This window comes from Equus quagga, chromosome 3, assembly GCF_021613505.1.
Source record: "Equus quagga isolate Etosha38 chromosome 3, UCLA_HA_Equagga_1.0, whole genome shotgun sequence".
Classification (NCBI taxonomy): domain Eukaryota; kingdom Metazoa; phylum Chordata; class Mammalia; order Perissodactyla; family Equidae; genus Equus; species Equus quagga.
In genome coordinates this window covers 135,281,042-135,352,464 of record NC_060269.1, presented here as the reverse complement: position 1 = coordinate 135,352,464, position 71,423 = coordinate 135,281,042, and the positions used below count along the sequence as shown (strand labels likewise).

Below are 71,423 nucleotides of genomic sequence, written 5' to 3'. Positions count from 1 at the left end.
GCTGCCCTATTTTGATTAGGCAAAACTTTCTCCAATTTGCCACAGTTCTCATACTCCCTCTTATTTATAATTGGCCCACTTCCATCATTTATGTTACATGGAAGTGTTTGTGTTCAGGTTTGTGACCCCTGGTCTAGCTGCATCTCGTAAACCTGACAAAAGCTGGAATAGGAGTTTATATTCTATAACTACCATTTATTTTTATAACTTGTTCTATTGTCTTATTATAAAACTTATTATGCTGGGTCCAACCCGGTTGCACAGTGGTTAAGTTCACACGTTCCCCCTCAGCAACCTGGGGTTCACTGGTTCAGATCCCAGCAGTGGACCTACGCACTGCTTGTCAAGCCATGCTGTGGCAGGCATCCCACGTATAGGAAGATGGGCATGGATGTTAGCTCAGAGCCAGTCTTCCTCAGCAAAAAAGAGGAGGATTGGCAGCAGATGTTAGCTCAAGGCTAATTTCCTCAAAATAAATAAATTAATTAAATTAAAAAAATTTTTAAAGTTATTATGCTGATTGTAGAGAATTTGGAAATACAGAAAAGTATGAAAAATAAAATAATGATATGCATAATAACCACAATTCAGAGGCAACTGCTATTGATCTTCTTGTATATTCCCTGTCATGTTTTTCTTGCATTTACATTTCTAAGTCTTCTTCGTATTTTGGATCACACTAAATATGCAGTTTTGTATCTTCCTTGTTCAGAGGACATTCTAGTAGCTACTAAGTATGGTTTATTTTGCTATATCGTAATAGTTGAGCTTCTAAGAAAACTCATTAAGAATCACTTACAATGGGACCAGAGAGGTTATATCCTAGAAATTTTTAAACGCACAATAAAAAGAGTATTTTTCCTTCTAGAATATCTGTCTTAGAGTTGTTTTTTATAGTCATAAGGGCACAGCTCCAAAAGTTAAACATTATTGGACAAACTCAACATTATATGATTCAAAAGTGACTCCAGTAAAAAAGAAACTAATGTCAAAGTGCTATGAAGGGCATTAAAGGCAAGAACGGAAAAAGCAACTTTTCTAAATTCACATATGATAATTTTATGTAATACACAATTGTAAAGATGTAGGCAACTGATATAATAAATTGAATGTATGAAGAGACATGTGACTATTTCATCTACATTCCTAAAAGTTTTTATCTTCAAATTGCTCAGAAACTTTTCTTGTTGGAAAAATCAGAGATCCCCTTATATTGGGGGCATAAGTAGTAATCATATTTGGCACCTGATTTGGAATCCTGTAAGTGAGAGAGCATTGGCGGTCATCCACTTAACTCTCTCCTTGAAGTAAGAGTCCCTTCTGCACATCACAGTCAGTGACTGTCCATCCGCAAGCGAAGGTGTCCCATGAGGGGAAACCCAGCACTTCAGAGGTGCCATCCAGAGCTTGTTACTAAATAGTTCTTCCTCTCTTGAGGCCAGCCCAGTGGCAGAGTGGTTACGTGCGCACCTTCCACTTAAGCGGCCTGGGGTTCGCCGGTTTGCATCTGGGGTGTGGACATAGTACCGCTTGGCAAGCCATGCTGTGGTAGGCATCCCACATGTAAAGTAGAGGAAGATGGGCATGGATGTTAGCTCAGGGCCAGCCTTCCTCAGCAAAAAGAGGAGTATTGGTGGCAGATGTTAGCTCAGAGCTAATCTTCCTCAAAGAAAAAAAAAAAGTTCTTCCTCTCATTGAAGTAAAGTGTCTTCTGCTAACTTCCACCCAGTCACCCAACTCTGCTCTCCAAGTTGGAGGCTAGTTCTTTTCCATAGGTCAGGCTTTTAAGTATTTCAAGAAAGCTATTATGTTGCCAAGCAATCTTTTCTTTTCTAAGCTAAGCATCTTTAACTTTTTCAAGTTTCTACTATATTATAGTCTCTAGAAGTTTCTAGAAACTCAGAATGATTTAGGATTATGTAATATTTTAAAAAGAGTTAAGTGAAGAAAGCTTTGGATCAGAAAAAGAACAAGGCAGGGAAAGGGAATCTGGCCTATGGTAGGCATCTTTCATGTCATCTCAGTTAATCCTTACAGCTACCCAACAGAGTGTAGGTCAAGACTTACTGCCCTTCACGTGACAGAAAACCTACTCAAACTGGTTTAAGCAACAAAAATAAACACATAAATTAATAAGGAACTGAAAAGCCCAAGAATTGATCTTGGCCTTCAGTATACCTTGACCCAGGAACTTAAATAATGCCACTAGCACTTGGTTTCTTTCCATCTCTCAGCAATGCAGTCTGCTGCATGGCCTTCATTCTTGGTCAAAAATTTGGTGACTCCCTGCTTCTCTAGACTCACTTCCTTTCAAGTTCAAGTTCAGCAGGAAAGAGCCCCTGACGTTCCAGTAAAAGTCTCATTGCATTTTATTGACTCTGACTGCATCGTGTGCCTGCCTCTGAACAGAGGTTGGGCCAGGGACATGGGTGATAACATCACCCAGGCCTGAGTCCCATGTCCACCTCTGAACTAAAGGTGGAGGCACCACCACCCAAAATGTATGGACTATGAGTGGGGGAGGGGGGTTCCCCAGAAGGAAATCTTGGTGCCGTTACCCAAAGAAGGGAGAATGGAGCACCAAGTCAGCCATGTCCACTTGTCATTTTAATTTCCCATTTAGAGATAAGAGAATGAAGCTCAGAGACAGGAAGCTGTTTGTCCAAGATTACACACGTAGAAAGTGGAGGGACAGGGATTTGTGCGTGCTCGAGTGCAAAGCCATTCTTTTCCCTCTCCCCACAACAGTGTCCAGGGGAAGTTCTGCTGACCAGAACTGAGTCCTCTCAAATGCATCTCCACTTTTTATGATTGACTAACTTTGGGTGACAAAGTAACTGATTTTAAGCCCTGGTGATTGATAAACTCTCCTGAATCATTTGAGCTGAGTGCATGTATTATTCAGAATTCCTGGGTAAGGTGTTGGAATTTCTCTGTGATTGGTCAGTGAGCTCATTGGCCTCTTCCCAGAACCTGGGGGCATGGCTGCTGGGACTTCAGAAGCCAGTCACCCACTTCATCTCGACTTTCATTTCCTGGTAGCAAGCCTGTAAAGTCTATCATGGGGCCTTGTCTGTCATGACAGCCTCAATGGTACGTCTGGTGACACTAGAGTGGAACCCTGGATGATCCTGCTCCTTGGATGAGGTTTGCTTGGCCAGTGCACTGTTTTAAGATGTAAATGTGAGTGCCTGGGTCACCGTGGGGACTCATCCTTACTATCAGTAGAGCATTTTGCACACTGTGTGCTCTGAAGACAATTGAAATGCCACCCTGATAGATCTTAGAAAGTTAAACTGTGTCCCTTACCAGTGGCAGAACAAACAGTGACAGAATACGCAAGAAATATATTCATACATGGAATACATCCAACTATTAAAAAGAATAAAATGAGGTGACCAAATAGTATTGGCAAATCTTGAAAACATAATGTTGAGCAACAAAGAAAAGCTGTAAAACGATGCCTGCAAAATCATGCTCTGTTTGGTTGGGCTATCTATACACAAAGTAAAAATAGAAACACATGCAGAGGCATTTATGATGGTGGGTCTTTAGGGTAGGAAGAAGGAGCTTCAAAGGGTGAAGGGGAAACAGGGCATCATCGATTTTATTTGTAATGTTTCACTTCTTAGGCTGGGTGGGGGATACGGAGATGTCTGTCACACTATTCTATTTTTAAAATGAATAAATAAATTTGATAAATATAAAATAAGATAAATAAAATATTTGATAATGAGACATGTTCCCCCTCAGTCGTGGTCAAGTTTCCACCTCTCAAATGCCGTATTAGTTAGGATTCAATGGTAGAGACATAATCCACTCTAGCTCCCTCATTTAGGCTGAAGGAGATTTAATAGTGTTTACAGAGTTACTCAGGAGGTTTAAAGTACCATGATGAGCTTTCAAGAATAGCTTTGAGAGCCACACCACAGAACAAGAGGGCATCAAGTCCACCACTGTCTTTTATGATCAGGAAGCTACTGGCTGGATTCGGAAGAACACCATGGAAAGGCCAAACTCCGCAGCCATGGCGCTTGCCAGGAGAAATGGCGGAAGCAGCAGAAGTGTGGCCTCCTGCTTCCTTCTGGTTGGTGGAGAAAGGTAGGAAATGTTGATCCGCCATATTTCTCACAGGAGCCGTACCGTTCCGTCACGTAAGGTCTTACTGCCGGTACACCACCTGGCCCCAGCCCGTGACTCCCACACACCCCCCAGCTCTGAACTCATACCACCAGCCCCCATAATAGATTGGGGTTTGGCGGTCAGAGGGCTCAGTGAAAAACAAGATGCAGTTCAGTAGCCACAGTTATAAAATGGCGGGTTTATGCATACAGGACCCAGGCCCAGGATTGCAAAGAGTGAATTAGACCTGAAAAAATATCTGGGCTCACGGTGGACCACGGTCAGCTAGGCAGTCTCAAGAGGAAGGCAGTACTGCTAAGGTGAGAGAGCTAGGCTCTGGACTTAGACCATCTCAGGCCATTTTAGATGGTCCCACCACTTGCTAAAGGGTGACCTTTGGCAAGTTCCTTAATCTCTCTGCCCTTCAGTTTTCTTATCTGCAAAATGGGGATGATACTAATAATAAAACCTCCCTCGTGGGGCTGTTGTGAAGATTGAATGATACCAAGGTAACAGTAATAACAAACACAAACAGGGCTTACCAGGCACTGGGCTAACTCACGTAACTTCGCAACAGTGCTGGAGATGGGTACTTTCGTTGTTCGAGTCTCATGGATGTGGAAACTGAGGTTCAAATCCAAAATTCTCACGTCAGACTCTGTACTCATGATTGCTTCATGATGCTTCTCTTAGGATAACGTGAAGGGCTCAGGACAAGCCGAGCACTTGGTGAGACCAAGGTAATACTTAGCTGTTATTACCCAGAAGAGCCGACAGAGAGAAAGGTGGGTGTGGGAACCAACAACAATACTGAATTCCAACAAATGGCAAAAATGTACTCCCTGTGGGCCCGGGGCCAGGGCTCAGCTAGGCTGAGAGCCCGAAGTTGGGTGTGTTATCTATCATGTCTGTCCCCACCTCCAATGTCAGGGGTGCAGGCGACTGAAAGGAAGAACCTATAGCAAAAGCAATTGTGGTCTTTATAGCTCTTCGGGAGGAAGCTTCCCTGTTTCAAGCAGCAGCAACCCACCTCTGCTGTCTCAACAAAAAGGGAATCTATTGGAAGTCCATCAGAGCTCCAGTGGGTCCTCAAAGGTGCAGGCTGGGAAAAGAGGCAGGAGCTTAGGAGGAGCCCTGGGAGGGATGCCCAGTATCCTTTGCTTCTCCTGCTGAAATCCACTGCCATGGCCGCCCCCCTGAGAGCTTCTCATCACCCCTTCCTCTCCTTGGGTGGGAGCATCCAAGGTGTGTCTCCCAGAGGGTAGGAAGTGCCAGGGGATGCTCAATTCTACCCAGATATTTCTGCTTGGGGAAGTTTCTGAGCCTACAGCCTCCTTCTGTCATCAGCAAAGGGAAGGTGGTGGGTGTTAGAAAAGTGGTAAAGACGCGCTCATACCCAACTGAGACTCTCTCTTGAATAAACTGTATATAATGCTAAAATGCCACTTCAAATTAAAGAACTCTTTCAAATGAATGTGTATTTTATTAAATTCATCAATGACTACATAGCATCGAAAAATAGCAGTAGATAGACATGCAAAACATATTCAGTCAGCCTTCAGATCATGAATGCTTGGTGAATATATCCTTTCGGGGACAGGGACTGGGGATTTGTCTTGTTCTATGGGGCAGAAAGTAGGAGGATCTGAGTCCCCAGACCCCATGACTTCCATACTCACTGGGCAGGACTGGCTACGTAATTTGCAAGGCCCAGTGCAAAAGAAAAATGTGGGGCCCCTTGTTAAAAATTAAGAATTTCCAACACAGTGACACTAGAACATTAAACCAAGTGGGGGAACCTTCTTAATGTGGGGTCCTATGTGACTGTACATGAAGCTGGCCCTGCCACTAGGGGATTGTCTTCAAATGGGAGCATAGTTTGGATGTTGGACAATGGCCCCTCCACTGGAATGCCCTTTTTTTATTCTGAGAAGTTAGCTGAGCAAGGTAACAAGTGATTTCTGTGGGGTATTCAGCATACAAAGCCCAGTGAGCTTCCCACTGCCCCTCTCCCCTTCTCCCTTCCTACAAGCATCTCTTGAGCATTTTCTTGGTGTGTGGGGCACTGGGAAAGACATGGTTCCAACCTTCAGAATACACACAGTCTAGTGAGGGAGATAGGTTGACAAGCAAACAATTAAAACATAGTGTGATCCCTGGTACAAGGGAGGTGTGTGAAGGGGCATTTTGGAGAAGGGCCCCTAGTCAGCCTGGGGAAGGCAAGGAAAGACCCTCCATAGGCCTTTCCAAAGAAGGACTTTGTAGACCTGGGGAGCCAGGGTTCTGATTTTGTTTTAGAAAGTCACTCTGGCACAGGGTTGAGGCTGGATTTGTGGAAGGCCAGGGAGCCCAGTCATGGGCCTGCTGGCTGCCCTGGTGAGATGTAACTGGGTCCTGAACAACAGCAGTGGTTACCTGGCATGGAGAGGATGGGGTGGATTCGATAGTTCAGAGATGGAATCAACTGAGGTTCGCGATTGATTGGAGGTGGGTGGGTATTAAACTTGAAAGAAAATCCTAAAACGACTAATTGGCTTCTGACTTTGAGCAGATACTCAGACAAGGAAAGAAAGCCAGTTTGGAGGGAAAGGTTATGCCTATTACTGGTAATTCTGCAAATCAATAAAGAGAGCTACATATCACTAAATGCTTTTCTGCCTTCCACTTCACGCCTCTCCTTCCTTCTCAGCACGTTTCTCCCTCACCCAAATCACCACACATAAACAAAAACACAGAAAAATCACAAAGTCTTTAGTAGAAATATGTGGAGTTGAAAACAAGGAAGTAGAATGAAGTAAATAGATTGGTTATTCCATCTCTGAAGCAATCAAAACAATACAACTTGGGAATAGGAAATTTCAGGTTTATAATTGTTTGTAGTTCTGTAATCAAGGGCACTCATCCTAGTATGAATATGTTTTTTTAAAAATAGAAATAATTTTCCTGGCTTTTCTCACCAGACTGTTTAGTAACTTATTTATTTACACCTTCAACAAGCTGTAGTAGGTGAACTCAGGTACTTAAGTTAAAAGGTGTGTTTGGGTGGGGAAAGGGGGAGGAGGATCCTTCTCAAGTTTGATCAAATCTTTAAATTTAAAAAAATACCCCCTGAGCCAGCCCTGATGGCCTAGTGCTTAAAGTTCAGTGCTCACTGCATCGGCGACCAGGATTTGTTTCCCCATCACGAAATCATGCCACCCCTCTGTCAGTTGCCATGCTGTGGCGGCAGCTCACATAGAAGAACTAGAACAATTTATGGCTAGGATATATAACCACATACTGGGGCTTTGGGGAGGAAAAAAAAAGAAGAGGAAGATTGGCGACAGATGTTAGCTCAGAGTCAATCTTTCCCTACCAAAAAAAAAAAAGCCTCTTTCCCTGCAAAGAAAAATACCCTTAATGGGTTAATTGCTCAGTAGTCACCTTGTATGCACAACATGAATCCTTGAAATGATTAACGAGAGGAAAAACTTGGTGGCAGCCCATAACATTCCTCTCATTTAGAAAGTATTTGGGACGGACTCTATAATGCAGTCTTAAAATAGCCACTAATCAGATTCCGATTTCGGAAGCTGTAAGAATACGGAAGCCCCAGCCACATCACCTGAGCGGTAATTAGCATTAAGCCACACCACGTCCATCTCTCATTTCACACTTTATAGACCCCTTAGTTCCAACTCAGCAGTAATGGAGGGAAACTGTTCAGGTATTCATATATGCCAAATCACACCAGCTACTCTCAGGGGAAAAATATTCCTGTAATAGAACCTAGGAAGTGAATTCTTATCTGTTGAAATACATAGCAGTTTTCAAGTTACCCAGGGTTCGTCTTGAAGCAAGTCCTTTTCTGTCCTTCCGTGTTGTGGTGAGGACTCCAACACCTTGGGTTGGCATGTCTGAAGTCACGTGCTTTTCTTGGCATGGCTTTGGGAGATAGGCATAGGAACTACAGTGACAGACACCTCATTCTCAGAGGTGTCTTCCTGGGCTTCTTTCACAGCTTCCGTGGGAGGGTGCTGCTGTGGCCATTGGCAGGAGGAGATATCCAGAGAGACTTTTCTACTGACCTGTTAAATGATGTGATAATACACTTTTCATGTAAGTAATTGCTTAGTGAATTTGCTCTTTGAATACTTTCTCCCACAAAGTCAGGCACCTGGGGAGGGTGGATGACACAGTGAGGCCTGATGATGCAGCTCTTCCCTTCTCTCTGCCTTGCACACGTTGACCTCTCAGAGGCCAGGTGTCTGTCTAGTGGCACATGCGTTTCCTTAGGCCAGAGGGTCTGAGCTGGCCTAAGAAACTTCGTATGTGGGAAGCGCTGTTATTGTGTCTTACAGCAACCTATCTCTGTGTGTTTCAAACCAGCCAAACCAGACTTTCCTCTGGGATAATATTTGGTTAGGAATGTTTCCACCTCATGACGGACCATGCTCTAGGGATTGAAGAATGACCAATTGATTTGGGTTCTAAAAACTTAGTCAAGCATCTTCTTAAATTGGATTACTCACATTCCTGAGGCATGTGAAGTGAAACTGGACTCTGCTCCAACATTTTTGCTGGAAGCAGGTGGAAGTTTTTTAAGGAGCCTTTAGAGGAAGATGTCCAGATGGACAAAGAAGTAAGCTTCCCGGGAGGGCTGGCAGTCGGTGGGCATGAAGGGAGTCACAGATTGCATTTTGGAGCCAGAGAGGGACAGTTGCTGGCTCTGGAGGCATCATTGAAAGGCTGCTTGTCACATGGCTTTGTGTTAGAGTGTCAGGCCAAGAAAGACCTCTGCCCTAGGTAACTTCTGGATGACCGGGTGTAGAACACATCAGGGCTAAAGCAGCTTCAAATCTTCTGCTGAATTAGTGACAGTCATTGTTTGGCTATCAACTTCTGTGTGTCGGGGTAGAGACTTGATTGCTAAATCAGGGAGAATGGAATGCCTTCTCCACTGAGAGCCGTTGATCCATTGTTGACGTATTTTCTGAGTCTTTCTTGGACAGCCTTCAGATTGACTTAAGGACATGTTAATCCAGGTGCTGAAGAAACTTCCTTCTAGAAACCAGAACTCTTGAGTTTACTCAAATGCCTCTTCAGCAAAGGCACGTGGCTGTTTTGTTTTCTTCTCCCCAGCTCAGGGAAGCTGATCAGTGGCTGTCACACAAGGAGTCTTCCAGGTGGGAAGGGGCATCTTTGGGAGCCAGGACGGTGGGATCAGTTGCAGAGAGGGGGGACAAGAATGACATCTAATATCCCTTCTTCAGTGAGGCCTTTCATGGCCACTCAATATAATTTATCCCCCACCCTAGACACTGTCTACCACACCCTTCTGATACATCATTCTGATATATTTCCATATATATTATAGCACTTATTATTATCTCAAATTATCTTGTTCATTTAAACATTTCCTTGCTTATGATCTCTTCTGTACCTAGAATGTAAACCCCGGTGGAGTAAGGACCCATCTGTCTTGTTCGTGCTTCTGTCCTCACCAGCTAGGACAGGGCTGATCTATGGTAGGTGCTCAATAAATATTCCTTAATGAATGTATGAATCATGGGGTGTGAACAGTCTTCAGAGCCTCATAGTTTTTAAAAATTTGATTTAGACATTTGGGTTAGGAATTTTACTAAAATGAATTATTTGGTTTCATGCCTTCTGTAGATAGGAGATACCAGAATATTAAACCTATTCTGAATGACCTGGGGCATCATCGTGAATTTAGTTGTTTTATGCTGGACTATCATCCAGTCCTATTAAGTGCATGAATTTTTTTGGCCTCTGCACAAACCATTGTGATTATTGAATTTTTGTCTTTGCCTCTTATGGCTTTTCTCTTTTCATTTTGGCTGGGCTACCAGCTGTTCTCTTTCTATCATCGAAGCACCTTCAACAACCATTCTCCTACTATTCACTTACGATTTTGATGGAACTGGATAGTTAAGCTTGAGAGAGATGAATATAAAATGAAAGTAAATAGGTCCTGCCTGAGAAGTAAGGGAATCTTTGGCTACAAATGTGTTAAAATGTCCTTGATGACATTAATTTAATTTAATCCAAAATATTTTCCCACCTCTAGTTCACAGAGGATAAATTAGGGGTATTTTGGTTGCAAGCAACGGAAACTGTTATTGGTTATCTCAATTGGATTTTTTTGAGACATAGAATTGAAAGAATTCAATGGGGGAGCTCATAGAATTGAAAGAAATCTATGTCACCAAGGAGCTTACAGGAAATCAGATAAAACTAGTTTGAGGCAATGTATTAGCCAGGGTTCTCCAGAGAAACAGAACAAACAGAATAGTCTATATCTATATTATATCTATATCTGTATCAATATCTATATATAAATATCAATATATCCATGTATATATATAGAGAGAGACAGACAGACAGACAGATGTGAGAGATTTATTGTAGCAATTGGCTCGTGAGATTATGGTGGCAGAGAAGATGCAGGATCTGCTGTCTACAAGCCGGAGAACCAGAAAAGCCGGTGGTGTAATTCTGTTCAAGTTTGAAGGCCTGAGAACCAGGAGTGCGGACGTCTGAGGGCTGGAGAAGACAACGTCCTCGCTCACGCAGACAGAGCAAATTCACCCTTCCTCACCTTTTGGTTCTATTCAGGCCCTCACATTGGATGATGTCCACCCACATTGGTGAAGATGATCTTTACTCAGTCTGCCAATTCAAATGCTAATCTCCTCCGGAACCATCCTCACAGATACACCCAGAAATAATGTTTGACCAGCTCTCTGGGATTCCCTGAGTCCAGTCAAGATGACACATAAAGTTAACCATCACAGGCAATGATAGAAGAGGCACCATAACGTTCTTTCTGTTGAATCTCCAAATTAATTCCACAGACTCCAAATGACCTAGTAATCCTCAGAAAGAAGGGATCCCTGTACACTGAGGAGGTCACATTAGATTCTAAGGAAGAAGTGTGATGGCATTTGGAGCCCAAGGAGGGTTATAATTTATCCAAGTGGATAGGAGTGTGTGTGTGGGAGGATGATCAAACCTCTGGGAACAGCACAAGCAAAAGAATGGGAGCAGGACCCTGTGTGACATTTTTAGGGACAAGTAAGTAAACCAGTCTGTCTGGAGTGGAAGTTTTAAGAAGGGGAGTAGTGGGAGGCAAAGCTGGAAAGATAGGTCAGACTGAATTAGATGGGATCTTGCATGCCAAGCTAAGGATTTGGGGTGACTTATCTATATCTGAGCAATTGACCTGGAAGGACAGAGTGGAAACCAGTCAGCAGTGTTCAACCAAGACTTCGAGTCTCTCTGTAGGTAGTGCATTCGTACCCTGGCCTTGAAGATATGGCTTGCCTTCTTTATCTCCCAAATAGAAAGTGACCAGGTGCCGGTCCAGTGGCGCAGCAGTTAAGTTCACATGTTCTACTTCGGCGGCCCGGGGTTCGCTGGTTCGGATCTCCGGTGGAGACATGGCACGGCTTGGCATGCCATGCTGTGGTAGGCGTCCCACATATAAAGTAGAGGAAGATGGGCACGGATGTTAGCCTAGGGCCAGTCTTCCTCAGCAAAAAGAGGAGGATTGGCAGCAGATGTTAGCTCAGGGCTAATCTTCCTCAAAAAAAAAAGAAAGTGACCAGGCAGCTCTGCTGTTATTTCTTCCCCAGAATTCCATAATCTTGTTTTGAAAACTTTTCCCCAACTTGGAATGTGCCTAAATCCTAAATCCCAGACAAACTGAACTTGGCCTTGAAGAACAGGAGTTTTTGTCCCTTAAACAGGCCAGATCATAATAACAATAATAATGGCTAAGATTTGTTGAACACTGCCTATGTGCCAGGTACTCCTCTAATAGCTTATGCATGCCTACTTAATCTTCTTTTATGTAATTATATCTCCTGGTTTATAGGTGAAGAAACTGAGGCACAGGGAGGCCACAGCTAGTCATTGGTAGAGTTGAGAATCCAACCCAAAATCCTGTCACAAATTCCAAACTCTTAATCAGCAGGGCTGAGGCCCCATAGTTGCTTAAGGGTCATGGGGTAACTGGAACTGCTCCCTGGAGGTGGATAAAGTAGGTAGTGGCAGCCAGCTTCACTCTCCCTAGGGCCTGAATTGGTGGAATTCGATCAGTTGCTTTACAGATGCCAACCAAGTCCTCCTGAAGGAAAGATGTAGGTTTCCTGGTTTTTGCCAAAGGTTCTTTATCAGTTAGATGGATGGATGATGGATGGATGGATGGATGGATGGACGGTTGGATAGATGGGAAAAGGGGCTCATTTCACGTTACAGGACAGCTCACCTAATGTCTCAAGAAAGCACCACAGTCTCATTGAACTAGCAAACTCTCTCCGCACAATGATAGTTTTTTAAAGAGACTATAGCTCAGGGAAGTAGAGAGAATCAACAACTGGCCCTTCATTACAGGTAATTTTTAGTGGCCTGCACTTTGGATTTCAATATTCATCCTTTAATATGTTGACTCTTGACTCAAAAATGTGCATGCATCATTTAAAGGCAAAGTTTTGAGTGCGTTTGCAGTGTGCCTAGGTGCTAAGGGTACAGCAAAGAGTGGGACAGAGGTAGTGCCTGTTGTCTCATGTATTTCTACAATTAAATAAGATGTTTTATGAGAAAATACTTAGCACAATGCCTGGAAGCTAGTAAGTGCTCAGGCAGCATTGTGGAATTAAAGAAGTGAGAGAATGAATGAAAATAAAACTAGCAATTTTTATGACATCTTCTGCTGAGGCCTCTCTCCTTGCCTTATAGATGGCCATTTTCTACCTGTGTCTTTACATGGCCTTCCCTCTGTGTCTGTCTGTGTCCAAATTTCCTCCTCTTAAAAGGACATCAGTTATATTGGATTTGAGTCAACTCTAATGACCTTATTTTAACTTAATTATCTCTTTAAAAACTCTGTCTCTAACTACAACCACATTTTGAGGTACTGGGGTTTAGTCTTTCAATATATGAATTTTGGGTGGACACAATTCAGCCCCAAACAAGCTGTATCCTTCCTAGCATCTAGAATAGTGCTTGGCATGCAGTAGGTACTCAATAGATGTTTGTTGAATGAATGAATAGGAGAATAAGTGGATGATCTTGCATCCCCAGGGGATCTGTGATAGTAGGAGATTCTACTGGTTTAATATTATTCAATCTTTTCAGGAATTTTTTCCATGGCTGTCTAGGTACTGGCTTGATTGTCCATAAAGAATGTTATTCCCAGTGAGTCACAGAAGTACAAAGGATTTGCTCTTGCCCGTTATAGACTCATTCATTCCTTCAGTAAATGTGCAGCTAGGAGGCATGGTTAGTTGGTCCTGGCTTCTTTCCCCATCGTCATTCCCTTGGTTTCACCTCCGATTATGTCATAAGTCTTGATCCACATCCAATACCCAGGAATCCCTGACAGCTTATCTACACATCTGCAGACCCAGGTCTGACCAAGGCCTTATAAATCCCAGGAGGCCCCACAGCTGCCCAGCCCTGGCTGCACATTAGAAGCACCTGGGAAGCTTTTAAATTTTTTCCATTGCCCAAGCCGCAACCCAGACTGATTGAATTGGAATCTCTGGGGGAGAGGCCTGGCCATCAGTATTTTGACAGCCTCCCCTCGTGATTCCACTGTGCAGCCAGCACTGAGAACCAAGGAACCACATGCCCCTCTGAGAACAATCAGATCATGTAATTATAAATTCCAGGGATCTCCGCACACCCCAGTCCCCTAAAAATGCTCCCTTCCTGCTTTGACCAGACTTCTCTCATTTTCCTACATGGAGACATGCCTGTCCGTCCATTCAACCAAGACTGAGTACTAGTATGGGAGAAAAATAGAAACATGACCTGCGCTTTCCTGTTTGAAAAAAAAAGAAAGCTTAGAGTCTTGTAGGAAAACAGAAGTATGAGTATTTGCTGAGTATAATGTTATTCATTCATTCATCAACTATTTATTGAGTGTCTACGATGTACCAGGCTTGGCGATACAGCCAGTGCTCATCCCCATGAGCTGACAGTCTGGCAGGAGAGGGAGAGGTTAGACAGTAGTGAAGTGTGGTGTACGTTATGGCAGAGAAAAACAGGGTAATCTAGGCACACGCACTAGCTGAGATCTCGAAGACAAAAAGGAGTCAGCCAGACCAGTGTAGGCCTCCTCAGAACAGAAATCGTGTCTGTCTTATTGTACTCCCAGTGCCGGGCTCACGGCAGGGGCTCAGTGAATTTTTTGAATTAATGAGTAAATGAATGAATGGTGAAAAACCAAGGGGAAAGTTTTGCACATCTGAAGCAGTGAGTGTCAGAGGGAAAATCTCAAGGTTTGCAACTGGAGGGGTAGGCAGGGGCTAGATCAGGGAGTCTCAAAAGCCACAAAAAGGAATTTGGACATTATCTTGGGGTAAGGGGAAGCCACTGAAAATTAGGCAGAGCAGCAACTAGCCAGGTTTGTACTTTAGAAGCATCACTGTGCCTGCGATGTGGATTAGATTGGAGACGGATGGAGACTGGTGATCAGCTGTTGTGTGATGGGCAAGAGTGATGGTGCTCCGCTCTAGGGAGTGGAGAGATGAGGATTATCCAGGCAGAATAGATGGGGTTTAATGTTTGACTGCTTGGATTTGGGGTTCGGGAGGAAGTAAGACAACCCCTGGGCAGCTGATTTAGGAAGCTTAGAGGATGATGGTTCCATTCACTGAAGCAAAAAGTACTAGAGGAAGAGCAGGTTTGGGATACAAATGCAGGTTTTATCTTAAGCCATGCTGAGTTGGAGTGTCCATGGTCCACTGAATCGGAAATGCCCAACAGGCAGTTGGGTAGATGCACTGGGAGCTCAGGAGGGAGGGCTGAGCTAGAGGCAGAGATGTGAGAGGATTGTGCATAGAGGGGGCAGTTGAAGCCACGGGAGTGGTGAAATCACTGGGAGGGTTGTGTAAAGACTGAGTGATTTCACATTTTGCATCTGCCTTGGCCACAGTTGATTAGCTATTGTTCTGGTGGAAGCCTGTGCAACCCCTCCTTCACAAATGGGGTGTTACCTAAATCACAAACTGATTGTGAAATCTTTTGACTAGCACAAATAATAGCTACCATTTACTGAACAACCAAACGTGTATGAGGTACCCTGGCACTTGTTTGCAGTGTGGCTTTGGGGAAATTACTTAGCCTTTCTGTTCCTCAGTTTCCTCACCTTTAAAACGAGGCTAAAAGTGCTTACTTCATAGGGTAGTTGTGAGGGCTGGGTGGCTTACTCTGCGCAGGCTCTTGGAGCAGTTCACGGCACGTCGTAACACTATCGAACATCTGCTCTTTATCACCTTTGTTGTTGTTGTTGCTACCTTATCCTTCCTATTTCTCTACATAGTAGGAATCTGTAGCGTCATTTTCAGGATGAGGAAATGGAGGCTCAGAGAGGCACAATAACTAGTCCAGGGTCCACCCCTAAGCTATAAGGACTCTGGGTCATAAGAAATGGAAATCCATCGAGCTTACTTAATCAGGATGTATACCGGCTGTCTCGTGGAACCCAAGCAGATGATGTAACTGTGAATATGAGTCAGGACCTCTTAGTCGCAAACAAGAAAAAGTGACTCTGGTTTTGCTAAAATGAAAGGGAATTTAAGGAAGAATGAGGGGGGCACACAGAGCTTGTGGCAGCTTGGCCGGGGCCCAAGGCTGCTCGGAGGGACAAAAGAAGGAGGCCCAGAAGGAACAGCCTGGGCAGGCAACCACCCCCCTGGTCACTGGGGTGAATAGTCCCTGTCAGTTACTTGCGCGGGACTCATGTCCTGGGAGAGGCCATTGTGTTTGTGCAGCTCAGGACGTGCCCCTGGACGTCGTGGTCCCTGAGGAGGGCCGAAGGAGCTAGCTCCCCTGCTAATATAGTGAGGAGGGTACCTGGAAAGACCTGTGCCTACAAAGCAGGTCACAGTGGACACAGATCTCTCCGCCAAGGGAAACACAGACATGTTGTAGAAGGCGACGGGTGCTGGACAACAAAAATCACAAACCTGCTCTTCACTAGCCCTTTTTAAATTTTTTGAGGAAGGTTGGCCCTGAGCTATCATCTGTTGCCAATCTTCCTTTCTTTTTTTTTTTTTTCTGCTTGAGGAAGATTGTCGCTGAGCTAACATCTGTGGCAATTTTCCTCTAATTTTTGTATGTGGGATGCCACCACAGCATGGCTTGATGAGCCGTGTGTAGGTCTGCACCGGGGATCCAAACCTGTGAACCCCGGCTGCCAAAGCAGAGCACATGAACCCAAACCACTATGCCACTGGGCCAGCCCCAATGTGATATTTTTAAAATAATCAAAATAATTTAAAATAATGCAAAAAAGTACATGATGAACAAAATAACCAAATTTAAATAAAGAGAGCATCAGTGCTAGTGGGAGTCATCACTGCTCTGCTCCGGCCATGAGGACGTGTTTGAGTGGGAGAGGCGAAGCCAGACATAGGAGGGAAAAAAGCACGAGGTGCCTCAGGCAGGTCAGCCAAGACAGGGAGGCCAGGCTCTCCTGTCCTCTCTTTCCAGCTTGGACCCGGAGACCTGTCCTTTGGTTATCCTTAGCTTCTGGCAGACGGGCCGTGGATCTCTGGGAGCAGTGGGAGCAGCTGCTGCAAAGCAGAAGGGCGTGTGCTGGGCTTGTTAGAGGAAACACAAGGAGAGGTGTTCCCTCCTGCAGAAGTGCATGGCTAACAAGGGGCATGCTGTGGGAGGAAGGCCATAAGAGGAGACGAGAGAGCGTGTTCTCCTAGTCAGTGAGAGAGACGACCAACTCTGTCAAGAAATGCTTCAAGAAGCCCATCTGCTGTAGAGGCTACAGACCCAGGGCTTTGGGGCAGCTGGGATCAGAGGAAGGAGAAAGCTACTGTATAACAGAGAAGAGAACGAAATTGGAGCTGGAGTGGAGAATGTTGGAGGGGAGCGTGGAGACAGAGAAGGATGCTACTATCATAACTTGATGTGCCCCTCCCTGTGACCTCCCAGCCTCATCTTGAATTAAATTTGCCACCATCATAACTTGCTGGGGTGAGGTCTGTAAGAGGACTGTGGAGGCCAGGGTCAGCACATCCCCCGTCCACTTCTGCAGGAAATGCTAACATCGTTATCTACAGGAAATGGATTCATCCTCTCTTTCTGGGAAGGATGGCTCATTTGTGACTGTTAGCCAACAATTAAAAGATCCCAGAGTGATTTTGCTATTGATTAGCTGCTATTTTGGCATCCACTTTAGGTCTCTGTAGACCTGGGATAGCAGCAGGTCTCTCAAGTGTTATTATAGCAGCATTGCCACTTGGTAGAGATTTATGGAGCTCATTCTGGAGCTCTCAGAAAGCCAAACTCTTGAGTTCCTCCCTGAAATTGTTTCTCTCTCATTCCCTTCATCCCAGTAACTGGCACCACCATCTGCCTAGCTGTTCAAGCTAAATTCCTGGCAGTCACCAGAGATTTCTTTCTTTTCCTTCCATCGGATCACTAGGTTAACCTACTACAAATACTAATATGCTAATTGTCCTTAACAAGAAATTAAAATAACAGATATGTACAGATTATTTCTAAATTTATCAAAAAATGATTTGGTTTACCTTGCGGCTCTTCTTAATTCTGAATCTCCCTCAGAGTTAATTTTGCTTATCCGTCAGGGGAAAAAATCAAGTCACTTCAGTACTGACCTTTTTTTGGGTCATTATGCAAAGGGCTCCAAAACTCTAAAAGAGATCATGGCTAATCCACTCACAGAAATCTGCATCTCCATCGCTGCCACATGCTCAGATTACGTTTTTCAATTGGATTTAATTTTGTGGGCTATTGTTTGGTTTTAAATATCTTAGGATATTTAAATGTCTTTTCTTACCCCGAAGATCTTGAATTTGATGGACTTCTTTCTTCTTTTATGTTGTTCACATCTGGTGGCACCCTACAGCTCACGGATAGTACAATGACGTCTCATGGGATCTCTCAGGGCCTTGCCTGTGTCCACGTGTCATAAATGTTGGGCCACGCCCATGAAGCAGCAAGGCTGTGAAAGCCCATGGACCCCAAATTGTGACCGCCGAGTGGTGTTAAGGGGTGAATTTAGAGAAAGTAGAGAAGAGAGTTTGTTCAAAGCGGGTGAGGGAAGTCATGGGAGAGGGTTGAGCCATCAGAGGCAGCACAAATGAGCCCAGAGCTGGGAGGGGAACCAGAACAACGCAATGTCACAGAAGCCAAGGGTGGAACGAGTCTCAAGAAAGGAGCATTTATCAAAAATGTCCAAACTACAGAAAGGATGAGATGGATGAGTGTTTAAGAGAGACCAGAAATCACTTGGATTACAAGAGCTTGGTTTCTGAACCTGATAGTTAGCTGAAGCTTCTCTGGTACCCTGTCCAAGGGCCAGCATCCTTTCGAGGAGTGTGCCCCGTCCTGTTCCTAAAATGTGTTAGAATTTCTGGATCCCCCACACCATATTAGAGTCAAAGAAACAGCTGTATCCTTTCACACAGGTTCCTTATTGTTATACCAGGTATTTCAAATTTCTGTCAAACTCCCTTTATCTGTTATTCTGAGTACTGGAAGATGAAATCTATTGTTTGACTTTATTTCAGGTCACTTTGCTGTGTTTCTTGGAAAGAGGAACGAACTATTCTTGACACTGTGAGCCTCCTAAACAGGAGTGGAGAGCAGTAGACAGAACACAGATTTAGGACAGAAGTTGCAAAGTGGCAGGCTCTGTCAGTTTTGAAGAAAACAGAAAAACACCCTAGCTCAGGCTTTCTGAACCTCGGGACTAGTGACAGTTTTGGCTGGATCATTCCTTGTTGAGGGGGCGCTGTGCAGTCTAGGATGTTTAGCAGCATCGCTGGACCCTACACACTAGATGCCAGCAGCACCCCCCACTCTGGGTTGTGACAACCAAAAATGTCTCCAAAGTTTACCAAATGTCCCCTGGGTATGGGATTGCCCATGGTGGAGAATCTCTGCTTAGCAATTTTAAGCAAAGAGAGAGTTTTTTTTTAGGAAGATTAGCCCAGAGCTAACTGCTGCCAATCCTCCTCTTTTTGCTGAGGAAGACTGGCCCTGAGCTAACATCCATGCCCATCTTCCTCTACTTTCTATGTGGGATGCCTACCACAGCATGGCATGCCAAGTGGTGCCATACCCACACCTGGGATCCGAACCGGCAAACCCCGGGCCACTGAGAAACCGAACGTGCGAATTTAACCGCTGTGCCATCAGGCCGGCTCTTCCCCAGTTTTTTCATCTGGAGAGTTATCTTCTTTTTTTAAAAAAGGAGTATTTATAGATAAGATAGGTGAAGTGACTCTTTCTTCCCTACTTCCCTCTTCTCATGTCCACCCTTGGATCCCCACTGTCTCTCCATATCTGAGTGGTTCCATCACTGCATCTATCCGATACCCTCTGTTGCTCAGCAACTTTGTCCTGCTCCCTTGGGAAGTCTGTGCATCTTTCACTCCTTGCGTTCCCTTCTCTGCCCGTTTCTGCCTTTTAGCATCTCAATCCCGTTTTCTTTCTCCCTTTTTCTGTTGTTTGCCTTGCCATCTTTTTTCCTTTTGTGTCTTCCCTTTAACTGAAGAACACCTACCAAATAGAAGATTTTATGGTGTGTTCTTTAAAAAGCATCAAATCACAAAACAAAAACTCTATCAAAGAAAATTTGGAAAAATAAGAAACATTTTAAAAGTTACTCCTTCTACCTTCACACAACCATTCTTATAAATTTGGATGTATGTCATCCTTTTTGCTTTGTGTGGCTTTTTGTTTGTTTTTTCTTGCCATCTATTTCTGTTTTGAATTCAGCGTTTCTTTGTTATAGCGTATCATACACATCTTTATCTTGTGACATTGTTTTCATAAATGCTATTTTTTAAAGTGGCTGCAAACAGTCTCATTTATCGAGTGGAAGTATCATAATTTACGTGTCATGCCCCATTTTGGACATGTGGTGTGCTTCCCTCTTAATTCTGTACACTAGACAAATATTTTCATACACGTTGGAATCTTTTCCTAATGTGGGTTTCTGTAAGTATAATTACTAGGTCAAAGGCTAAAAATCATGTTATATTTCTTAATACATTTCTAATTTTCTCCTAAAAGTTAAATCAACTTGAATTACCAGCCACGCAGGAGAATATCTATTCCATTGCTCACCATCATAGGACATTAATGTTTCAAACAAATCGTACTAGGAAGGAGAAGTGTCTTTAAGAGTCTTAATGTATTTCCAAACATTGCTGGCATTTTTTGAGATCGGATCAGTAGAACTTTGTTGTGGTGGATTTTTTGCTTACTCCTTTTATTTATGGGATTCAGTGTTTGGCTTACTAATGTGAATGAACTTTAAAAATAAGAAAGATAGCAATTCAATGTTTTTTATTTTATTTTATTTTTTTAAAGATTTTTAAATTTTTTTCCTTTTTCTCCCCAAAGCCCCCCGGTACATAGTTGTATATTCTTCATTGTGGGTCCTTCTAGTTGTGGCATGTGGGACGCTGCCTCAGCGTGGTTTGATGAGCAATGCCATGTCTGTGCCCAGGATTCAAACCAACGAAACACTGGGCCACCTGCAGCGGAGTGCGCGAACTTAACCACTTGGCCACGGGGCCAGCCCCTCAATGTTTATTATTGAGAGGGGATACTTTTTCTCACCGTATTTGCTTAATTTTATATCCATATAGTCAAATCTATAGCTCTTTCTGTCTACCCCACTCGTCTTTTTCTGTGGTCTAGGTCTCTCTCTCTGAAATTAATTCTGACACGTGATATAAGGTGGGTCTGAGTTAATGTTTTTTTCAATTTGCTAACTGGTTACTCTAGAAAACGTATTAATAATCCTTGACTTTAAAGTTTATTTGAGAGGCTTTCTTTATCAAATTTTAGCAGGAGTCTATTTTGGGCCATTTTATTTAATCAATCCATCTTCCCGTTCCTAGGCTATTACCCAACTGTTTTGATAACTATGTTCTTTTACTGTGTTTTGATAGCTTATAGGGCGTGTTTCATCTCATTTCTTTACTTCCTTCTGAATTCCCTTCCATTCTCTTGCCTTTTCTATTCTTCCAGATGAGTTTTAGAATTGTCTCGCCAATACCCATGCCTTCTCCCCTGGTCGGGCATGTCAGGGTGGGCTGGCCCAAGTGGCCTAGATCTCTAGTGCCCCCATCGCACATGTGTGTGACGCAGACTTGTCTGCTCAGTCAGGTCATCAGAACAAGGGGCCTGTTGTAAGTGTGAGCAGAATCAAGGAATAAGCCCAGAGCTGGATCTCCAAGCTGGACAAGAAAGGATGAAACCAGCCCTAGGGAGGGAGCTGGCATGAGTAGGGCTGTTCAGCCCTGAGGTGGGAGCTGGGTGAGGTAGATTCAGGGAGACTGCAGGCATGAGTGGGTTAGACTATATATTGGCTTACTCTGTAGAAAGCCTAGCTCTTCTTTCTCAGGCAGCAGCAATTTCCAGCTCTTCCCGATGGCATCTTTCCCAGGTAAGAAGACTGCTGTGGATCTGAGGGACCTAGAACCTTTGCCACAGTGTACTTGGTTTCCTCAAGTCCTGGGTGAGCAGAACTGGTCTCTGGGAAGATGGTGGAGGGTGGGTGTCAGATGGTTGTGCTTGGCAGTGAGTGATGAAGGAAGTCAGTGATCAGTCAAGGAGGTCTCCATTTTCTAGTCCCAGGAGGTTCTGTGTATTGCGAATAGAGCCAGGGGGTGAGCGCCTGTGTCTAGAGTAATGGGGGTGTTCTTGTGTGTCACTGAGCTCCCCATTGGGGGGCGCTTATTGGACAGCTTGGGTCCCACTAGAAGATGTGCTCACAGATTCATGCTTAGGCCAGTGAGAGGTTGTGAGGAGTAGTAAGTTAACCTGGGTTTGAATCTGGTCCAGCCAGGATTCAAACCCAGATTCGTAACTTTGCGCAAAATATTGAGGCCTCTCGGAGCCCAACTCTTCACCTGTAAAATGGAGGTGAAATGACTGGATTACTTAGAATTGTTGTAAGAATTAAACAATGAGTCTTGCAGCTTGCCATAATGTTTAGAGATGAAAAGCAATAGGTTTTGGTATCTGGGTTTGGTTTTACAGTGCTTTGCTACTTAATAGCTGTGTGATTTTTGGGTAATCTGCAAAATGTGGATAATGATGGGATCAAGCCTATAAGGTGATTGTGAAGATTAAGTGAGATGAACCCAAGCCCATAAAGGTTTAACCCTGGGCTGTCATGTTTCTCCACTCTCTTGGCAAATATGTTGATTTCCAGAGCCCCAGGGATGCTCCATTTACTCAGCAGACTCCTGCTCCACCTCTCCTAGGCACAGGGGTGGGGTGGGGGGAGTTGGGGCCTTGAGGGTGCTCCTAGCTTTGCATGCAGGCTAAATTATGTGGCCTTGTTTTTCCCGCTTGCTTCTGGGGACTTAAGATGAGGGAGAGGATAGTCTCCCTATAGGTGGGTGGGGCCACCTTACCCCTAGGGAGGTACCCACAGACCCTATTAATGCAAGAGGGAACCACCTGGCTCAGGGGTGCCCATAAACAACTCTGTAAGATGCAGGACAGCCTGGGGAGGGATGAGAGTGAAGGTGCCCACACATTTCTCTGGCAAGAGCTCTCAGCAGAATTGAGAGTCATTTGCCAGTGTGGAGTCAATAACTTCAAAGAAAATTTACTGATAAAGCAAAATGCTCACAACACTAATAATGGAAGAAGCAGGGAAATCAAAGCTTGTGTAAAGAATGACGGCAATTCTATTAATATCTCGTGAGCCCATCTCATTTCCACGCCAGTGGTGCCCAGGTAACCTTTGTTTGCAAGGTGCCCTAGTCCAGTGCCATGTTTAAGTTATTTATCGACTTAGATTCTCTCAGTCTGCAGATGGTAACCTGAGAATAGGAAGTCTCATTGAATCTGGAGTTATAAATTTGACTTGCCTTTAAGTATGTAAATCTTAGCCAAAGCCAGCTTTGGTTCAAAGTGGAGAATTTATGCTAATACACCATCTGGTTGATGGTAGGGTGGGTAAGCTAAAGGCCATAACATTGTCAGTCCTGATTGAAGTTTCCTCCAGATCTGCTCTTCTCCACAGTTATCCACCTGCATAAGTACTCCTGCAGAGGATGGATTGCCAAGAGCTTTTCTATGTTTCAATAATTCAATTAATCCATGTAGCCTCTACAAGGCCTCATAAAGAATTGCCATTTTAGGTGGAAAGGTGGCCCCTGTAGTGGGTTCAGAAGACCCTTGACTTTCCTTGGCTTTGCCTCAAATTGCAGAGTTACCCTGAACAAGTCGCTAAAGAACCTCAAGTTGCCAATTAGTTTAAAGAGGAGAGTCTTAAAGATTGTAAAGATCCCAACTCTAACATTTTTTGAGTTTTTTAGTCAGGTGCCCTGTTGATAGCCTATTTTAGGATTCTGGTTGTGTCAGGACAGTGGTAGTTTTTGTAAGATTAGTTTTGTTTTGCATGTGAGCTTGAATGCTTTAGGGCAGGGTATGGTCTATCTATTTTGCCTCAAGCCCCACTACTGCCTATCATCCCCATCTGGCCATTCACACATTGACTTGCTTGGAATGAAGCCATTCGAGTACCACTTATTAATTCAACAAATATTTGTTGTATATCTATTGTGTGTTAGGCACTTACTAGGCCCGGTGAACAAGCAAATTCGACCTCATAAAACTTATAGCCTACAGAGAATGGGAAACAAAAAATTCGTAACAATGTTTTGTGGCAATGAGTTTGAAGAAAAGGAAAACAAGATAAAGGGGCTGTCAGAGGAGGTAACATTTGAGCAGAGAGCTGAGTAAAGCAAGGAAGCACATTGTACAAATACCTGCCATCCAAGAAGGAGGGACCAGCAAGGCCAATGGCCCTGGGATAGGAACATGCTTGCCAAGTTTGAGGAATAGCAGGAAGGTTGATGAGGCCAGAGTGGAAGAAAATGTCTTAGCATAAACCGGCCCTATGTGGAGGGCCTGGAAAGACTTTTGTGTTGTCAGTGGGATAGGAAGAAATGGGAAGGCTTGAGCAAGAAAGGACCTGATCTAGTTTATGTCAAAGATCCCTTTGGCTGCTGTACTGGAGAATAGACTATAGAGGGGGCAAAGTAGATGCAGAAAGACCACTGAGACCCTAGAAATAATCCCGATGAGAGAAGATTGTGGCCAGGCTACCCTGGTAATAGACGGTGAGAAGTGATTGCACTGGAGGTGTATTTTGGAGGTAGAGCCATTTGAAGGATTTTCTGTCATATTAAATGTAGAGTGAGAAAGGAAAAAGTTGAAAGCGTACAAATTCAGGCTCTAACATTTTTGATCTGAGCAACTGAGTGAATCATTAACAAGATGAGAAAGGCTGAGGGAGTCAGGAGTGGAGTTTAGGGCATGTCAAGTTTGAAAGGCTGGTGGGATATGCCTGTGAAGGAAACTGTTGAGTAGGCAGTTGGAAATTCATGTCTGAAGCTCAGGTCTAGGCTAGAGATGATATATTTGGGAGTTGTCAGCATAGAGATGGTGTTTAAAGACAAGGGCATGACCAGTGGTTGTCCTGAACAGCTTTTAAAAAAAACAGAGTAAAATAGAAAATTTCAGAGTGTGTTGTACGTAGTAGGTCATTGTTTTATGAAATATTTTCTTTTAGTTGTGTTTGCATACATGCACAAGCTGGGTCAGGATGTGAAATGTATTTTTTACTGTGAGTCATGGTCAAAATTTAAAAGTCATTGACCTAAGGGGTAAGTGGAAGAGAATTAAAGACTGAGCACTGGGGAACTTTGACTTGTAGAGGTCGCGAGGGAATCCAATAAAAGACTCTTGAGGAGTGGCCAGCCCATGATGGAGGAGGAGCATCAGGAAAGAAGCTGAGGATGGAAGCATTTCAAGTCCGGGGAAGGGATCATGTGCCTCAAATGCTGTCACAATCTTGAGTAAGGTGACTAAAGACTGACGGGTGGGTTAGCAACAAGGAAGGCAATGGTGACCTTATTTTTTGGGGGGTGAGGAAGATGGGCCCTGAGCTAACATAGCACGGCTTGACGAGCCGTGTGTAAGTCTGCATTCGGGATCCGAACCCACAAACCCCGGGCTGCCAAAGCTGAGTGTGTGAACTTAACCACTATGCCACCAGACCGGCCCCCAAAGATGACCTTGATGAGGGCTCTTAGCCCCATATTGGGGGCAAAAGGCTTGTTAGAATGGGTTCAAGAGAGAATGGGATGGAGGGAAGAAATGGAGACAGAATATGGATAACTCTTTCAAGGAATTTTGCTAAGAGAGGAGAGAGAGAAATGCAACAGTAGCTGAGTGGGGGACGCGAGTCAAGGTGGGGAGTGGTTTCTAGAGATGGCAGAAAACCCTGCAAGTTGTATGCCAATGGGAAAGATTCCCATCAAGAGAAGAACTCAGTGATGCAGGAGAAGGGGGGTCATTGGGGGAGGAGACACTTTCAGAGAAGTCTTCCTGGAGCAGAGAGGGCAGAGGATCTAGTAAAGGGTTGTCTGTGATAGGAGCCAGGAGAGTTCCGCCATGTTCAAAGAGGGAATGCAGAGTATACAGGGACACATCCAGGAAGATCACTTAATTTGGTGGAGGGATGGGGAGGTCTCTTCTGAGGGCTTCCATTTTCTCCACAAGGTTGGAAACAGCATTATCAGCTGAGAGTGAGGAAAGAGGAGTGAGGACTTACTCATGCAACAAAAAACAATAAAGTTCTCTCGTGATTTGCAGCCTACCACTGGAGCCTCAGTGGCTGCTTGCCCGCCTTCCTCCCCCTGACCTACTGCAGGATGTTTGGACATCTGTGTGGTCGCTTTAACTCTGGCTTCACTTGGGGCTAAGGATAGTACCCATTTTCCCATCAAAATCTCTCCCAAGAGCCCCAAATCTGCCATTTATGCTCATCCACACCAAAAGGAGGTCACCAAAAAAGGCGATTGTGGTTCCAAATAGAATAAAGGCAGATCTGTAGTCAGCCTGGTATGAATTGAAAAGTGTGTGCAACTACAACATAGTCCACACTACTGGCGCATTCTTTGTATGAATTGGGAAAAAATGTCCTCACTCTGGTTGGACACAACCCCAGGTTAAAAAACAAAAAGCAAAAACCCCCTATGGGTAGAAAAATAAAAAACTGGAAGGAAATACACCAAAACTGTCATAGTGGCTATTCATTGATAGTCACTTCCCCACTTTTTTGGAAATTTCACAATTTCCACAATAACTATAGATTCCTTTTGTAACAGAAATGTTCTGTAATTTTTTTTGTCTTTTTTTCCAAATACAAGTACTGGATTAGGTTTTTAAACTGCAACTCAGCAGACCCAGGGGGTTCCCAGAGCTCCCTCCCAGGCTGCACCCTGCCCCCAGGTTGTCCTGGGCTGGAAGGGAGATTCGGAGGAGGTGAGCGTGGGGGAGGGGGATCAGACCAAGCAGTTCTATTGTTCTGCTTGCACTGAAAAATCACTGGGCTGGATGATTTGTGAGGTTTGTTCCAACATAAACGTTCTGTGTGTCTGTGTTACCTATAAATTGTTGACGTGATGGCAGCACTGTGATTGATCTGAACAAAGGTTTCCACGGAATTATACACAGGCTGTACCTTAAATTCCTGGGAGAGAGCAGAGGGCTTTGACAGGTTCCCTGGGAGCGGGGATCAGTGAGTACCACAGTAGCCAGAAGCAACTCCTTCTGATGCAGCATCTGGAAAGAAGTGAAATTTGGCCAGACTTCCCATTAAATCTGTGACTTGTGCAGTGACCCCAAATTGAGAGAGGCCCACTTCTTGAAACATGATGAGTCTAGCTTATATTTGTTCAGCTGTGACTGCCCACTGCATTTTTCTATGAGTCACCTTCAAGGGTCCCACCCCCTGCAGATGAGAAAGAATGAAATAATAGTTGATGGTGGCAGTTAAAAATGGAAAACTCCTTGCCCTTTGTCAGGGGTTATAAAGCCTCTAGCAAGGGAGAGAAAAAAAAAAAATCTCAATTTTATTGAGTTCCTTTAAGGACAAAGAACATGTATTGTTCTCAGTAACTAGCAACTGTTCCCAGCGTACAATCCTCTGGACACCTGCTCAGTGTAAATGTGGACACATCATAGGGGCAAGGAGTCCCCCTACCCTGCCCTGCCCTTCCCTCTGTGTTCCATGATGGGAGAGAACCAAGGGTGAACCACATTGTCATTAATAGTGGGAAGGCAATGGGTGTTTCGGAGAGTTGGGGTGAAAATGTGACACTTGCAATCAGGTGGGCTCTTGGGGGCCTTCCTTCCTGAGATGAGCCAGGTTCTGATGGAGGGGGAATTGGCACAAAGACAGGTGATGAGGTGGATGGTATTGGGGTCCTCTGTGTCTTTCATTCATTCCCCAAATGTCAACTGAGCTCTACTCTGAGCCAGGTACCTTCTAGGTTTGCCAGATGCAGAGGTAAGAGACAAAGTCCCTGCCTAAAAGAACAAACTGATGCCAGACAGAGCTAGCAAGCTAGCAAGCAGCTAGTGTGCTGCATTTGGCCTGAGATGTATTTTGTTTGGCTCCTACAGTTGGGTTTTTGGAGTTCTTTAAAAAAATTTGAGCCAACATCTAAAAGTCCTGAAATTTCACCTAATGGTCTTAATTTCTGGCTTCTGAAATGTGAGAGAGATAGCAACGTTGGCCCTCATTCCTAACAGCAACAATCAGCTAAAACAGAGTTGTGGCTGCCCCTTTTAGGAGGAAGTAAGTGGGTCAGTTCACTATTCCGAGACTTTCTGTTACACCTGGCCTTTTTCACTCAAGGCCCGTGGCTGCAGCCCTAGGCCATTGGCCAGAGGTCTGGCTCAGATGGGTGTTGCACTTTTTCCATGGAAACCACACCCTGACCCCCACTTTTGCACATCTGCTTTGATTTCCCTACTATTCAACAAACACTGGCTGAGCAGTTACTGAAAACCAGACCATGTGTTTGGCACCAGGGACACAAAGAGTAATAAGGCACAGTGTTTGCCCTTCCTCAGGGAGGGCTTCCTAGAAGAGGTGATGCAGGGGGAGGAGAGAAGTGAGGCTAGAGGTGTAGGCAGAGACTGTGGAGGTTCCGCTAGAGCAGAGTTTAGGTTCTATCTTATAGTTCAAAATTGAGCGCACACTAGAATCACCCATACGATTGCAGACCACATCGCTAGACTTTCCGATCAGAAGATCTGGTGTGGGGCCTGAGAAGTTGCATTGCCAACAAGGTCCTGGGTGCTGCTGGTGCTGTTGGTCTGGGAACCAGGCTTTAGGAGCTATTGTTTAGATGCTGAAGAGCTGTTGTGAGTTCTTTGGCCTCTCCTGCCAGCTGGCCTGGCTCTTGCTTTAGTCTGGGCCAGTGTGAAACATCCTTGGCCGTTGAGCTGTGTCTAGTCCTGCTGCTAGAGCACTGTCCTGTGATTTAGATTCAAGGCAGCCAGCAAAGCACGCCAGCGCACAGAGCATGCTTCCTCTTTAGAGACCACTGGCCCAGAGATTTGTGCGGCCAGAAAGCCAAGGAAGGCTGGGCCACCTTGCTATGGTTTTGGAGCAGGGCAGAGGCCAGTTCCGAGCTGAGTTGAGGCAGGAGAAAATATGAAGAAAGGAGTCTACAAGTAGAGAAAGAACTTTCACAGAAAAACTCCAGGCTAGAATCTCACCCGCTGGGAGATGATGCAGATATCAGTAAACTTTTGGGGTCCTGTAGGGAATAGAAATGTGTGCCTTGAGCGAACCTGAGAGTGTGCACCTCGACTTTTGTGCTCGAAACTCCTCGAGTGCTTTAGGTGTCCCTTGCCTCATCCTGGGCCTGACACTGGACAGAAGCACAAGCTTTGGAGTTAGGCACATCTGAATGAATCCCAACTGGTTTGGAAAGTAATGAACCTCTGTGGTCTGGATTTCCTATCTCTAGAATGTAAACAATTACTAATCCAGTCACTGTGGATGAAGTAAGATAATGCATGAAGAGCTAGATTGAGTGCTTGGAACATAGAGGTCCTCCACATATAACCAAAGATAAGAACCACAACTGAGTACCTACTGTGTGCCGAGCATCATATTTGACATGGTACATATATTCGTTAAATTCCTCTTTATTACAGCCCCCAAGGGTGTAAGTTCTCTAGGACAGGGACCAGGTCTTCACAGAGAGCCTGACACATAGTAGGCACTCCATAAAGTCTTCTTGACTGATCACTGTGGGAGGGGCCCTGTCTCTAGAATGGAGGTGATGCCACTGGCTGGGGAGAAGAGACAGGGGAGACCTCAGATTCCAGAGGAAAATGAAACATAAGAATGATCGTCGCTTAGGGGAGGTAGGAGGAAGAATTGGTTATGGTAAATTAAGCCAGGAGCAGTGAAACAAAGGAGGATGGCAGGGGATTTTAAAGGAACATTTATAACTTAAAAAAACTGACGCAAGGTAAAAGTTTGAGGTACTGAGGCCTGATTCATTAAATTGATAATTATATGTTGTACCTACTATGTATTCAATACATGTATATAGTGTAATGGGAAGAGTCTGAGAGGTAAGCGGGCCAGGGTTTGAGATCCTGGCTGTGCCTCTAGTTGTAACAGACCCATAACAAGGAATAAATGGAATAATAACTGTTTAATGAACCCCTACTATGTATCACACACTATGGTAATGCTTTATATTCATTAACTTGCCAAATAACTTATAAAATATAAAAGTTCCACCAACTTTATTATTAGGACCTGTTTGTTATGACTTAGGCAAAGCATTCTCGAACCTTACTAGCACTATCGATCGTTACTATGATTGATCTCCTGTGTGTAAGACCTCATACAAGCCACTTTACCCATAACACTGACATTCACCAATTCCATAATCTGTGACTGTAACTTTCTAGGGCTTGTTTGTTACTAGGCACCAGCACGGTATCTGACTATTGCAAGTACTCAATAACTGGTACCATTACTATTCTTTGTAAGGCTTCTTGGTTAATTACACATAACCTTGTCTAATTTGAACACTCAAAACCACCTTTGGAGGTGGGTTAAGCTGGGATTATCCTCTTATTGAGAAATGGAGTGAAATTGCCCCAAATCTGAGAACTCAAGAGATGGAGGACTCAGGACTAGTACCAATTTCATTAAAAAGAATTTACTTTTAAAATCTCTGCCTACAAAAGACATCTCTGCCTACAAAAGACATTCTGGAAAATATAGAAGGAAAGTCCTGAGCACCTAGCTTTCTACCTGCTGGACACCATAGGTTTTTAACTGGTCTTCTTTCCTTCCCTCTTCTAGTTGGTGACTAGAAAACTAAAAGCCATAGTTGCCTTAACTCCAGTGAATGTAGATCTCTGTTTTGTTTTAAGTTGAACCATGAGAGATTGGCTGTTCGACAGTTTTTAACCTACAAAAAATGGCAGTTTCATGTGTAGCTCTTGCCCCTCTCCTGGCTCAGTCTTACTTCCCTACATTTCTCTTTGCCTCTCCTTTTCCACTTATTTTATAATCAATTTTTGTCTATTTGTAAGCTGGCTTAAATACTTTTTGGAGCAGCATACAAACAGATAGAAAATAGTCACCCGTTCTCACAATCAGAGAGAACCACTAGGAACATTCTTGTATATTGCTTTCCAGTATTTTTCTCTGAATTTTCTTTTTTTTTTTTTTTTCCTTTTTCTCCCCAAAGTCCCCCGGTACATAGTTGTATATTCTTCGTTGTGGGTCCTTCTAGTTGCGGCGTGTGGGATGCTGCCTCAGCGTGGTTTAATGAGCAGTGCCATGTTCCCGCCCAGGATTCGAACCAACGAAACGCTGGGCCTCCTGCAGCGGAGCACGCTAACTTAACCACTCGGCCACGGGGCCAGCCCCTGAATATTCTTGAAGATACAGTCGCGTGCCACATAACCACGTTTCAGCCAATAAGGGACGCATATATGATGGTGGTCCCATAAGACCAGTACCATATAGCCTAGGTGTGTAGTAGGCCATACCACCTAGATTTGTGTAAGTACACTCTGATGTTTGCACAAAGATGAAATTGCCTGACGATGCATTTCTCAGAATCAGTCCCTGCAGCGAAGCCACAAATGACTGTGCATATTAAGGCAAGGTTGAAAACAGCCTGTAATTATTTCAGTCTGTGTTCTGTTCCTTTAGCAGGTCTTCATTTAAGCCTGATTCTTTGAAGTCTAGTGCTTTCTCACAACTAAGTAACACATTTGCCATTTCCTGAATTCAGGCCGCATCCAAGGAAACATTCCCTTGTCAGTGGGCCTGACCGAACAATTCTGAAATTATCAGCACTGTCCTAGGGCCCCGGAGAAGCTCTTAACGAATGCGAGAGTTCAAAGTGGTTTTGTTCAGGTGTTGTTTTTGAGCCACTTTTTCAGGCTTTTATGGTACAATCCACTTTATACCCTTTTCTTGCTGCAGCTGTGGTCAGGAGAGCGCCAGGCTGCTTGCCCACAGGCCCTCAGGGGTGGATGCCCAAGCAAGCAGGCCCAGAAGGCCCAGCCTTGATAGCTGAGAGCCAAGCAGGCAATGCTTGCCACCCTCCTCTTTTCTTGCTTCAGTCACTTGGAGCTTCTTGCTGCTGGGGAGTTTGGAATGAACAGGGCAAGGCCAGGAATTTTCCCATCAGTCTGAGCACCTTGGTTTTCCCAGGCCTGGTGACTCAGGGTGGGCACTGAGCCGAAGAAGAGAAATGATTGCCTGGGCTCCTGGAGGCCTTTCTTTCATGGCATAGCCATATCCCAGGGGAAAGTGCCATCTTCTCCTCTCTGGAGCCTCTCTCTGCCACTTCCACTTTGTAAAGAATGCCGGCCCCACTGAGTGGGTTAAGACACTGGCAGGTAGAGGCACCAGGGGGCCCAGAGGATAAACCATGGATGCTAGTCGAAAGGGCACTGGGGCAGTGTCTGAAAACCTGAGACTATATTCTGGCGTCAGGATGAAAACTGACAGTCCACAGACCTGCTTTGTTTGGCTGGTAATTTTTTTTGTAATGGTGAATTTCACATACAAAACTAGATATCTGGCTTCTCTAGAAAAGTCTAAAGATCTGACAGCATCAGGCCATGTGTCCTCAAGCAACATCTGGAGCTGAGTTCTGGACAGGGCGCTTCCTTTCCAACCAACAAAGAACATGCCTGTCTTCTACCTGCCTGGCCGCCCCAGGTGTGTACCCACCTGGAGCCTGCCCTTAGGGGATGACTCCTGCTCACTCTGTGCTCTGGCATCTTACCTGCTTCCTCTTCAACTAAGCAGGATCGCTGGTGACTTCTAAAAGCAGCAGCACTGTTGAAAGAGAAGCTGCTTCCTTCTCCTGCTCCTGGTGTGTCTTGTCCCTCCAAAGGCAGGAACGTTGGGGTCGGGTGGGGTCAGCTGGAAGGCAGGGACATTTGGGAGGGCTCGCAGGCTATCAGATTTCCAGGAACTAGATCTTTCAAGAAGGAAACAGTGTGAGAGGATACTGTTTTTATGGGCAAGAAGTCAAAAAGTCTTCCTCTGTCAGCTTGTCAAGTGTGAGGTGGACAGCAGGGCGGGTTATAATGCGGGAAGCACTTCAGGAGGAAGAGAAAGAACAGGGTCACGCTGGTGCAGCCCAGGCCTCACTGTAACCCAACCTCGGTGCCCAAAGGGGTAGAGTTTGTGTTATTTTAAGTATACTATACATTTCAGCAGCTTTTCAGGTAAAGCAAATGGATGTATAACGGATAAAAATGTTTTAAATGCAATTCCAGTCCTTGTCAATGCACAAACACACATTTGGTAGAAGTTATTGGGGATGTGGATGGACTACCCTGTTTTCTACATATTTAACATAACAATGTGTGCATGCATATATAGTATGTTGATACAATCCAACTCATACATTTGTGTAACTCTTTATGGTTACAAAGCCCTTTCCTTATGTTATTTTACTAAGTTTTCATCATCTATGAGTTGGGTAAGGTAGGTCTAAACGTCGCCCCATTTAACAGATGAAAACTGAGGCTCTGATTAGGTAGCTTGTCCATGCCAATAAGTGACGGAACCAAATAGATGAATACAAATTTTGAACTTTTTTTTCTAATTTCAAAATTAGTACGTATGGATACATACATCCATAGCAATAAAATATTAAATCTTATCCTCAGATTTTTCCCTGTTAATGTTGGCATATATCTTCCAATCTTCTTTCTATCCATAGCTATCCTCTGCTTTTTCAGTGGTACCCCACTGGCTCGTCGTTGGGTTGATATAAGGATCTGTTATATACGTATGAAACAGTAAAGATATTGTTTGACCCACATTTTCAATGTGAAAACGGTTGTGAAGTTTGAAGTTGTACATTCAGATAAGTGGTTTCCAGTTATTGGCCACCATAAGCATTACCTTTAGGAACATCTGAATACAAAATGCTTTTTGGGGAGGCCCATAAGGCAGCGTAGGAGCCCAAGCACAGTGGAAGACCATGTTTTAGTGCTATTGTCACATTGCTGGTGTTGTCTCCTGAGATAATACACACACCCCTTTTTTTCATAGCTCCACCCACCTTGGGTTCTATAACATTCACCTTTTTTTTTGGTAGTTGCACATAATGGGAATATGAGATGCCCTAAAGGGCTGTTGGGAGATCTTTCTGTGCGGGTGGGGTGCCTAGCAATCACTCACATCTCTTCCTTTGGCATCTCCAACCAGGCTTGTCAGACTCAGACTCAATGGAGAACAGAAAGAAAATTCAAGCCTCCTGGATGGCGTTCAGACTGAATTTCAGAGCTGTGAGTTCCTTCCTAACTTTAAATTATTATTTTATCTTTTGAATTTAATTAATTAAGAAGTAATTTTAAATAATGTGACCAAAAGTTATATATGTAATACCTTTAAATCCCTATGGTTAAAAACATTTAAGTCAAAAGTGAAATATTTAGGGAGTAAGCTGGACCCCAAATTCCAATCCCCCAAGCCAGGAAGAAACCATTTCTTGGTTTGAAAAAAGAAGTCATACAACAATGTAATGAAGGAAATAAAAATAGGGTGACAATGGCTGCAGGCAAGGGAAATGCTCAATGGAGGAATGTCCATGTGAAAATCTGGGAGAACGTTCTAGGCAGAAGGGATGCCAAGAGCAAAGGCCCTGGGTGGGAATGAGTGATGGAAGCAGAAAGAAGGCCAGGATGGAAGAGAAGCCACCTCTTTCTCTGCACCGGACTCCTGGCCACCCCCCCAGGCTGTGGGCCCCAGAGTGACGATCCGGTCCACGCTCTTTACCCCAGACCCTCTGTATGGCACCAACTTGTTAGCCTTAGTCCTAATACAGTACATCCTTGTAAAGTGGGAGTTTAGTGCCAACGGCCTCAACTGTTTTGAACTTAGCCCAGGGCTGTGTAGTAAGAAAGTTTTCTGATTATTCAAAGTAAATGTTAATTCTAGGAAGTAAAAGATGCACATAAATAGACCCATCAGAGCTGTCAGGTTTACTAACTCCTGTTTTACACACAGTTTTAATGACTTTTTGTTGAATAGATAAATGAATGAAGTGAGCTATTTTCTTCATAACAGGTTAGAAAAGGCAATATAATAATGATGGATGATGACAATAAAGCGAGGAGGTTACTGTTGCATATAGTTACAGCGATAACGCAGAAAGTGCCTGTAAACAGCCTCACTGCTAACACTGTGCAGCAATGGAAGTAGAAAAATTACAAAAAATACACACACACATACACACATCCGTACATACATATACACACACAGACACACACACAGGAAAAGTCTAAAAGCATAGCTGTCTGGGCCTATTTAGGACAGAAAAACAGCTCTTGAGGTGCTTAAGGACTTATGGGATTGTCACTGGATTTTGTAAAATGATCCTCAGTCATCAGGAGGTTGTTACATTCAGTTTGTTCCCGGCAGGAAAGTCCACGTGTGTTCTCTTTTAGAAGTTTATCACATAATTGGCATTGGAGGAGGTAATTTAAGGATGTGACCACCGGGTGACCCTCGAGCTGGACCCAGGCAATCAGAGGCTCCTCACTCCCTCCTCTGTCCTTAATATGTCTGCTCTGCCAACCATTCCCACAGTGGGAACTGTTCCAAGGACACAGCCTTGAGAGAGTAAGGTGTTGGTGAGACCATCTGGGCGGCATCTGGGCAGTATACGTGACTAAACTCAGTTAAGGCCTCTATATAAACTTTTAAGATTCTGGCTGGCAGGTGCGGACATCTACTGATCTCACAGCCGCCCAAGACAAGCCTCATGTGTAAGTTCCCTCGCTTATTAAACCTGCCACTTACCAATCTGGAGTGGCCTGCCTCTGTCTTTGGTCTCTCCTTGCCCTCTGTGTATGGGGGCCAGTTTACAAACCAACTATTGGTTAAACATCTGGGACAGAGAAAGCCATATCCAAATGCTCGCTGTGGTAAACATTTTTGTGACAGATCCAGTAAGTGGTTCAAACTTTCTGGCTTCAAAAAGATTCAAGCTGTGACGTAACCCAGAGCCCACCCTCTTCCCTGCACCCCTCCCCAACAGCACTAATTTCTTTCAACCTGTTAACTGTGAGATATTCATAGAAAAAATACATAGGATTAGTACAACTCAAGGATTTATGATCATGAAACAATGACACAACAAGAACACTGTCAACAGCTCAGAAATCCTTGTTCCCTCAGTCTTACTCCTCCTCCCCAGAAAGTGAACCCTACCTGACTTCTAGAGTAAGAACTTGCTTCTTTTCTCCATGGTTTTACCACTTAAGTATGCATTCCTGAACTAAGATTTAGTTAGGGCTGGTTTGGGAATTTTATGCAAGTGGAGTCAAACAGGATGAATCAAACATGTTTGTCAGATAAGAGTTGTTTATTTAGTTCCATGTAACAATAAATAAATTGTTTGTTTTCATTGATGCATATTACCTGAGCACTTTCGACTACAACAACAGCAACTTCATAACAGTATCTTATTGTATGAGGGTTTCACAGTTAATATTCCATTCTACCAACGGCAACAGACAGCTGAGCTGTTTTGCGGGCTTTGCTGCTATGGGCAGTTTTGTGTATGTTGTCTGATGAATATAGGTGCACATCTCTCTTGGGCATATGCTGGGAGTGGATGTATATACACTGGGTTTAAGTCTCATTGTGGTTTAATTTGCATCTCCCTCAATAGTGACATTGAACACCTTTTAATGTGTTTATTAACTATCCTCATTTGTAAAGTGCCTGTTCTAGTCTCCTGACCATTTTTCAGTTGGGTTCTTTTTCTTGATATATAGGCATTCTTTACATGTTCTGGAATAAGCTCTTGGTCAGTGCTATGTTCTACTCTGGTCTGCCTTTTCACTCTCTTAAAAGTGTCTTTTATGGCTAATGCCTCTTGTGTCCTATCTAAGAACTCCTTCCCTACCCTGAATTCATGAAAATTTGTCTATATTGTCTTCTAGAAGTCCTATTATTTTGCCTTTCACATTTAGATAAATTCTTTTGTGTGTAGGGTGCTGGGTAGAGGGTCCAGTTTCCTTTGTTTCCGTTTGGACATCCATTTACTGCAGGTTATCTTAACCTTCCTGCTCTGCAGTGACATTGTTGTAAGTCAAGTGTCTGTATGTTTCTGGATTCTCTGTTCTATTTCATTCCACTCATCGTACAAGTCCTTTGGGCAATTAAATATCCCTATAAGGACAGGGAGATAAGAAAGCAGTGAAAAACTGCTGATTATGTAGGTGAAATTGATAACTGGGTTAAGATCTTCACTCTGCCACTACCGACTAGTCCTTTAACACTGGGACGTGCTGTTCAACTTCTCTGGGGCCCCGTTTCCTGGCCTTTATATTTAGGATTAATGACAATCTATGGAAAGTGTTTATAACAGTACTTGCACATGGAAAGCACTCAAAAAAAGATCTTAAAAGTCCTTATCACAAAAATTTTGTAACTATGGATGGGGACGAATGTTAACTAGACTTATTGTGATCATTTCATAGTATACAAATGTTGAATCATTATGTTGGAGACCTGAGACTAATATAATGTTATATGTCAACTATACCTCAATAAAAAAACAGTAAAATAGCTACTGATACACACAGTATTAGGCTGAGTGAACAAAGTCTTTCACAAGAGAGCACATACTATATGATTACTTTTATATGGAACCTGAGAACAAGAAAAGCTAATCTCTGGTGGAAAGCAATTAGAAGAGTTCTTGCTCCTATGAGAGTTTAGATTGCCTGGGAAAAGGCATGAGGGGATTTCCTGGAGTGGTGGTAATCCTCTCTATCTTGATAAGGAGGTTGAGTTTCACAAGGTTACGTATTTGTCAAAATGTATCTATGGTATTTTTACACCTTGTGCATTTCATTTATGTAAATTTTACCTATGAAATAAGCCATAAACAAATATTGAACTCTGGTTGAAAATCTGCAAGCTGAACTATAAAGGCTGACATGAACTGATGCCTACAATTTTGAAAGAAAGCAAAAATAATGGATTAATAGAAGAATCGACAGATGGACAGTAATGTAATAAAGCAAATATAGTAAAATGTTTTACAGAATCTAAGTAGTATGCATATAGGTATTCAGTGTCAAAATATTTCCACTTTGGCATGTTTAAAAATGTTGACAATAAAACAACAGATAAATGGAACACATGTAATGTAAATTACCCTATATATATAACACTATAAATAAATTATAAATAAAATATTTGGCCATGGTAAAAAATTAAAATAGCAGTCACGATCTCTAATCTGCAATTTAAAAACTCATTTAGCTCACATCCTAACCTAAAGTGATATAGAAAATCAATATTTTTATAGTATCAATGTTTATACATTTTTACAGTAAAAATCTCCGTGAGTTTGATTACAGGGTGCTGTCCAGGTCCCAGTGGAGTGTCTGCATCTTACTTTATAAAAATGGAAATTTCTAAAGTCTAAGACACATCTGGCCCCAGGAGCTTCGTAAGGGATGTGGGCCTATATCAGCTCACAGTTTTGTAGCCTCGGGCAAGATCCTGCTCTGGGTGGGCCTCAGTCTCACATTAATGATGCTGTTTAATCTAATCAATGCTACTTTAGAGAACAACAGGAGGCACAAAGAAATGTGCGAGTGAAAGTACTTTAGAAGTTTGTGTGTAAACGTAGACTGAACGTTGAAAGTACTAAATGGTGACAGGGTTCTCTATCTGAGATGGAATGAAGGTAGGAAAATGTTCTGCAGCAAGTTGTGATCCCCTAAAGGGAGAGATTCTAGAGTGATACACACACATACCCCACCTACCTTTTCTCCATTCTGTGCAAAAAGTACTACAAAAACTGCAATCCAAAACTAGAATCAAAAAGATATCATCTCTGATCTATTATGAGATCCATGTACATTGGAAAAAAGTCTTCTGTCTGAACCAGCATTTTGCCCTTTGGACCCTAAAAGGGAAAGCTTTCTCATTCCAAGTTTTTTGAAATTTCGATCCTTCTGTTAGCTCCTTGTTGAGAGTAATATAAAGGCAATGTGGAGGCAGTTAGATCTGTGCCCCATATCAAAGCCCAGAGTTACTGCGGGGAGGCTCATTGGGATGAATGTTCAACTAAGACCTGCCCCTCTGACCCCCTGAGGTGTTATCCGCAGCCTGCTTGCCCAGGGCTGGAGGAGGGGCTGAGCCCCATGAGTACCTGCCAGTGGGTTCCTGTCACCAGTGGATTCCGCTTTAGAAATCACTCTGTGGAAGGGTGCTTGTTGATCACTCTCCAAGGGCTGGCTTTGAAGTCTAGCACCCACCAGCAGAACCACTACAGCTAATAAGAACAGTCTGGGCTGACTTGATTTCTAATGCCCACTCTCCAAGTAATATGTCCTGGCCCTCAGACTGATGTGACCAACGTGTGAGGCTGTGGAATGACGACCCCAGAGTCCCAAGTTCCAGATGAGTCTAATCAAAGCTTCCCACTCATCTTCTCCCAACACCAGAGGTTCCAGTGAAAACTAGTGGCTAACAGGCACTGAGTTCTCGTCATGTGCCAGGTACTGTTCTTCATGCTCTAAATATTTTAGCTCGTTTCACTCTAATAGAGAGGGACCGCTATTCGCATTTTACACAGGCAAATGCAGGCAGAGAAAGTAAGGGGGCACAACAGGCAACTGATCTCAGGCAGCTAGACCCCAGAGTTAGCGTGCCTAACCTCTGACTTCTCAGCCCCAGGGATAGCCAGGCTCTATGGGTCCTGGAAGCAGCTCTCCCAACTTCTTCTCCCTGATGGTGGAGAAAGCTCTTGGGTTTTGGAATGAAACCAGCTTAGTTCCAACAAGGTGCTTCAACTGTTACTTTGGGCAGCTAGGCAACTAGTAAGCTTGCTAACTCTCACTATCCCCAGCTACAAAACCAGGACCATGCAGCAGAGGGATAGGGCCTGGGTTGTGGAATAAGACCCAGGTTTGATCCCCACTCAGCAAATCCTGACTAATCCTGTGTCATGCCCCCAACGCCTAGCCCCAACTAGAAAGGAAGCTGCTCTTACCCAGGGAAGGTGTTTGTGTGAGCATTGGAGAAAACATCTGCCCAGCACGGAACTGGGTGGCTGTTAGGGTAAGCGCCATGACGGGCTCTCCCTGGGACGGGTCTTCTCACAGCCCAGATGGAGAAAGACGTGTGGAGACACAGGGAATACCCGGGTACAGCAGAAAGTGAAATAAGGACCATGGTTCGCCAAAGCTGGGACTAGCATGGGGGGAACGGTTCTCTTGGAGAGCGCAGCTCCCTCCCCTTCCTCAGGCTGGTTAATCCAGCTCTTTCCCGTCGCAGACCCAAGGCTCCAGCTGGTCAAGTGTCTGACTGCTGAGTCTAAGCTACCGGGGCAGAAAGCACCCCAAAGACTGATAAGGCCGAACAATCCTAGCTTTGTTTTGGAAGGATTTGTCCCTGACTTTCCAGTTGCCTTTTATCTGTGTCTCAACGTTTCTGACCTCTTCAGCCTCAGAGGAGCTAAACTAGAAGATTCAGGTTCATGGGTAGGAGAAAGCAGTGGATGGGGAGCCCCACTGGTCTCCACTCGCTGGGATCTCCCGCGGCCCGCGTTGGGGCGGAGGAGGGCGCTCCAGCCGGGGGTCAGGGCGCGCGGGACCTTCGCGGCCATGCGGGCACTGGGGACGGGGGACCGGGGACCGGGGACCGGACAGCTTTCTCCCTGCAGCCAGGCCGTCTGTCTTTCCTTGGCGCAGGGCGCGAGGTCACGATGGACTCATTAAGCCGGCAGGTAGGCAGTGCTGCGGCAGCGGCGGCAGGCGGTCCTGGAATGTGCGAGGGGCGTGATGACAGCAGCCGCCGCCGGCCTCTTTGCGCAACACCTTCGCTATATATACGGCGGGGCCGCGGCGCTCCACCTGGGTGCCTCGTTCGGTCCATTACCTGCGCAGGGAGCGCTGGTGAGTACCGCCGCTGGGGCAAGAGCGCTTCCTGCTCTTTCCCCTCTTGAAAGAACCTTAATTTACTTTTAATTTACTTAATTCTCTTAATTCCTCCAGGCTGCCCTCAAGGAACTTGGCTGGCTTTGGGCTGCAGAAGAGAAAAAAAATAATAAACCTTTCCCAGACTTTCAGATCCTCCCCCCTTAATATTACTGCTATTGCTGTTATTACCACTCCTATGACTACACTGTTAACTACTGGCAGTGTTATTAATCAGCTGCACTTGGGGATTCTAGAATTATAGATGCTTTGGGATTCTTGGGTTTGGGGAGGAAAAATAGGGGAACGTAGGAATCAGGACGACTGGGCTCTCTTTTTGGTCACTAACTGGATATGTGACCCAAGGCAGGTCCCTGGGAGTCCCTGGGCCTCAGTTTCCCCTCTTTACAAGAACAGAACCATCTCAGAGTCTTTCCTGTGCTGAAAATTCTAAGTTTTTGTGGTTGCCCAGCAATGCGATGCCCCCTCGTGTGACTTCCACGTGTCCCGCTTCTTGTTTGCAGAATTATTGCAGCAAACAGTCCTAGTTTGCTGGTCCCATCAGTGCAAGCGGCCATCAGCAAAGGGCCTGTCCTTCAGTTTTGTCTTGGGAGAATAGAGCCCACAATTTCTCAGTATTTTCAGAGTCAGAGGGAAGTGGGGGGCGGCGGGCGGCTGGGGAGACGCCTTACAAGATTTGCACAGGCGCAGTTGGATTGAGGGCACCCAGCATCTTCCAGGCCAGAAAGAAGAGGGACATAGTATGGAGTTAATTCAGTTTTAAGATTCCCCTGGGTCGATGCCTACCACGGGTCCCTGGCATTGAGATGAGAAGAGTTAGAATCTCTCCATTTTTTCTAAGGAAGAAGCAACTTTCTCAAACCTGTTGATTTCACGGAGGCAGCTTGTGGATTTCACCACTTAGAATCTCCTCTCCCTGTTCAGGTTCACCAAGAGATTTCTGTTAGCTCTGCTCGCTCCGCCCTGTTTCTCTTTCTTTCCTTTTGTTCCCCCTACTGTGCCAGCAGTTCTTTAACCTGTTCTGTGTTGGGTGTTCTTGAAAAACAACAAGTCGTGCCTTATAGGATTGACAATTGTTTCAGATTGTTGAGTGTTTAAATCTCTTGGTCAGAGCCAGCCCACCAGCTGATAATGATCTCTTCTCTATTTTTTATAACTTTGGTGGCAAGAAAGGCATGCTTTTAAAAGGCTGGGATGTTCAACAGATTGCTCCCTCCAAAATCTACTCCAAACCACTCACCCATCTCATTGAAACAAGTCCCCAGAAGTGGGAGGACAGACGTCTGGGTTGTTGCTCTTAGACGCAAAGCTGACATAAAAATAGCCTGAATTCAATTTAATGAAGAAAATAGCTTCTTGGGATCAGTGATTTGGAATAAAACTTTTAATACCATTCTCAGCCGCCTCCCACCTTGCCTTCCTCACCCCACACCCCCACTTCCACCCTGGGGATAAGGGCAATATCAGCAGGGAGTTGTTAGGACATCTTGGTAAATTAATTCATCCTAGTGAATTAAAAAAAGCAAGAGTGAAAAAGAGGGCTGCAAAAAGATGGCGACCATATTTAAGATGTTTATAAATTAACCCTTTTGACCCTCTAATACAATGCAAAATAATCGGTATAGTGGCAGGTTAATTACAGGATTTATTTTGAAATATAAATACAAATTGAAAGTGTACCAGGAGGGTGTCGTTTGGTAATAGGGCCCTAGTTTATTTATTTTTTTTGAGGAAGCTTAGCCCTGAGCTAACATCTGCCACCAATCCTCCTCTTTTTGCTGAGGAAGGCTGGCCCTGAGCTAACATCAGTTAGGGCCCTAGTTTAAACTGATAGAATAAATGTCTTTTAAAAAATCTATTAGTGCATCTCCCCAAAAGTCTAAACTGAAGCCATTCATCAATGTAAAACCCGGGCCATTTGCTTCCCCCATCTCCCGTCCCACACACCTCCCTCCCACCTCGATGTCCTTGGGAGATTATTTTGTTTTGTGATGGTTAAAGGAAGCTGAAGAAAAGTAGCCATCACCCTCTTGGGAATTTTTGAAGTCTTGGTTATTCTTTCAAAGTATAAGGAAATATTTCTTCAGCACACTGAGAATATTGGAGCCAGACTGAGTTTGATTTATGTCTGAGGGTGTAGTGTCTGTGGGCCTTGGAGCAATTAATTTCTCCCTGACTCAGTTTTCTCCTCTGTAGAACGGGGATAACATGGGTACTTAAGTATATTTACTAACAAAAATACATAAAATGCATCTGAGATTAAATAGGTTAATTTGTGTACAGGGCTTACGGCAGTACCTGGCACAAAATGCTCAAAAAACTACATTTGACTGGCCACAATGTGCCAGAACTGTGTTGTATGCTGGAGCTACAGAGGTCATCCTGCCGTTGCTTGTGGAGGCCACCCCCTGGTGGGAGAATGTGTGTGTGTCCCGGTCTCTCCGTGGGATACTGCCCCGTGCTGCCTCCTCTCCCCACTTCTTCAGATGGCCGTGGGCTGCTGCTGTTCTGAGCATAGGCGGCCCCAGAACAGGTCCTGGTTGGAGAGGCCCAAACAATGCAGAGTGTAAGGGTTGGGAGACTGCCAGGGGCCCTACATTTCCTTGCCACCCACGTCTCAGAAGAGCTGAGAAATTTCCTCTTCTTGGCCTGCAAGAGTTCCTCTTGGCATTGGATACACATGTGGACACAGGAAGTTGAGCCGAAAAGGTTATCAACACAGCAGGCTCAATTGTAGGGATGAGTGGTGGGGAGTGAGGGAGCAAATGTGTGATCGTAGCCACTGGTCTCCTGCCTGGGTGTTAAAAAACATCTTTCTGGGTATTAGTACCAAACTGCCCAAATGATGACTTTTCCTTCTCTGCTTCTTCTGGCAGGTAGCAGGAGTGTGCTGGAGGAAGCTTGAGGGCAAGTGGGGAGAGGGAACAGCTGGATCAGGGGATGAGGATGGGAGAAAGTCTTTGGAGGGACCCAAAAGCTCCCAGGACCCCTGGTGGTGCCCAAAGCCCCTCCCTAGGGAAGCAGCTTCCAGACAGAACAGTGTCTGCCACACCCGTGGGAGCAGTGGCCTCAGATTCAGGCTACATCCTTTGTCCAGCCCATTCAATGCTGCCTCTCCTAAAAGGCTTGGCATGTGCCGAATCCAGGTTGCTGGTATGCCAGAAGCCTTTGCTGGAGCTCAGCAGCCTGTCATTACAGCATTCTTGGCTGCATTTCTAGCCTCTGAATGACTAGGCAGGAGTGACACCTGCATAGAGATGAGCCCTGCCAGGTCTCCCAGAAACCCTCCGAGCCCCCCGGAGCCTGGGCCTGAGGCCCCTTGGTACCCTGCTGCTTTGATGGGACCTGGAGGATTCCTTCTCTCTCTGTCTTGGCAACTGACTATGAGGTCAATGGAAAGGGCCTCAGCTTTGGAACCAGCAGTCCTGAGTTCAAATCCTGACTCAATCCCTAGGTAGCTATGGAACTTTCTTAATTTTGCTGTGCCTCAGTTTCTTTGTAGGCTGGAAAAAACTGCTTCCTTTTCATAAGAGTTAATGAGGTCACAGGTCATGTTGGGCACTCGCCTATAATAAAACAAACTGTAGCTCCTTTATCTCTCTTGCTTTGGGTTCATTTATTGCAGGAATGTTTACCGAGGGTCCGCTTCCGTGCTGAGTACTGAGATGAAGAGCTTATGGTCTGGGCAAAGTGGAGTTAAGTCTCTTCATTGTTCATGGTGCAATGCATTTCACAAAGTTCTGAGCGCTGGCTCCGCCAGGCGCTTTGTTCAGGGCCTCACCTATACTCATGAATTAGTCCCATGACAGCTCAGTGAGGGAGCTGGTATTGTCCCCATTTTTGGGATGATGACACTGAAGCTTGGAGAAGCTCAGGGTCACTCACAGTGAGTGGCAGGACTCTCATTGAGAAACCAGTGTGTGGTTCTCTCTCCTGGTACTGCGTGCCAGGCCTCATGGTATCAGCAGAGGTGGCAACTCCAGGGACCCAGAGGAGCCCCTGAACAGCTGCCTAGTCATGAGGCTGATCATGGGGAGTTTGCTCCAGGTCCTGCCTTTACTCCAGATCTGTGGGGTCAGCCTGCACAGAGTGCTGGGGCTTTGCTGGCCAGGAGAGCAGGAAGATTGAGGCCTTTGTGCCCGCACTGCCAAGTATAGTGGTTGGGTGTCAGGTGCTCTGATTTCCCCCCTGCCTGGGTCCGGAGAGGAACAGCTTGAGCTGTCAAGGTGGAGAGGACCAGGAGGGGAGTGGCCAGCAGTTTCAGAGAGCTCTGGGCTGGGTCCGATGGCGCTCCGGGCTCCCTGCCCTTTGAGGGGCAATGCTTTGGTGTGTGGCCCTGCACATCCTTTCCTTACCTGCAGGTGTCTAGCACAGTGAACACCCACAAACTGATGGAGGAGACGATGCACGGACCAGAAAATGAAGTGCAGCATGAGGGTAAATAATTGCTTCATCAGGGAAGTATTTGTAAAAAAGAAATGGGCTTGTGACAAATAGTTGAACTCAGAACAGGGAAGACAAGACTTCCCAGAAGGAGGAGTAGAGACATTTAATAGAGATTTGCCTTTGCTTTTTGGGGACGCTAACAGTAAATGAGTATCTGAAGGTGAATGACAGAGGCACAGGCCTCATACAGGGTATGTATTCAAGACCGTTAGAGCCAGCCCTGATGGCCTGATGGTTAAAGTTCAATGCTCACCACTTCAGTGGCCCAGATTCACTTTTTGGTCATAGAACCACCCACTCATCTGTCAGCCGTCATACTGTGGCTGTGGCTCACATAGAAGAACTGGAATGACTTAAACAACTAGGAAGTACAAACATGTACTGGGGTATTGGGGAAAAAAAAAAAGGGGGAAGATTGTCAACAGATGCTAGCTCAGGTGAATCTTTCCTTGCAAAAGAAACAAAAGACACTTAGCTTTTTGGATCCCTTGCCATCATATTCTATTCCTTTCTGTTCAGTTCAGTGCAAATGGGTCTGCCCATTCCAGTGCTTATAGTATTATAAACTACTTGGATGTTGGACCATGGGAATGTCTGTTTCTGTGTTTGCTAGACACTTCATGTTCACTTCTTGAAAGAATGACTCTGATCAATCACAGAAATCCACTCACCGAAAACATCACTTAAATAATAAACAAATAATCATCCTTCTTACAGCATGCTGCTGAGAATGTTTCCCTAATGTGGCTGCTGTGTCATCCAGGCTGTGTGCAGTTTCTTGACACAGTTCCTCCATCCAACAGATCTTGGCCAACCCAACTTGCATATGGTGATGAGGGACAACCACTTATCAGAAAGATTCAGGCTGGAGTTGTTTCCTATGCGTAATCAACCGGGACCAGGGCCTTCCTTCAGCAAACCCTGTATGTTGATTCCTCCATTCACAATATAAAGTGCCTACTGTGTGCAGTCTACTGAGCACTGGAAGAAAAAGAATAACAGATGGCTCCTGCCCTCAAAAACTTAAATTCCAATTGGGAAGGCAGTATAAATGTGTGTGAGATAGGAGAACAATTCTAGAATTAATTAAGATCATGAGAAAAGAGAGGTGATGCGAAGTCACAATTTTCAAATTTTTCTTTCAAATTGCCCCCAGAGAAGGAGAGTCAGGTATATGAAGCTCTGGGGTTTGAGTAGCCCAAAACAGCCCATTGCAAGCTCAAAGCAATTTTTGTTTTTTTTAAATTTAAATAAATTTTGCATTCTATACTATAATATGTCCCTGCTTATTTTAGTATGATAGCTGATAACCACAAGGTTTACATGTGCCAGGCACTGTTATGAGAACTCAAAACAAAACACACTTAACCATCACAAGAATCTTTCCTAGGTATTATCCTCATTTGACATATGCGGAAACAGAGTCAAAGAAGTGGCCCAAAGTCACACAGGAAACGGCAGAGCTGAAACTTGAACCCAGGCAGCTGGGAGCTAAAGTCCAGCCTTCTAACCTCTAGACCAGTAGTTCTCAGTCCCTAAGGGACATTTGGCAATGTCTGGAGACATTTTTGGTTGTTACAACTAAGGGTGAGGGGGCCAGAGATGCATCCAGTGAGCAGAGGCCAGGGATGCTGTTAAACATCCTACAAAGCACAGGACAGGCCGCCATGGCAAAGTATTTTCTGGCCCCAAATGTCAGTAGAGCCAAAGTTGAGAAACAGTTTGCACCTTGTAAATATCGCATCTCAAATGTAAATTGTCTACCAGTCACATTATTTAATATTCCTTTTCCCCGATTATGTGAATAAAATCAGCTCCAGGAAGGTATGTTTATGTCACGGCCAAGGATGTTGGGGAATAAGGGCCCCAACCTCACTGACAGGTAGAGCTGTGTTTAAAAACTGGCTCTGTCACTCACCTCCAGGGTGACTTTGAATCAGTTGCTTAATCTCTTTACTCGAGGGTGTCCCATGTGCAAATGGAGATGGTCATGACCCCTTTCTTGCATAAAGATTGAAGGAGATAATATGTGCTGAGCACAAGCACAGCGCCTGGTGTTCATTAAATGGTAGTTGTTGTTGTTAGAAATCAACTAAAGGATGTCACAGTGCGGTGTGGTGCAGTGCCAAATGAGTCACACGGGTAGGACGTGCAAGGGGCGTGAAGGGCAAGACCAGAGAATCGGGGGGAACTCAGGCGGAAGGGGAGGGAGGGCTCGGGCTGAGCCGAAAGGGGTAGAGAAAGAGATGGGGGGAGGGTCTCCTAATAGCGGGCTGCCTGGGCGAAAGCAGAGGTGGCACTCTACCGAGAGGATTCAGGGTCCCTATTTCAGGTCAGTGTGACCGAGCACAGGGATCATTTGGGGAGCAGTGGGCAATAAAAGATGGGGAGTCCACACCATCACAGCTGGGTGTTAGGAATTTACCCTGTGGAGAGACACTGGGGACCAAACCAGTTAAACAGGCTGCTGCGTTGGTCTAGACAGGAGGTGCTGAGGCCCAGCCAGGGGGCGTGGCACCGGGAACCAGGGGTAGAATCAGCAGGTCCTGGTACTGGCTGGATTTGGGGGCTGTCGGAGAGTCTGGGAGGATGATAACAGGAATCACATAAGCAGCAAAGTTCCACAGAAATGAGCTGGATCTAGGTTAGGGTGAATTTGAAGTTCTGACTTCTGTACACGGCACATGAACATTGAAGATCGGAGGCCTAGAGGTGCGAATGCTTTTGTACGAATATCGGGCGGGAGGTGCTTCAAGACCGAGATCACGGCATTCACTTCCTCCCCGGATTCTGTGTACGGTGAGTGGGACACTGACTTCTGCCATCAGATTGTTGAAGCATCTTTTCCATTTGCCTAGCATTGGGCCTTTAATCAGATATATTTCACGTTTGCTGTTACTAATGCATGACTCACTCCTTCCAGGAGTGTTCCAGCTCGTGTAACAATTGAGAGACAAGCACGGACTCCAGAGCCAGAGAAACTCTCAAATCACGCCTACCACTTAGGCCGAGTGGCTTCACCCCTCTGAGTGTTTCGGTTTGCTCGTCTGTGAAATGGGAATGACCCTAACCCCTCACAGGGTTGCTCAGAGGAGTGACATGAACCAACTCATGGAACAGATTTCTGTTCTAAGTGCTTTACAGAAATTAACTCATTGAAGTTGCCTAATGACCCAATAGGTTATAAACTAATATAATCCCCTTCTACATAAGGGAAACTGAGGCACAGAGCAGTCAAGTGACTTGCCCCAGGTCACAGTGCATCTGGGGCAGAGCTAGAGTTTTTTCTGAACATCTATGCTGGGTAAAGTACCCAGCCTAGTGCCTGACTGAAACTGAGTGTTCCAAGATTGTTAGTTTCTTTCCCCAAGACGCTGTGGCTGAGGATGCCTGTGCTGGGAGAGTCAGAGGGATAGACACTTTACCTACAGTCAGAAAACACGTTTTCTTTTCAACCTCTGTGCCGTTTCAAACCCAAGCTGGTTCACCCACATGGCAGCTTCAAGCTGAGGTTGGAGGTCTCCCAGGTCAGCCTTGGTCTCTCCTCCTCAACCACCTGCCTCCACCCCACCTCCCCTGCCCAGGCCCCAGCCATGTAGCTGCTGCTCAGCACAGCCCAGGAAGGAGCTCCAGCCAGCAGGCCTGGGGAGCGGCAGGCTTTACCCTGCCTTTGATTGTCAGTGTAAAAAGGCTTTTCATTGAGCCTGAGGGAGGAGTTCAATCTGTGACAGGCACTGCAACTCCAGGAGGTACTATGTGAGAAGCAGCCCTGCCCCTCGAAACCAGCCGAAGCACCACCCAAAGCTCTGGATTCACACTGACCTCGGCTCAAGGCCCTCCCACCTGGGATCTTGGGCAAGTCACTTAGCCTCCTTGTGCGTGAGTTGCTGCATCTGTATAATGGGAGAATAATGACCCCTCCCTGAATGGGTGGCTGTGAGCTTGTGGGAAGTGCCTAGCACAGCCTGGCTCAATAAATATTAGCTCTCACTGGCTGGGCAGGTCCCAGCATCCTACTCAGAAAGCACATGAGGCCTATTGTGTACCAGGCCATGGGCTGGGTGCTTATTAAGCTGAAATGAAAGACCTAATCTGTGCCTTCCTGGAAGCCAGTGACTGCGTAAGCCACTTCCCTGTGATCATGCAACTATGTGCCATGCCGTGTGGTTGCATGAGGAAAGTCGAGAAAGTTCCTTGGGCTAAACAAATTCATAAAAGCCCCTCATGATGGAACTCACAGAATCAGCTTTTTTTCCTCCCCTAGCCTCATCAACATGAATAATGGTAACAATACAGGTGTCCCTGGGCCATCTTACCTTTGTGGGTTTGGGGGTTGGGCTACATCTTTTAAAAGAATTTATAAATTACAGGTAGAAGAAAATAAAAATGACCCACAATCCCACCGCCTACTCTGAACCGCATGGAACATTTCTGGATCCTTATTGAGATCAAGCTGTGAATGGGACCAAAAAGTACTTTTTACTTTTATTTTATTTTTTGCTGATTCTTTATAACCTTTTTAATGGCATGCTGTTACACTGCCTGGATGTACCGTAGTTAATACGATAATTTTCCTATTTTTATTTTTCAACTCTGTAAGTGATAGTGCAGCAAATGTCTTTTGGGTTTGTGTCACCTTTGTTCGGTCAACACACATTTACTGGGCGTCATCAATGCACCGGGCAGAGCCGCAGCCCCTGAGGATGCAGGCAGGAACAAGACAAAGCCCCTTTGTTGGTAGAGCCTGCATTCTGGTAGGCAGTAAATAGATCCATTGAAGAAAAATACTGGAGTCAGACAGACCCAGATTCTGGGAAGCCCTCTCCTAGGAGGTGATCAGAGCAAGGCAGGTATTTCTGATTTTCTGAGAAAAAATATTCCTAGATTCCCACTTCCTAGGAGTGAAATTACTGGGTCAGAGATGTATGAAAAGTGTGAGGCACTTTAGACATTTTGCCAAAGTGTTTCCCAGCGTTTCCAGCAGTGTGCATCTCACAGCATCTTCTCCAGCACAGCATATTATACTTAAATTTTTTTTTTGCTAATTTGATAGCTCCCTGTTTTAATATGTATATTTTGGATTGCTAATGAGGCAGAACTTATTTTTAAATAAGTGTTTTAGCCACTTGTACTTCTTCTGTGAACTGTTTGTCCCAGTCCTCTGGGCCACCTTGTCTAACGAGTGTCAAAGGGCAGGACTGTCAGGAGTGGGCTTTCCGGTGTGCCAAGAGCCACAGCTCCTCTCTGTGTAACCAAGAAAGGCTTTGTGCAGAAAATGAGTTGTGAGGAAGTCTCTACTGCGGGCTGGGAAGAATGTCGTTCTGACGAAGGGTCATTAATGCGGGCAGCATAGCACAATAATAACTGCTACGACTTAGCAGATGCCTGCTTGGCGCCAGGCACTTTCTAGGCATCACCATCAATCTCATAACCCTGCAAAGTATGAAGAACTACTCCCATTTTATAGATGGGGAAACTGACACTTTATGCTCAGAGGCATTAAAGGGCTAACCTAAATACACACCCATTCATAAGTGGCCTGGAAGTGGAAAGTCGATGGGGGCCCCCTGGAGGGTCATGAGGACTTGGTGTACCATGAGTTGATGAAGATGGATGAGTTCACATCCCCTTTTCAAATAAAGGAGAGAGTCAAGACAGAGGCTGAGACAGAAGTTAGAGAAATCAAAGGAGGTTCAATTGATTATATAGATATGAGGCTAGCATGGAAAAACGCTTGAGAACTGGTTTGATTTAGTGATAGCCTGGGTGAGTGGTTGAGAGAGCGCTACAGAAGATAAAATGTGGCACTAGGATCCCACACTTCTAAGGTATAACACGACCCCCCTTCACTCTCCCAATTCCTTGCAGCCGCTGGGTCTCCCTGTCATGGCAACTGAGTGTGCCTCCTTTGAGTGGCTGCTTCTTTAAGCTCTGTTTTCCCGTCCACAGACCATGGCTCCTTGGCCTGAGTTGGAAAATGCCCAGCCCAACTCCAATAAATACATCGAAGGGGCCACTAGCCAACAATCTGCCACACCTGCGAAAGGCAAGGAGAAGGACCAAAGTAAGTGCCACTCATCCAGCCCCAGACTGGCCTCCTGGGAGGATCCCAGGAGAGACATCTGACTCCTCATTCCTCTTGGCCTTTATTGCTTGTTTGGGCAGATGACACTGGGACCCCTGTAACCAAGATTGAACTGCTGCCATCCTACTCCACCGCGACACTGATAGGGGAACCTACAGAGGTGGAAGACCCCTGGGACCTGCCGGCGCTTCAGAACACGGGGATCAAGTGGTCGGGTAAAAATTAGTCCGGCTGGGGTAGGCTGGAGGGAACTGCCTGTGGGCAAGGAGTTCACTGTCTTCAGTGTCATCTCCTTCACGTCATCCTCCCCCTTTCCCTTGTTCTCTGCCCCTTCAAACGAAGGTCCTGGCTAGGGATGCCTCCTGGCTGTCTGGGAGGCTTAGAGTCAAAGCCCAGTGCAATGACTGGGGATCTCTCGTTCTTTCTTTCATTCAACAAAGGTGCCAGGCTCTGGGGTTATAACAGGCCAGGCATGGTGCTGCTCCTTAGAATGCATCGCATGCTGACCAGGCCCCGGGTACCATCAAGGTGCCCTGGATGCAGCAGTGAGCAGACAAGGCCCCTGCTCTGAGAGCTCCAAGGTTGGGGGTGGGGGGGGTCCCCTTACCTAAATGCAGCCACCAGGGCAGGCTCCCAGAAGACAGAGAAGGTACAGGCAGAACAGCTGGCTGCGAGCAAACGCTGCATTTCTTTTCCAGGTGCAGGGTGTCAAGTCTGTGGAATCCACAGGTGGGAGGGGAAGCGAGCTGGGAGGGAGGAGGTGAGAACCACTTTAAAAGCGAGTGGAGAAAGCAGCAGCCAAGGATGTAGCATTCCAGGATGTGTGAGGGTCCAAGCCCTCCCCAGAGGGAGGCTGTGATTGCTACCTTGCAGGCACATTCTAGAAAATATTCTGTCCTGTTCTGAAGGGGCTTAGGAGGGCCTTTATCTCTGACCCCTCACTTAGCAGATGGCAAGATGTCTTAACTGCCACACTCAGCAACCCTGGTTCAGCTGAGCCTGGAGCCTGGTTTGCCTGTCTGTGCCCCAGGCGACACTGAACCTCTCCTCCCAAATGCAAATCCTTTAGATACCCTTCACCAGGGTTTTCAACTAAATGGACGACAGTGGTAATTGCTTGGAAAACTGCAGCCTAGGAAGTGGTTGCATGGTTGCGTCCCATCTCTAGGCCTTAGAACGTAAATTTACAGCTCCCTGGCCAGGAGGTGGGGTGGGGGAGTTCTGAGCTCATTGCCAAACTTCTCAGTGTTTCAACACTTAAAAGCCTTTGTGCCTTTTCCTCTGCTCCAGAGAGAGACACCAGAGGGAAGATTCTCTGTGTCTTCCAAGGGATTGGCAAATTCATCCTGCTTCTGGGGTTTCTCTACTTGTTCGTGTGCTCCTTGGATGTCCTCAGCAGCGCCTTCCAGCTGGTTGGAGGTATGGAGGAAAAGGTCAAGGTCAGGGGTGGGGGAGTTCTTATTGAATTTGGCTCAGACCATTGTGATGCAGCAAGCCCTCTCCACTTGCAGCCTCCTGGGGTGTTTGAGGGCTGGAAGCCAGCTCAGAACATCTGGTGAAGCCTATGCCCCCATTTTAAAGAAGACAAAATGGACACCTATAAAAGGACTATGACTGGCTGAGATGGCTGAGGCCAGGAGCCAGTCCCAAACTATCAGCCCCTTGTGTTTGTCCACAAACCTTGGACAGGAAGCTGATCGACACAAAGACTTATCAAAGGGATTCCCTGCCATCTTTGGGCCCCCCACCCTAAGTGGAGAGGAGATGATTGGATAAGGGTGTTCTCTTAGGCCAAGGTGACCTCAGAGCTGGTCCTTTCGGGAGAAGGACAGGGGTCCCTGGGCTGGGGGAATCTGCATCCATAGCAGTTGCCTAAACATCTCCCAGGACTGAGTGTGGCCATGCAGTATGAGGGGAACCCAGAAGTACTTGGTCCACCTTTGTACCCAAAATGGGTGACAACAGTGATAGCCAGCACTTTGAGTGCCTGCTGGGTGCAGGCATTTTCAGGGGCACTGTCTTAAACATTCCTTTCCAAAGCCCTTCCCGTTTACAGAGGAGAGGACCGAGGCTCAGAGAGATCACTGCCCGGCCCCACAAGGTTCATAGCCTGTAACTGATGTAGTGAGATTCAAACTCAGATCCATGTGACACAGAAGACAGACCATGGATTTCCACATCCCTTGGTGCCTCTCTTGAGAACTCATCTTTTTGACCTGGGAGAATTGGGGAGGGGAGCACTTATTGGAGCGTGAGGGGGGACTGAGTTCCTGGAAGCCACCTCTAGTCGCCCTGTTCTCAGGTAGCATCAGTGAGGGTCTTAGCTCTCTGACTATCTCAGACAAGACACCTTGACTCTCTGGGCCTCAGTCTTTATATAAAATGGATTGGGGAATAAATTGATGGTCTCAGAGGCACACTCTCAAAAATGATGCTCCCAGCATTCGCTTACAGGATGTAGTTGGGGCTGGGGGTTAGGGAGTAGATAGAGGAGAATGAGGAGATCCACTCCTGGAGGATAAACCTTCTGAATTGGGGTATATCCCAGAGAAGAGAATTAGGGCGTTAGGAGGTTCACTGATACTCGTCGGGCCAAGTACAGAGTCGAGGCCATGTTCATGACCAGAGAAGGCTGGAGGAGGGCTTGCTGGTGGAATGGGAGAAGCACAGGAGGTTGAAGGGACAAGTGGAACAAAGAGTGGGGGGTAGGCGCAGCTAGGTCAAAGAAGTGGAGATATGGCATCAGGGCAGCGCTGGGAAGAAGCATGAGAAAGCAGGATGTCATGGGTACCAGCGTGGCTGGAGATTTCTAGGTACCCTGCACCCACACAACCCCCATCATGTGGCCATGGGTTTGTTTTTCAGGAAAGGTGGCCGGGCAGTTCTTCAGCAACAACTCTATTATGTCCAACCCTGTGGCGGGGCTGGTGATTGGGGTGCTGGTGACCGTCCTGGTGCAGAGCTCCAGCACCTCCTCGTCCATCATTGTCAGCATGGTGGCTTCCTCACGTGAGTCCAGGCACCCACGAGTCCAGATGCATTCCAGCCATTTCTCTGTCCAACTGGGGAGCCTGGGAGTTACTCTGAATATGTCCAGGCTTGTCACCATTAGCTTCCTATCTTGTCCAACTGTGATATATTCCACTTTTGATCCTAGGCAGCCTCCTGTTTCCATTTCCATAGCTGAGTCTGATAATAGACCCAGTATTTGAAGAGTCAGCTCTGAATTATCTAGAACTGTGCTGTCCAGTCCAGCAGCCACTAGCCACGTGTAGCTATTTAATTGCATTTAACCTTAATTGATTTTAATTTAAAATATAAAATTCTGGGGGCAGCCTGGTGGCATAGTGGTTAAGTTTGCATGCTTTGCTTCAGCAGCCCAGGGTTTGTGGGTTCAGATCCCACACATGGACCTACACACTGCCCATCAAGCCATGCTGTGGTGGCGTCCCACATATAAAATAGAGGAAGATTGGCACAGATGTTAGCTCAGGGCCAATCTTCCTCACCAAAACAAAAAACTGAGCTTGGCAGTTGGCATTCCAAACTTGAACCTACCTGATATTTATTCTGGCTGAACTGAGACAGAACCCCCTGAGGGGGACCAGTTTGAGCTGATTAATTTTCAGCCCAAACCAGCATTTTAGCCCAAATTAACTAGAACCTTTTATGGGCCAAATTAGAATAAGATATTATTTCAAAATACGTTACATTTATGTGTCAGAACATTGTGGCAATATACTAATTTTGTTAGAAAAAGAAATCGTACTGCCAAGAATTTGCCGTAATAAACACACTAGTCCTCGTCTCCCTTAAGCTGCCCTGGCCTCTGTCACACGGAGGAGAGAGGGATTTAGAAAGGCACTTTTAAACTGGGATCCACGGAAGGGCTTCGTGGAGTCTGTGAAGTCCCTGAAATTAGGCACTGGAAATTTTGGGGGGGTACACGTGAATATTTCTACGGTGAGCTGCCCCAGCTTTCATCAGATTCACAGCGAGCGAGGTACAGACCTCAAAGAGGTTAAGAACTGCTACTTTAGGGAACTGCCAGCCTGAACAAGGAATGTCAGGAACCCAGCCAGGCTGCCTCCCTAAACTTGCTAACTTGCCAACCTCCTCTTCTCCCCATGCTCCAGTGCTCACAGTGCGGACTGCCGTCCCCATCATCATGGGGGCCAACATTGGGACCTCGATCACCAACACCATCGTGGCGCTCATGCAGGCAGGAGACCGGAATGAATTCAGAAGGTAGGAGGCTCAGAACCAGCCTTTGCCACCGTCAGGCGCATCGGTTTGGCCAGGTTGTTGTAACTACCTTTAACTAGGGAGTAAGAATATGCTTGTCATTCCTGGATCGTAGAGAAGTCACCGCAGTGGAATACAGCTAGGGGCTGGGATCACACACTTACCAGCAATTAAACTCAGCTCCCTGGTGTGCATGGCAGGGATAATAATAGTATCTGTCACCACTGTGTTGTCTAAGGGATTAAACACAACCATACAGGTAAATGATTAGCAAGGTGCTTGGCAAGCCCTCGCTAGAAGCTTACTTACAGGCCGGTGTAGTTAAAACAAGGCCAGTTGGGATAGGATTTTCTGTCCCACTTAGTCATAAATAATTATAACCTCCAAAAGCTTCCATTTTTGGCCAACTGAATCCAGGCCACTTTTTCTTTGTTCTTCACTGCATGCCAATAAAAGGCAAAATGTAGCTTTGTGGATGCGTAAGATCTGAAAATGGGGCGGGTTGGATATAGGCAAGGGGAAGCCTCTCTTCTAACGGGTGAGGCACTTTTTGCAGAGCTTATTAAAGTGCAGAAGCAGTTACCAGGGTGTCCACAAGATGTGCTCACTGTCGGGTCAGGCAGATGGCGTCAAACAGGCTGGTAGGGGGGGCTAGCAAACATCGTCCCTCCTGCGTTGGTGATTTGGAGGCAGCAGATGTCTGCAGAGACATTCACTGCCCCAGAGGCGTGGCTGACCTCCTTTGGTCCCTGATACAATGTCCCAAGTGTCACAACAATAATACACGTTATCCAGGGCGCTTGCGAATTTGATCTTCTCAAGAAGTCCAGCAGGCTTTTTTTTTTTTCCCTGAGGAATATGCACCCTGAGCTAACATCTGTTGCCAATCTTCCTCCTTTTGTATGTGAGCCAACACAACAGTGTGGCCACTGACAGACGAGTGGTGTATGTCCGTGCACGGGAACCGAACCTGGGCCACTGAATTTAACCAGTAGGCCACCAGGCCTGGCCCTTGAGTAGGCTTTTTTATGTCCCATCTTATAAATCTAGGAATGCAAAGAGATTAAGTAACTTCACTGAGGGGCATGGCTGGGACTCAATCCAGGTTTTCTTATTTTAGATTTTGGGGTCTTTTCACACTAATTTTTGCCTCTGGATAACCTATGAGATATAAAAGTAAGATCTATGAAGGTGCCTACGCAGAGGAATATAACTGACCTAGCTCACCTGGTTTGGGCTCTCTAAATAGATTGCTTTCAGTAACTTCTTAGGTAATGTGTATCTTTCTTTCCTGGTGGTTTGGATTATGTTCTTAGACAGATTCCTAGAACAATAATTACTATATTAAACAGCTGTAAAACTCTTAAAACATTTTGCCAAACTGCTAAGAAGTATTTGTGTCACTTTACATCAGCATTGTATGAAAAAGCCTTAAATCGTTCTCTCTAGGAAGAAAAAGTTACTTTTTAAAATATTATCTAATAAGGTAGGTGAAAGTTTGTACTCACAAATAAATAAATTACAAATAAATTTCTTTTACTACTAGAGAATTTAAGCATTCTCTCTCACATGTTTTATTAACTTCTCTCTGTTCACATCCCATGTCCCATTTGGTTTTGGGTGTTTTTTGACATGCAGATGTTTTTAATTTAATTTTATTTTTAATTTAATTTTTTTTTTTGAGGAAGAGTAGCCCTGAGCTAACTGCTGCCAATCCTTCTCTTTTTGCTGAGGAAGACTGACCCTGAGCTAACATCCATGCCCATCTTCCTCTACTTTATATGTGGGACGCCTATCACAGCATGGCATGCCAAGCAGTGCCATGTCCACACCCGGGATCTGAACCGGCAAACCCCAGGCCGCCGAGAAGCGGAACATGCGCACTTAACCGCTGCACCCTGCAGATGTTTATAAAAGGAAAATTTCTTCATTAAGGAAAACGACTAGAGTTTCTTAATCTGGAGACAGAAGGATGGAATTCAGGGAGAACCTGTGAATTTTCTCAGATAGAAGAAAATTGTGGTATATACTAGCCTTGTTTCTTGTGGAGACTGTTCAAATGTTTCATCAGAGTCTCAAGATCTTTAAAAAAGGGTTCAGAATTCAGGTGTGTAGAGGGCTTTGACGATGACCATCATCCTGGTCCCCACCTTTCCAAAGGAAGGGTGTCTTCGATATGTGTGAGTCAAAAGTGGTTTTGATGCACTCCTTCCAAACAGTGGTCATGGAGCTAATTGCTGCAGCTGTCACATGGCTAGTTCCTTTTTTCCCAAGAGGAGAGCACTGAGTGCTGTCTGATTGGTGGGAAAGGCTCTGCCAGGCAGTGGGAGACAAGGATCCTGGACCCAGTGCCCCTGCAGTGGTCTTCAACTCCTCTATGCTTGCTGGTCCTCAATTTCCTCCTCTGTCAAATGGGCATATTAATACCACCCACTTTGAGGATTGCTGTGAGGACGAATTGAGATTGTACACACTTGTGTACACAGGTGACACCTGGCAGATGATACAAGTAATGACCTACCTAGACTGGTGCCCACTTGCCCTTTGACTAACCTGGCCATTGGCTTGGGGTGGGGTTCGCCTCCCGTAGGGCTTTTGCAGGGGCCACCGTCCACGACTTCTTCAACTGGCTCTCCGTGTTGGTGCTCTTGCCCCTGGAAGCCGCCACCCATTATCTGGAGATCCTGACCAACCTGGTGGTGAACAGCTTCAACTTCAAGAATGGAGAAGATGCCCCGGCACTTCTGAAAGTTATCACAGATCCTTTCACAAAGCTCATAGTCCAGGTAACCAGCTTCGTTCAGACAGGGAAGGGAGCTAACTCCCTCCCCCTTCCCCTACCCTCCTCAGAGGGGCAGAGATGGTGGAGAAGGATGAGTATAAACATGGCTCTTTGCTGGCCTCTGAAAAAGGCCAAGGTGGGGGGCGCAGAACTTCAGAGACACTGGGGAGTCATTGGCCCTTTTGGTTTCCTTGACTTCAACACGTGTCATCTTTATTGGAGTGGGGGTGGGGCATGGCGAGTGCCTCTCAAGACTCAAAGACTCTCCATTGGACACTTGGGACCACTTTATTCCCACTACTAACCTCAGCATCAGTGGGCTACGTGATAAAAGATTACCCTACTCCCAGCCAAAGAGGAAGTTTCCCGTCCTTCCTTCCATCTCACCCCTCTGGTCACCAGTCTGTCCATATAAGTGAAATAAATGAAAGAAGGCTTTGTGAATGTGGCCTGGGGAGAAAGGGACAGCTTGGTTTTCTCTGCTTGGTTACCTTCTGGTTTTCTCTGCCATTCGCTCTACCAGTGAATATCTACCGTCTGCTTCCTAGGTACCAGTCCGTGTTCATACAACCATTTATTTATCAAGTACCTGCTGATGTCTTTGTGCTGTGCTCCAACCTGGGAGTGCAGATAGAGAGTCCCAACTCACTCTTGCAGGGGCTCACAGTCGGGTTCATGTCCTCAGAGCCCCTCTTAACAGCAACCCCCATGCTCCGCCCCACCTCAGTTCTGAGGACACGCTCTTCTGTCTATTGCCTTTCTCAGCTGGATAAAGATGTTATCAACCAAGTTGCACTGAATGACGAAGCAGCCAAAAACAAGAGTCTGATCAAGATTTGGTGCAAAACTTTGACCAGCATGGTAAGTTTCTAAGAACATCACTGGGTGGGTGAATTCTTGGCATACTTTAAGTAAAACCTTTCATTCAAAGTGGGAAAATGGGCAAATAAAAGATAAGGGAAAGGAAAATTAAGGACATGTGAAAAATCAAAATGGGCCAGTGAGAATCCTTAAGGAAACAAGTTGTTGAATGCTGGGTGGACAGACAGAATGCAGTAGGACAGACAGACCCCCTTTTGCCCCACCCTGCACCATGGATACATTATTTCTGGGTTGTCATCATTTTCATGGCTCTTGGCTTATCTCTGGCTGCCTCTCGGTTTCCATTTATGGAAGGACCCTTGGAAGCAGTGCATCTCGCTTATAGATGCAAACATCAATATGTGTCTCCCTACTGTTCCCCACGTTGTCTGCCACTCCCCACCAAAAGTGAGCACGCTGGACTAGATATACCATTTCTCATGTTTACAACCCAGACGCCGATGAATGTCACCATCCCCTCGGGTGAGAACTGCACCTCCCCTTCCCTCTGTTGGATGGATGGTAACTACACCTGGACCATCAAGAACGTGACCTACCAGAAGAACATTGCCAAATGTGAGTGGAACTCGGTAGAGTGTCAGCCACCCAGACGGGCTGTCTCGGGTGGTGGTGGGGCTTTCTTCTCTGTGTGGAGCCCCAGTAAGTGATGGAAAGAAGGGCAGTAAGGTTCACTGAGCACCAACTCTGCACCGGGGAATGAGCTACGTGTTTTCACAGTGGAGGAAACTGAGGCTTAGGGGACAGGTGCCAAGCCTAAGGTCCCATGGTAAAGGGCAGAAGCAGTACTGGAAGCCCAGTTCCTCTGGCAGTTCCGTACCATCTGAGAACTCGTCGACAGATTCCAGAGTGCTCCTCCATGTACTTCCATATCCCTTTGACAGTAACTTTATTGTGAGTATCCTCAGTATCATGAGTAAAACACAGCATGGGATTTAGAGATAGAAGAATGGGGTGGGAGGCCTGGATCTGCCCCTGACTAGTTGTGTGATTTTAGATTTCACTTCGTCTTCCAGCCTCAGGCGATCCCACTGGCAGAACACAGCCTCAGGGCTACCCTTAGCTGCAAGGGAAGCTGGGAAGCGTGAGCTCTATTTGGGGCTGCCCTGGGTCAAGCTAAAACCAAGACTCTCTTACTATGAGACAGGAGAATGTTGGAGAATAAATAAGAATCTGTGGCCTCAGGGGGCCCCACGTCCTCCTAACAGGGGCTTTTCCTACTCTCTTCAGGCCAGCACATCTTTGTGAATTCCAGCCTTCCGGATCTTGCTGTTGGCATCATCCTGCTGATCATCTCCCTGCTGGTCCTCTGTGGCTGCCTGATCGTCATCGTCAAGCTCCTGGGCTCCGTGCTCCAGGGGCAGGTAGCAGTTGTCATCAAGAAGACCCTCAACACTGGTAGGTGCACTGTCCCCCATTCTGGTCCTTCTAGGGGGTGACATCGCTGTGGCCACCCCCGGGTGGGCTCCTTTAGATTCGCTTCTAGCAATGGCCTCTGCATGGGAGTTTCTCTCTGGATCTGATAAGCTGCAGAAATTAAGATGCCATTCACCCTTGAAATCTTCCTTGGTGTCTTGAGAGGAGCCTGGGGAGTGGGCACAAGCTTCCCTTGCAGGTTTGCAAGGTCCTGAGAAAGAGCTAGCTCAAATCCAGAGAGCTTTGAGGTGGTCTTCCTTCCTGGAAGATTTCCTATATGCTCAGGACTTTACTGGGTCTGTTAGGATCCCTTAGGAAAAAGGGTGACAGATGCCCACTGTGGTCCCCACTTCCCTCTGACTCTTGGGAAGAAAATGTGGTTCTGGATAAATACATCAGCATCCTGAGGCAGTCACTGCGACTCTACTGGCCAAGAGGAGCTCCTGCTGAGTATGGCGTCCTGGCCAATGAGAGCTAACCTAGCCCAGGACATCACTCCCCTGTGAAATCTCAGTGAAGCAGGGCCAACAATATCTACCTTCCAGGGTTGTCAGGAGGTTGTCTTTAGGATGAGCTGAGTGGCTCTGGGTGATGCAGGGCTGGGGATGCAGGGCCTGGTCCTATGCCTGTGGTCCAGAGGGCTGGGTTCGCAGGGCTCCCGAACTGCTGCATTTCCTCAGGGCTCCTTTAAGTGGAAACAAAGGGGGAGGGTGCGCCGTGTCGGGAGACCAGGGCAGGAGGAAGGATGGAGGTCCAAGTGCTCCCAGTGCTTTGTGGGAGGAGAGTGGTTATCTGGGTGGTGTCTCAGTCAGTTCAGCTGCTGAAACAAATTACCAGAGCCTGTTTGGCTTAAACAGCAGTAATTAATTTCTCACAGTCCTGAAGCCTGGGAAGTGCAAGATCAGGGTGCCAGCATGGTCAGGTTCTGGTGAGGACCCACTTCCTGATTTATAGATGGCTGCCTTCTCAGTGTGTCCTCACAGGGAGCAGAGAGTGGACGGGAAGCAAGCTGTCTTCTCTGAGGGTACTAATCCATTCATGAGGACTCCACCCTCATGACCTAATCACCTTCCAAAGGCCCCACTTCCTAATGCCATCACACTGAGGTTAAGGTTTCAATGTGTGAATTTGGGGGGATACAAACATTCAGTCCATAAGAGATGGGTTCAGCATTTCTCACCTCTGACCTCCAGTGAGTATGTGTTTTTGTCTTCATAATCACGTGCAGGGTAAAAGGATTCTGAAAATCCGGTTTGCCATTTCAGGTGTGGGGTGGGGAGGCATCTATACAACCTAATCCTCGAGCCCAGCCCAGCCCCCTGGGTCCTGTGGAGGGGCCAGGTGGGCTTCCAATCCACACCTTCCCTAGAAGGATTATAACAGATCTATTTTGCTTCTGTCTTCCAGATTTCCCCTTTCCCTTTGGCTGGGTGACTGGCTACCTGGCCATCCTCGTGGGGGCCGGCATGACCTTCATCGTGCAGAGCAGCTCTGTGTTCACATCTGCTCTGACCCCACTCATTGGTGAGTTTCTCCCTGGCTTCTTCTGGCCGCCACTGCCATCGTCCATCATCCCTTGGGGCTGATGCCATGGGCTTTGTCTTTTTCCTCCAGGTATCGGTGTGATAAGCATTGAGAGGGCGTATCCGCTCACGCTGGGCTCCAACATCGGCACCACCACCACTGCCATTCTAGCCTCCTTAGCCAGCCCAGGGAATACGTTGAAGAGCTCACTCCAGGTCAGGAAATGCTGCATGGGGCAGGGGCTCTGGGGGTGGGATTCAACCCCATCCGCGTTATTGCAAGTAGGTGGTTTCTAACGAGAGTCAAGCTTTGTTCTGTTATGTCAAAACTGTGATGTGGAGGAGAAGCCATGGGGAGACAGATTTGAGAAGAGTGAAAGCCATCTGCCCCTCAGAGAGGTAGTGAGACTCCCATCCCTGGTGGTCATTTAAACAAACTTGGGGTGGCCACTTGATAGAGGTGGAAAGCATAGACACCACTTCCTGTCACCTTGCCCCCTCTTGGGGAACTCTGCCTGGACATTAGGAGGTCGCCTGTGGCCTGGGCCTGGCATTACAAGAAAAATCGGGAACCTGCCTTGCCTGGATCAAGTAGGTGACCTTGGGCAAGAAGACTTTTGGTATTTGAATCCTTGTCCCACCACTTACACACTAAGTGACCTTAGGCAGATGACCTAACCTTCAAGCATCAATTCTGTCGTCTGAAAAATGGGAACCATGATCCTTATCTCATTAAGATTATTATAAAGATCTGATGGGGAACTATCTGAAGTCGTGCTGTCCAACAGAAATATAATGTGAGTACAGAATATAAATCTGAGCCACCCATGTAATTTAAAATTTTTTGGGAGCCACATTTTTATTTTTAAATTTTTAATTTTTTGGTGAGGAAGATTAGCCTTGAGCTACCATCTGTTGCCAATCTTACTCTTTTTGCTTGAGGGAGATTGTTGCTGAGCTAACACCTGTGCCAATATCCCTCTATTTTGTATGTGGGATGCCGCCATAGCATGGCTTGATAAGTGGTGTGTAGGTCTGTGCCTGGGATCCGAACCTGCGAACCCTGGGCCCCCGAAGCAGAGCAGGCGAACTTAACCACTACACCACCAGGCCGGGCACAGTAGCCACATTTTTAAAAAGTAAAAAGAAACAGGGAGATCAATTTTAATAACGTGTTTGACTTAACCCATTGTCATTTCAACATGTGACCGATATAAAAAAATTGGTGAGATATTTTACATTCTTTTTTGGGCTAAGTCTTTGAAATCCAGTGTGTATTTTACACTTATGGCGCATCTCAATGTGGAACAGCCACATTTCAAGTGCTCAGTTGCCATACGTGGCTGGCCAGTGGCTAGTGTATTGTACGAGGCTGGTCCCAAGTCCCCAGCATGATGCCTGGCCCCCACTTGGCACACATAGGGAAGTGGCACAGTGCGTGGCCGCTGGAGCCAGGCCACCTGGGTTTGAATCCCACTCTACCATCTGCCACCTATGTGACTTGGGAAAATAGTTTAGCCTCATGGTGCCTCAGTTTCCCCCTCCATCAAATGGGGATTATGAACATTGCCATCTCATAGGATAGTTTTTGAGGATTGAAGTAATTCACGTAAAGTGCCTAGAACAGTTGCCTCGCACATAAGAAACACACCATAAACATCAGTTGCTGCTGCTATTATTTTTTGTTAGCTGTACCCATCCTTCCTTCACTCTCCCATTGAGCCAAGAAAGTCAGCTATCCTGTGAGCCTTTTCCTTCTGTGCCACCAGCTCTCAACCGCCCAGCTGAAAGCAGCAGGTCCAAGACACTGGGTGGCAGTGGGCGCATTCATGAGGGTCATTTTGCCTAAAGGACTTCAGGCTCTGAAAATTGAGCTGTGATTCAGCAGGTCACCTCCCTTGCCCTCCCTCCTCTTGTCCCCAGACACATAGTAGTTCCTCAGGTAATGCAGGTCTCACTCTGGGCTGAGCTAAGAAGTCAAGGAAGCCCCGTGACTCTGCTACTGATGCCTGCCTGGTGAAGCCCTTCTCTCCACCCCCACCACGCCACAGACCCACTCACCTGTCCAACCTCTTGTGTTTCAGATTGCCCTGTGCCACTTTTTCTTCAACATCTCAGGCATCTTGCTGTGGTACCCAATCCCATTCACCCGCCTGCCCATCCGCCTGGCCAAGGGGCTGGGCAACATCTCAGCTAAGTACCGCTGGTTTGCCATCTTCTACCTGATCTTCCTCTTCTTCCTGGTCCCGCTGGCAGTGTTTGGCCTCTCCCTGGCTGGCTGGCCCGTGCTGGTGGGCGTCGGGGTGCCCATCATCTTCGTGCTTCTTCTCGTGGTGGCCCTCAGGCTCCTGCAGTCCCGCTGCCCACGCATCCTGCCCAGGAAGCTCCAGAACTGGAACTTCCTGCCCTTGTGGATGCACTCGCTGAAGCCCTGGGACAACCTGATCTCCCAGCTCACCGACTGCTGCCAGACACGCTGCTGCTGCTGCTGCCGCGTCTGCTGCCGTGCCTGCTGTCTGCTGTGCGGCTGTCCCAATTGCTGCCGCTGCAGCAAGTGCTGCAAGGACCCGGAGGAGGGGCAGGATATCCCCATCAAGGCCCCCCAGGCCTTTGATAACATGGCCATGAGCAGAGAGCCGCAGGACGAAGTCCCCAAGTCTGAAGTGGATGCCCTGGGCACAAAGACCGTCTCCAGCCTCACAGCCTTGTAGGGGCTGCCCAGAGGTGGGAGGAGGGGCCTCAAGTCCCACATGCTCACACTCCTAGTTCTACATGCCTTTGTCCATCTCATGGGGATTTGTTTCCCATCGAGAAATGGATTTGACATCAGTCCCCACTCTCATTTCCCTTCACCCAGTATATCAGCCTGCATAGTAGTTTCATCTCAGCCCCTGCACCCTGGGTCTTCCCCTCCCAGGAAGGCGCAGAACGACACTGAAAGAGAATTAGACAATGAAACCTGGCCAGAAGAGATGATCTCACCCGCCCCTGCACACAGCTGGGTTGGCTGATAGGACTTATTTTCAGACTCAAACCATCCTCTTCCAAAGGAAAAGCCCCAAGGGAGGAATTTATGGAAGGTTCTCAAAGGTGACATACATACACATATGCTTTTCTTTATTGTGATAAAGCTCAGACATCTCTTATAGCAAAGACTGGCTTCAACCAAGAGCAGCTGCTCCCAGGCGTCCTTGCCCCAGACCAGCCCAGTTCAGGGGAAATAATGTGTTTGTTTGGAGACCTGGAGAAGACCACAGGTGGGGGTCTTTCCCACTTCCCAGTGCTCCGCAAGTCTCCTGTCAGGGTTTTTTCACCTGAGCAGGTATAGCTAGTCCAAGCAGTTTACCTGCTGTGCTCTCAAGTTTCCGAGATGGGAGCCACATCTGGGCTACAGAGGGAGGTTCAGGACGAACTCTGGCTCACCTGCTGCGCCGTCTTCCTAAGAAGAGAGTGGTCCTGTTCTTGAGCTGGGCAGTTGTAGGATGAGAGCTAGGGAATGGGGAACATTTGAGGAGATAGTTTATCTACCCAAAGGGCCTCATTCTTTTTAATCTGACTAACTTAGAGACCAAATTGACAGATGTTGTGGCTAAAGCCTACTGCTGCTCTCTTGTCAGATAAAAAACCATCCCTGTTGAGTCTTTTGGAATAAGATATACAGGTTCTCTAAGTCCCCTCTACTGCTGTCACCTGAATCCCAGGCAGCACCTGAGTATGGAACGGTTCTACATTTCTCTCTGCCTGTGTGCTCCCTGTGCAAGATGACTGAGTCAGCTTTTGGTGGTCAGCTTCCATCCATCCATCCATCCGTCCAAGCCAGAACCTCTTTCCAAACATTCTCCCATGGATAGATGAACGTTGATTTCCTTCTCTCTAAGGGCAGAAACCAGGGCATGCTGGACTGCCCACAGAACTGTGGTCATCAAGTAGCAGTAGGGGTCTGTGTGTGTCCATGAGTCCAAGGGATGTGTTCCTTCTTGCCCCAGATGCCTTCTCTGTGCCTTCTAGAGCCTCTTCTTGTATTTACACCTCTTCCCTCCACTGCTCCTCACCCTAAGGAATTCCAATTCTCCCCAGAGACTGAGTGATCTTCGATCAAGTCTGAGAAAGGGAGATTCGTGCAACCACACTCTAGACCCTTCTCTCCCCATCCTAGCTTATCCATCATCCTAACAGGTTGGGGAAACAAACTGAGCCCTCCCCCGACCTTCCCCCATGTAGATACCAATTCCCAAACAGAGCCATTTATACTCTATATTTATGGTCACACACTTGTACAGCGTTTTTCATAAGTTATATAGTAAATAGTAGTGTGATTTGTATTCTATAGTGCTCTCATTTGGAAATAAGGCCAGGTTCTACTATGAAATATAAAGACTGTCTTTGTATATTTTGTAATACCACCTTTTCAGTGTGCCTCTGTAGCCACACCTGTGCCACACACCCTGTAAATATGTAAGTTAAACCTGGGTGGGGCTTTGGCCCTCTTTGCACTCTGATTTTTAAAAATTGGATCCTTGTATCTGCATTAATTGTATTTTTATACTGGTTGTGGGAAGGGAGAAATAAAAAAGATAGTCAAACCCAAAAGGAATATGTTACTTTCAATTACAGGGAAATAGGGGCCTCCTGATCTATCTCCTAGAAATGTGAAGTCTCCGTCACTTAATGTCACTACCCACCACCCCACCACTAAGGCCAGCCACATAATTTGTGGGGCCCCTTGTTCAAAAAGCAGGGGGAAAGTACCACTACAGGTACCAAATATAAAGCTTTCCTTTCTTCCACAGTCTCTCTCTCTTGACTTACTTTTTTTTTTTTTTAGAAATTTGCTATTTAAAGTAAAAATTTAAATTTAAAGTAATAGCATGAATTTTATGGTTCATCTTTAGATTGTGTAGGGCCAGTTTAAAATTCAAACATAAGAGCTTCTAACTTGTACGCGGAATCACTGAAATTATACAACTCCTATTTTGTAGTTCATACGTGTATTTCATTCCTCCCAGAACAGCTGAAACACTGCACAAAGCTACCTCCGTTATTTCTGTTTCTCTTCTGGATATGGGCATGTTCTACCAATATTCGCTGCCTTACTGATGAGTAAGGAAGCTGTGCGAGGAGGAAGGACTGTGGGCTGCCCTTTCCTTCCATGTCGTCATTTTTGGCCTAAGTGGCTGGCTAACACAGGGAAGTAACACTCATAAGAAAAGGATGTGATAGGGTTCGTTAGTCATTAGTTTTGTTGCGCTCCAAGGAAGTTCTGGTTTGAATGGAAAGCGTAGCTTCTTTGTCAGTTGCAGACAAAACACACTTACCTTGTACTTGGCTTTGAGTCTTGCTACACTCCCGCTTGTGGGTCTCCTGAATTCTGTACTCGTGGAGCCTTACAATTGCTCTATGTGACTGGGGTGGCAAGGAACTGGGCACATATATTGTCCATTCTCTGCTCACATGCATGCTCCATTGTCCCATCAGACTTCACTTACATAACTAAGTTAAAAGATAAAACTGAATTTCAAGACCCTGGTAGCAGAGCATTTCAGCCAAGGATGAGGCCCTTCTGAGTACGGGGTCCTGTGTAGCTGTGTGCTCAAGAAGTCAGCCCTGCCCACCACCCCATGCTGGTCAAAACAAAGTATTAAAGAAGAGCTGATTTAAATTAAGAAACGTGTGCAGGAGGACTGTAAATTGACAGCTCCTCTCTAGGACAACCAAAGCACATGCAGAGGGCTGAGTCAGCACTGCAGTGTGATGCTGAACTCAGGGTTGGGGTCACGCAGAGAGTTGGGTTCCACTGCCGGCTCTGTCGTTTACTAGCAAACCTGCCAAGCTTTCCCAATGCTAATTTCCTCACCTGGAACATGAGACATTAGCATGTGGCTTCCTATGATTATCGAAATGGGGCAACGTGTGTAAATATTTAGCCCAGGGTTGGTTTACTGTAAGTGCTTGGCATATAGTCATAGTATAGGGGACCAACATGCATAGCATTTGTGTGAGATACACTTCCCACACTTGTTTACATGTTTCTTTCTCTGAGTATTTGCAAAGAGAAATGGCAAACCAAAAAGCTGCCATCAGCCCAAGCCAGAGAGGCCAGAACTGGCCTTGGATTCATTATTAGGAATTGCTAGACGAGTGTCATACGACTCATTTCCAAATGGACCCAGGGTCAGTCGGAGGACTGAGCTAGGATGCAGCCTGGGGACAGGAGGCAAAGACCTCTAGCATTTTGGAAACTGTTGTGCTGTCCTTCAATGACAGACGTACGTTCTAGTCCCAACCTAGGACACAGAGATGGGCATTGTTTTAAAAAGGTTTTTACGCTCTTTTTGTCAGGGTTCAAAATCCAATAGTTGTAGAGAGTTTACAGCAGTTGATGTTGTCATTTGCCCCATCCCTCCCCACACTCCTGTCTGGTTCCTCAGAAGCAACCCTTTCCAACTCCTTAAGTGAGTTCTTCTGGTATTTTGCTCCATAAGCATCATGTGATTCTAATGGCTTTTTCTTATGCATCTCTTCACCTGTTTTTCAGTAAATGAGGTTTAGCTCTCACACCATCCCCCCACTGCCACCCATTTTCTCAACCAGCAGTCAACATTTACATTACTAGGTTCACACAATTGAGATAAATTGCAGAACTAAATAGTGGACCAACATTATCTTCTTTCATTGTTTTCATCAGTGCTGTTAAATACCTATAAATATTTTTTTTTCCCAATTGCTCCAAACTGTCTGATAACCTTCTGGTTTCTTTCTTTTCTTTCATTTTCTCTTCTTTTTAAAACTTCATCCTCTGGACTCAGTATGGACTAGTTCTGTCCATCTTTCAAGCAGCTTCATCTTAGGCTTTGCCAAGCTCCTACGATGGATACCCTGTTTTCTGGAGTTTATATTTTATTTCTTTACTCTCTAGTCTGCTTGGATTACCCAAGAAAGAGTACAAACAAAATAAAATTTTTTTTTCTGCTTTCTCTCCCCAAACCCCACCCCTGTGCACAGTTGTATATCTTAGTTGCAGGTCCTTCTAGTTGTGGGATGTGAGACGCCACTTCAACGTGGCCTGACGAGCGGTGCCATGTCCGCGCCCAGGATCTGAACCCTGGGCCGCTGCAGTGGAGCACGCGAACTTAACCGCTCGGCCACAAAGCCGGCCCAGAAATAAAATTTTTGAGTCCACATGTGTGTGTAAATTTATTTTATGCTCACAGCCCAAAAGAGTCCAGCTCAAATTGCTGACCTATACTGTGAGCAAATAAAATGGTGATGGTTTTTAGGGCACAAAGTTTTGAGGTTGTTTGTTACACAGTACTAGGTAACTGATACAGAACCTGTTCAAAGTACAGAATTTTACCTCCGTCTAATGTTTTTTTTGGCACCTCATTTCCTCCACCATCCTTATTACCAAGGCTCCTTCGGCTTAATTCTTTCAAGAATAAATCTCCCATCTCTTTCCTGGAGTGGGGCAGCAGACTTACAGGTCCACCAGGGGTGTATTATTTAATTATTGGCTTCAGCCTGATGTCATTGGTTGTCGTATTAGCAGAATAAATCATCCTGCTCAGGTACTAGCTAAATATGACCTGTGAGTGGAGCATGAATTATGCTGCCAGGAAGCAGAGTTAAGCCTTCTCATTTGGCTCAGTTTACATGGCATCCAAAGGGGCTCTGGGATCTGCACCTTGGTGCTCAGGTTGCAGTTTTACATTCTTCACTTCATTGGAGTCTTAGGGAGTCAGTAGATAGCATCCCTTTCTTCCCTTATAGAATCTGGAATCAATTAAAAAATAAGACGTAGAAGAAAGACTGATGGAGGTGAAAATATCCATTTCATTACTAAGGAAGCTGATTGTAAGACATGGCTTTTAGACCTTCAGGGGTGGGGAAAGCTTCCTAACATTCCACCTTTGAATTAAAAACAATTTGCTTACCCAGTCACAGGCCTCCCCTGGGGCTAGAGCCTGCCCTGAGGCCACCACAGCTGACCAGAGTAAACAGGGCCCCGTGGGTTTCAAAGCTGAGCATGCTCCCTCTTCGTCTCCCAATCAGATAGATAAGTGGGAGGCCCACACTGTGACCTCTGTGGCAGTTCCAGGGAGGTTGAAAATCCTCCCTAACACTCTAGCTGGGGCTGGAGGGCCACCATCCCCAAGTGACAGCAGTTGAGGCCCCTAGGTGGGTGTTTTCCATGCATCACCTCATTGACTGTCATCAGAGCCCGAAGAGATAAGAGCTGTTTATTTCCACTTAATGAAGAAGATTCAAAGAATTTAGCTGACCGTCCAGGATGACAGGATTTGAATCCAGAGCCCAGGGCTCTGTCCACTGAACCATGCTACTTTGTGACTCACTGACATCAAGATTATAGGGCAGCTTCTGGATATATTAGAGTTGAAGTGTCAAGGCATTTCAGAAGGAAGAAGCTTCGGGAGAGGAGGTGGAACAGTTCAGGAATAAGGAATAAAGGGCACAGGAGTCTTATCCACCGTGATATACAGGTGCTAAACCACCACTTTCTGTACCAACCTCCCAAGGCCAGCTCCCTAGTCCTCACAGGGGCCTGGCCCTTGCTCCTCACTACTGAGTGCAGTATGTGTGGGACACGTCACGAGTCAAGGCAGACAAGTCCCTCCCCAAATATCCAGGGCTGAGGAAAAAAGGGAACTGTTCTCAGCATACACCGCTTCAGGGCCAAGATGAGAGCCTTGAGATTTGCCAGTGGAGGGAGCAAGGTCTCACCCTTCTCCTCCTTGGAGTTTTAGTCCCAAGTCACCAATAGGGAAGCTTTGCTCAGGGGATTGTGTAATCTCTTGCCCTGATCCTACCCCTGGCCTTCACCCTTCTGTCTGAAAACAGTGATGGAAACTTGTTCCTTCTTTGATCTTCTATCACTCTCACTTTTGCTCCCCAAGAAAAAAGAGACAAGAAGACATTGAGAATCTAGACGTGGTGGAGGGAAGACATTCTCAGGAGACCTCTCTTTAGATGGAGAAGGAAGTTTGGGCAGAAGTTGAAGCCGAGGAATGTCAGCTGTGACCTTTAACTTCTGCTCTTCAGCCCTTCACGTGTTTCTCTCTGAATGCCGATCCAAGATAGGCGTACTTCCTCCCTCACTCAGGTCTAGAGAGGTGGTTTCAATGGAACCCTCAGAGAGTGAGGTAGGAGTACTCTGCAGCAGAGAACGTGAGAGACTGCTACCCAACTTGTGTCTGAGAAGAAACGGCTGGTGGCAGCAGAGAAAAAGGCTGTGTTTGAGAAATGACTGCACTCCACTCTGACAGCCAGTTGAATGACGTCCAAGATGGCTCACTCACATAGCTGCTGGCTGGGAGCTCAGCTGGAACAGGCAACCCGAGTGCCTTAGTTCTCTTTCATGTGGGCTCTCCACGTGGCTTGGGCTTCACAAAGCAAGGTGTCTGAGTTCAAAAAGGGAGTGTACTAAGAGTGGGAAAGAAGAAGCCTCAGATCTCTTCAAGCCCAGTGTCAGCAGTTATACAGCATCGTTTCAGCCACATTCTATTGGTCAAAGCAAGGACAATCCCAATTCAAGGGGAGG

General features: G+C 45.9%; 1 protein-coding gene across 4 annotated transcripts; it reads left to right on the top strand.

Moving 5' to 3' along the window:
• The first annotated feature begins 33,735 nt into the window (after positions 1–33,735).
• Positions 33,736–66,457, top strand: SLC34A2 (solute carrier family 34 member 2). 4 transcript variants are annotated; one of them, XM_046656325.1, is made up of 13 exons: positions 33,736–33,810; positions 50,887–51,001; positions 51,103–51,237; positions 52,313–52,441; positions 53,888–54,031; positions 55,159–55,270; positions 57,858–58,053; positions 58,815–58,910; positions 59,366–59,486; positions 60,159–60,326; positions 61,752–61,868; positions 61,959–62,083; positions 63,952–66,457. In XM_046656325.1, the coding sequence occupies exons 1-13, from the start codon at positions 33,751–33,753 to the stop codon at positions 64,576–64,578; spliced, it is 2,145 nt and encodes a 714-aa protein (XP_046512281.1). In that variant the 5' UTR covers positions 33,736–33,750; the 3' UTR covers positions 64,579–66,457. The 4 variants fall into 4 exon arrangements, with proteins under 4 accessions (XP_046512281.1, XP_046512279.1, XP_046512282.1 ...); XM_046656323.1 differs by lacking the exon at positions 33,736–33,810 and adding an exon at positions 40,299–40,449; XM_046656326.1 differs by lacking the exon at positions 33,736–33,810 and adding an exon at positions 44,908–44,928.
• The last annotated feature ends 4,966 nt before the right edge of the window (positions 66,458–71,423 follow it).

Bases quoted from the DNA above. Each gene is read 5' to 3' on its own strand.
- SLC34A2 (XM_046656323.1), top strand. From the start codon at position 40,336: ATGACAGCAGCCGCCGCCGGCCTCTTTGCGCAACACCTTCGCTATATA. The intron at 52,442-53,887 runs GTATGGAGGAAA...TTTGTTTTTCAG, and splicing joins CGCCTTCCAGCTGGTTGGAG to GAAAGGTGGCCGGGCAGTTC. The intron at 59,487-60,158 runs GTGAGTGGAACT...TACTCTCTTCAG, and splicing joins CCAGAAGAACATTGCCAAAT to GCCAGCACATCTTTGTGAAT.